The sequence below is a fragment of the Vicia villosa genome, linkage group LG2 (assembly GCF_029867415.1).
Source record: "Vicia villosa cultivar HV-30 ecotype Madison, WI linkage group LG2, Vvil1.0, whole genome shotgun sequence".
NCBI classification, from domain to species: domain Eukaryota; kingdom Viridiplantae; phylum Streptophyta; class Magnoliopsida; order Fabales; family Fabaceae; genus Vicia; species Vicia villosa.
In genome coordinates this window covers 164,303,164-164,375,252 of record NC_081181.1, presented here as the reverse complement: position 1 = coordinate 164,375,252, position 72,089 = coordinate 164,303,164, and the positions used below count along the sequence as shown (strand labels likewise).

The 72,089-nt window shown below is 33.0% G+C and overlaps 5 protein-coding genes, 1 long non-coding RNA gene and 2 pseudogenes across 8 annotated transcripts; 3 read left to right on the top strand and 5 right to left on the bottom strand.

Moving 5' to 3' along the window:
* The first annotated feature begins 2,404 nt into the window (after positions 1-2,404).
* LOC131647316 (hypersensitive-induced response protein-like protein 2) lies at positions 2,405-3,790 on the top strand (annotated as a pseudogene).
* Positions 3,791-9,182: 5,392 nt separating this feature from the next.
* On the bottom strand, positions 9,183-10,175 carry LOC131650512 (uncharacterized; annotated as a pseudogene).
* Positions 10,176-42,026: 31,851 nt separating this feature from the next.
* On the top strand, positions 42,027-44,816 carry LOC131652824 (auxin efflux carrier component 8-like). 3 transcript variants are annotated; one of them, XM_058922807.1, is made up of 6 exons: positions 42,027-42,599; positions 43,397-43,568; positions 43,817-43,881; positions 44,065-44,222; positions 44,309-44,385; positions 44,610-44,816. In XM_058922807.1, the coding sequence occupies exons 1-6, from the start codon at positions 42,080-42,082 to the stop codon at positions 44,674-44,676; spliced, it is 1,059 nt and encodes a 352-aa protein (XP_058778790.1). In that variant the 5' UTR covers positions 42,027-42,079; the 3' UTR covers positions 44,677-44,816. The 3 variants fall into 3 exon arrangements, with proteins under 3 accessions (XP_058778790.1, XP_058778791.1, XP_058778789.1); XM_058922808.1 differs by having other exon boundaries at positions 42,028-42,599; positions 43,817-43,902; positions 44,313-44,385; XM_058922806.1 differs by having other exon boundaries at positions 42,030-42,599; positions 43,817-43,902.
* On the bottom strand, positions 42,270-45,498 carry LOC131652825 (uncharacterized). Its single transcript, XR_009298826.1, has 2 exons — positions 45,267-45,498; positions 42,270-42,575 (listed from the first exon to the last, which is right to left on the bottom strand). It is a non-coding gene; the product is annotated as an uncharacterized LOC131652825 (long non-coding RNA).
* A 10,961-nt stretch (positions 45,499-56,459) lies between these two features.
* Positions 56,460-59,531, top strand: LOC131652823 (outer plastidial membrane protein porin-like). The gene is made up of 6 exons (XM_058922805.1): positions 56,460-56,617; positions 56,758-56,825; positions 57,354-57,464; positions 57,899-57,985; positions 58,077-58,285; positions 58,987-59,531. Exons 1-6 carry the CDS (start codon positions 56,569-56,571, stop codon positions 59,291-59,293), a joined length of 831 nt encoding a protein of 276 aa, XP_058778788.1. The 5' UTR covers positions 56,460-56,568; the 3' UTR covers positions 59,294-59,531.
* Positions 59,532-62,400: 2,869 nt separating this feature from the next.
* LOC131650511 (uncharacterized) lies at positions 62,401-63,937 on the bottom strand. Its single transcript, XM_058920217.1, has 2 exons — positions 63,329-63,937; positions 62,401-62,592 (listed from the first exon to the last, which is right to left on the bottom strand). The coding sequence occupies exons 1-2, from the start codon at positions 63,935-63,937 to the stop codon at positions 62,401-62,403; spliced, it is 801 nt and encodes a 266-aa protein (XP_058776200.1).
* Positions 63,938-64,295: 358 nt separating this feature from the next.
* On the bottom strand, positions 64,296-66,600 carry LOC131652819 (hypersensitive-induced response protein 1). The gene is made up of 5 exons (XM_058922801.1): positions 66,467-66,600; positions 65,713-65,910; positions 65,354-65,474; positions 65,005-65,193; positions 64,296-64,894 (listed from the first exon to the last, which is right to left on the bottom strand). Exons 2-5 carry the CDS (start codon positions 65,899-65,901, stop codon positions 64,533-64,535), a joined length of 861 nt encoding a protein of 286 aa, XP_058778784.1. The 5' UTR covers positions 65,902-65,910; positions 66,467-66,600; the 3' UTR covers positions 64,296-64,532.
* A 1,160-nt stretch (positions 66,601-67,760) lies between these two features.
* On the bottom strand, positions 67,761-70,106 carry LOC131652822 (uncharacterized). The gene is made up of 4 exons (XM_058922804.1): positions 70,022-70,106; positions 69,657-69,935; positions 69,418-69,519; positions 67,761-68,443 (listed from the first exon to the last, which is right to left on the bottom strand). Exons 2-4 carry the CDS (start codon positions 69,897-69,899, stop codon positions 68,003-68,005), a joined length of 786 nt encoding a protein of 261 aa, XP_058778787.1. The 5' UTR covers positions 69,900-69,935; positions 70,022-70,106; the 3' UTR covers positions 67,761-68,002.
* Positions 70,107-72,089: the final 1,983 nt, after the last annotated feature.

Genomic DNA, 72,089 nt, shown 5'->3' with positions numbered 1-72,089 from the left:
AATAAATTAAATAAAAAATAAATTCATTTAAAATAAAAAAAGCTTTTTTTATTAAGAATTATGATTTTTTAAGAAATATTTAGAATCATAATTCATTTTTTGTTTTAGTTGAATATAATAAAAATTAATATAAAGAAAATACAAAAAGTGAGATTATTTTAAAAATAAGAATATACTATTTTTTATTAATAATCAATAATTTTTTTTTAGAATTATTTAAGAATTCTAATTTTTTGATTTATTAAATATTTAGAAAATCATTTTTTATTTATTACCAAAAATAGAGAAAACTATCTATAGAAAGAATCATGTGAATTATGTGTCTAAAAGAAGTCCTTTAATAACCGTTAGATTAAAGTACCATCAATGGTTATAAAAGGGTGTAACAATTAGTGTAACTTGTTGGTGTAATTTGATCCCTCCTCATATATATATATATATATATATATATATATATATATATATATATATATATATATATATATATATATATATATATATATATATATATATATATATATATATATATATATATATGAGGAGGGATCAAATTACACCCGAAGAGTTACACCACGAGTTACACTCGTTCAATAACTACATCTCGAAATAATATTTTTTAAATTCAACCGTTGGATTGAAACATAATATCATATAGATCATACCTATAAAGTTTGAGCTTAATCTATAATGATTTACTATATCATCAAGATATCTAAAGATTAACGTCAAAATGAGCTTTCATATAACGTTAATTTTGATGTTATTCAATGACATAGTAAATCATTATAGATTAAGCTCAAACTTTATAGGAATGATCTATATGATATTATGTTTCAATCCAACGGTTGAATTTAAAAAATATTATTTCGAGATGTAGTTATTGAACGAGTGTAACTCGTAGTGTAATATATATATATATATATATATATATATATATATATATATATATATATATATATATATATATATATATATATATATATATATATATATATATATATATATATATATATTCAACACTTACTCCAAATCATAACCATTGATTTTCATTAATCTAACGATTTTAATTGATCATTTAATCTAATTATTTTTGGAAATATTTTTATATATAAAACTTTAATTAAAATCGTTGGATTAATGATAATCAATTTTAACATCACCCAAACAAAAAACAAGGGTTGTACGTTAACAACACCCAAACAAAAAACAAGGGTTGTATGTTTAAGATTTTTCTTACATGTCTTTATTGTGTTGGAAATGTCAAAATATTGTGTCTATAGTGTGAGTGTGACTTTCATGTAGTTGACGTCTTGAGTCTCTAACATTATATTTTCAGTTTATATATATTATGAATCTCTCTCAAAATATCATTATCTCTCTCTACTCTCACACATGACTTGAGTAATCGGACCACCATCCTATCTAGATATGTCTTTTATTGATAATTAATACAATCACCTACTCAAAATGCTAAATTTGTTGCTAAAAACTACAGAAATAAGAATTAATATTTATTTTTAAATTAAAATTAATAGAAGATTCGTGCGGACTTAGCCTGTTCGCATGTGAAAGTTCATTCATTTATTAATAATTTCATATTTACATAGTTAATAATTTTTTTAATCTGTAATTTTTTTCATATTTTTTAAACTAAAATTAAGTTAAACAAAAAAACAATATTTTGTTATTTCACACGTAATATGCATTAAGAAAAAACCGAAAAGAGTGGCATAAAAACAAAAAGATCGTTTTGAATAACAGCTAGATTGAGATTCAAATCAATTGCTTCGTCAAGTGTATATATAAGAAGGATCGCTTCATATTTTGCAAAAACAGTACTTCCATTATTTACAACTTTCAATTTTTATCTCTCTCTATCTTCAACTACAAGGTGAAATTCTCTCTGATACTATTTTTTTTTTTTTATTTGTTTGTCTGTTCAGAAAATTGAATTACTTATTTTCTTGAATTTAGGGTTTTTTTTTTAATATTTAAATGGGTTGTTTTGTTTTTCTGTTTGATTTCTGGATCAACTCGAAGTTGCAATTTGTTCTGATATTGTTTGATTAGAGATTTTAATGTTAAATACTAGTACCTTTTTCTTTATTTGGAGTAGAAACTAGAATTGGAAAATTGGAAAAGTAAAATTTTGATTCAGTTTTGTAAATAAATTTCTTAGGCTTGTCATTTGTGACCTGCTACTTAGGACTTTTGATCTTATGTCAAAAACCTTTTAAGATTAGCATATGAAAATTAGCTTGTCATTTATGCAATCAGCACTTATAAAGTTATGAGATGAGCTTTAGATATGATGAAGTTGTTTACTCAAATATGTCTTATATCCGTCTCGATATGAAGTATAATTTAATTGATGAGTAGTGATATTCACTTGCAGGATTGAAAAATGGGTCAATGTTTGGGATGTTACCAAGTGGACAGTCCAATGTTGCTATAAAGGAGCAATTTGGAAAATTTGTCGATGTCTTGGAACCTGGATGCCATTGTTTGCCTTGGTGTCTCGGTTACCAAATAGCTGGTGGATTATCGCTTCGTGTGCAACAACTTGATATTAAATGCGAGACAAAAACAAAGGTCCATTTATTACTCCACCTATCATGCTTTGTGATTAATTTTCTTGTATGGATATATGCTTTAGGAAATCACTTCTAACAAACCATTTTTACTTCAAGATTAAGAAAACATCATAATGTTAACAAATTGGATATATGCTGTGGCTGACAAAGCGTCTGATGCCTATTATAAGCTCACCAACACAAGGGAACAGATCCAATCGTATGTTTTTGATGGTATGTATAGTGGTCTTTCTATTTCATTCCATTATTGACATTAGTATTCTCAAAATAGTACCTACAGCCTAGCAGGATTTTAACAAATTGCTACCATCCCACAATACGCGAATTAGTACAAAGTGTTGTTAAATGGATACTAGATTATGATATTTTTGCTTTATTTCAGTTATAAGGGCCACTGTGCCAAAGTTGGAGTTGGATGCCGTCTTTGAGCAAAAGAATGATATAGCAAAGGCTGTCGAAGATGAGCTTGAGAAGGCTATGTCAACCTACGGTTACGAGATAGTCCAGACTCTCATTGTTGATATCGAGCCTGATGTCAATGTCAAGAGAGCAATGAATGAGATCAATGCAGGTAATATATTCTAGTGCCTTTGTTTGATTAAGCGCTTATACTATAAATGCTAAAATTTTGATTGATCATAGCAGTTGCTGGTATATTCTAATCCTTTTATTGCGATATCATCAACAGCTGCGAGAATGAGGTTGGCTGCAAACGAGAAAGCTGAGGCTGAAAAGATATTGCAGATCAAGAAAGCTGAAGGAGAAGCCGAGTCAAAGTACCTATCAGGACTCGGTATAGCGCGTCAACGTCAAGCCATTGTGGACGGACTGAGGGACAGTGTCCTCGCATTCTCTGATAATGTACCCGGAACATCGGCTAAAGATGTCATGGACATGGTGTTGGTGACTCAATACTTCGACACAATGAAGGATATTGGAGCGTCATCGAAATCTTCAGCTGTGTTCATACCACATGGTCCCGGTGCTGTCAGAGACATTGCTGTGCAAATTAGGGATGGCCTCCTTCAGGGAAATGCTGCTAATTTATAAGTGCTTTTGGAGATACTGTAAATGCTTCATATGTTTGAATTATATTTGCATTATTATTCTTATATTGAAAAAGAGGAAATAGAAATTTCTATGACACCTTTTCAGTGGTTATAAGCATAATATTTATTAGAATGCTGATTTCACTTTCCACCATCAAATGAATGTTAAAATTGATTTTTTAAATAGTGATTTTGAAGAAGAGACTTATATGGAGCAACTTGAAGACTTTATGGTTCTATTCTAAAAAACTAAGGTCTCTTAGTTACTTAATTATATGTATGGTCTAAACAAACTCTTAAACAATGGCATGATAATTTTGACAATATAATAATCTTGAATTGTTTTAGAGTGAATGAAAGTACCAGGTACATTTAATGCAAGTCTGAAAAAGGAATTTGAACTATAATGTGTCTCTACGGAGATGATTTGTTCATATTTAACTCAAAGATTGATGTTGTAAATAGTTTGAGTTGTTGTGTGAAAATTTCTATATGAAAGACTTCAAAAAACAGTAAGTGTATTCTTTAATATTAAGATTATTAGGTCACAAAGAGATATAATTTTTTTTTACTATAAACATGTCTGCACTTCATATGATCTAAGTGTAAAACTCTTAAAAAAACAAATTGATAGTCTAAGACAATCTAAACATGTGTGTATCATTGACAGCATGATGTATGCCACTAATTGCTAATACCATAGGATTTTTGAGCAAGTTCACTAGTAGGCCTAGTATAGAGAATCGGAATGCCATTGGGATAATGAGGTAACAGAAAAAAACCATAAAACATAGACTACATTATCAAAAGGGATTACTACATTTATATATAATTATTTGTTTTGAGTTATCACTACATTTATAATTTTTTTTAATTTTCATCACAATATTTTTTATAAATTCTATTTATTTTAATTAGTAGTTTTTAATAGAGGTGGAAAATCGATCGGTTCTGTTTGAAAAATCATTTGATGAGAGAGACTCCACCTTCTTTTAGATCCAAAGTCTCAAGTTATTGTTAACAAGTCGAGCGGATTCACCTTCTTTTAGATCCAAAGTCTCAAATTATTTTTTCTTGAACATGTGATGAGAGATTTCAAAGTCTATGACACAATTTTTTTTCTTCTCCAAACTTATTACCTCTAACAAACCAACACTCTCATAACCATCCTCATTTAAAGAAATCTTGATGTGAATTGAATCAGTCGTGCTCCTCCTCTTTGGACAATCCTTCTTGAAGTGAATACTTTATGAAAAATGAAGCATTTCTACTTTGACTTATCAAACCCCTCGAACTTCTACTTAGACCTAGGCTTCTTTCTCTTTTAGTTTCCTTTAATGTCACTATTCCCTCTTGAAATCTTTCATTGTGGTTATTTATCCGTTTCTTATAGCCGATTGGACCTCCTCCGAGGTGATAATGCATTCCTTCCTAAAAAAAGTGACATCCTTGAAGTGTTCAAAAGATAAAAGATATAAGTAATTAGCTTAATAAGAGTTTTTTCCTCATTAAATTCACCAAAATATTTTATAATCATCAATAATTTTACGAAATTTTGTCAATTACTCCACAATGAATTTGTTCCCTGTCATTTGAAATAAGTAGATTTGTTGTTTCAAACATAACTTGTGAGTAGGGATGGCAAAAAAACTCATACCCACGGATACCCGCGGATAAAATCCGTCACGGGCAAGGGTTGGATAGCTTAACGAATATCCATGGGTATTATAAACGGATATTTAGTTACCCGTTTACTTACGGGTACGGATACGAATTTGATGGTATCCATACCCGCGGGTATCCATATTCGTTAATAGTGATTAAAATTACTTAAATATCCTTTTAAAATTAGTATACTTAAATATCTTTTCAATATCAATTAGTATACTTAAATATTCTTTTAACATTTTGTCACATTCTACATCAATATTCATTATAAGATGCTTTTGAATTTAATATAGTAAATGTATAACACATACTTTTCTATTAATAAAAAGATACATTTTTATTTAATATATAAAAAATTAGTAAATTTCAATTAAAAAAAGTATCCATGGATATCCGTAAATACCCGCGGATATTTAAAATATCACGGATACCCACCCGACAGATATCCACACAGGTATGGGGCGGATATGGATATCATTTTTATTAAACGGATGGGTAGCGGGAGACTAGTATCCGTACCCATGGATATCCATTGTCATCCCTACTTGTGAGTCCACAAATTGGTCATATACAATTATTTAACTTTGATTTACATCTCCATTGTAGTCTTCTCCCTTACAACCTCCCTCAACATTTTATCTCATAGGCACAAGATAATGACATTTTTAACCTTATCTATCATCTCAGTCTTCTCCCCTCGTGTTATCTTTATCAACATCAATTCTTACACACTTTTTTTTCAATCAATATTGTTTGCATCTTCACTTTCCACAACTTAAGATTGTATTCTCTAGTAAACGTCTCGATATCTCATTTATAATCTATGGTGTTCACTCGTAACAATGGGCCCTTTGATCCACAAGGGCTCCACTTGTTATGAAATCAACTATAAATCAAACACACTAAGAAATATTATGTACCGAACAAAGAACAAGGATAACAAATACTAAACAGTCTTAAGCAAAATTAATCTACCAGCTAATATTAAATCAAAACCCTAATAAAAAAGAACAAGAATGCGATAAAAGCTGGAAAATCAACACAAAGATTTTTTTTATCCCATTCAATCCAAAGTGATCTACCATATGGGAAAATGCTATTATCATATTCACAAACAAACAAGAGTCATTAATAAAATATTACAAATGAATTACAAGAAAATAGCTCACTAAGCTCATAAATATATATTCTACTTTTTATCTGATTTATGACTTAATCTCTTATCTTCTCAATATATGAATAGCTTAAACTCAACATGTTTAAAAGTGTTTCTCAACATTAAATATCTCCAATAATTTTTCAATTCTTTCGACAAGAATATTGGCGTGGTGCAGCTTAAATTTAATGGCTAGTTTACGGATAACTGTTAGCAAGAATATTGGCGTGGTGCAGCTTAAAGTTTTCAATTATAGGTTAAAATTCATGTAAATCTCGTCACATAAGCTACTATTAGTACTACCTTCTTATAAAAAAAGAGCAAGTTGCTACTATTTTTATAAAATAAATAAAAAGTAAATATTAATTATCAAAATCATTGACCGCATAAGAAATATCATGAATATATAAAATAAAATAAAAAGAGTTTAAAGGTAGCGCACTATAGTATAAAATATTTTACACGATTATGTATCACAACTTTTAAAAAGAAATATTTTATGTGTAATTTAAAAAAAAATTAAACTTCTACAAAAATTAACGGTTATGATCTTATTGACAGTGTAAAACTGTTTTACATAACGGTGTATTTTTATTAAATCTAAAATATCAAAGCTAAGGAAGTTGAATTATCGATTTTTTTTATGTAGAAAACAAGGTTGTATGTTATAAGAGTTTTCTTACATGTCTTTATTGTGTTGGAAATGTCAAAATATCGTCTCCATAGTGTGAGTGTGACTTTGATGTAGTTGACGTCGTGAGTTTCTAACATTATATTTTCAATTTATGATATCATCAATTTCTCATTATATATAGGGAAATGCTAATCAGTGCTCTCAGAGCAATGGTTAAGCATTCTTAAATAGTAACTTTATCTCGGTAATCTACATATTTAATGTCTTAGAAATTAAAATATTAAAAAATTTATAAAATATTTTCTTTTTTAGGAATGCTTAATCATTGCCCTGAGGGCACTGGTTAGCAAGACCCTTATATATATTATGAATCGGACCACTGCTATCTAGCTATGTCCTTTATTGATAATTAATACAATCACCTACTATAAGATGCTAAATTCGTTGCTAAAAACTACAGAAATAAGAATTAATATTTATTTTTAAATTAAAATGAGTAGAAGATTCGTGCGGACTTAGCGTGTTGTTACGTAAAAGTTCATTCATTTATTAAATTATTATAAATAAGGGCCTTGCTAAACAGTGCCCTCAAGGCAATGGTTAAACATTCCTAACAAAAAAAATTTATAGAAATTTAATATTTCAATTTCCAAAGCATTAAAGTTTTAGTCATTGCTCTGAAGACACTGGTTAGCATTTCCCTATAAATAAATAGTAGTAACATTTTTAAATAGTCAATGATTAAAACATGATGCAAGCATATGACTCTAAGATATAACAATAATAAATAAGTCTTATTTAACTAGGTGGAATCGGCTACATGGATCAATGTTCGCTATAGTGTTCTATGAAGGGTCATATTTTTAGCCAAATCATTAATCTCGAGATCTTTCTTAATAACTTTTTTATAGTATTTATGCGTCTTCCTCTTTTTAAAATTGTCTGTCTTCTCTTCATTTGGTCTACTCTCCTTACTACATAATCTACAAGTATTCTCTCTACATGTTCAAACCACCTAACTCTATTTTCCACCATCTTCTCTACTGTAGGAGCTACCCTGTCACTCTTTTAAATATTTCCATTTCTAGTTTTATCCTGTCGAGTCTTACCACACATCCACCGCAACATCCTCATCTCTGCAACACTTACTTTATTCTCGTGTTGATTCTTAACCACCCAACAATTTATCCCATACAGATTTGCAGGTTTTACTACCGCAATTCGGTAATACTTTCCCTTTAGCTTGAGCGGTACATTTGCATCACATAAAACACCTAATACTTTTCTGCTTTTCAACCACCCAGCTTGAATTCAATGGTTTACACCCCCTTCTATTTCTCCACCATTTTATATTACAGACCCAAAATATTTAAATCGTGTGACTTGAGGGATAATATGGTCTCCAACTTTCACCTCTAGGGGCTTAGGGTTGAACCTTGATGCAAACCAATTGTAATGGGAAAATCATCTATCTCCCCACCCTGCATACGAACACTAGTCAACACTTCTTCATACATATATTGGACAACTCGAATAAATGCAATCTTAACCTCTTTCTTCTCTAGGGTTTTCCATAAAATCTCTGTAGGCACTCTATCATACGCCTTCTCCAAGTTAATAAAAATTAAGTGTAAGTCTTTATGTTCCATCTAATACTAGTCCATCACACGCTGTAATAGATAAATCGCTTCCATGGTCGACCTTCCCTGTATCAAACCAAATTAATCTCGATGACTAGAATCTCTTTTCTTAATCTTTGTTCAATCACTCTTTCACATAACTTCAAGGTATGAATCATAAGCTTAATCCCCCTATAATTTGCACAATTTTTTATATCCCCCTTTTTCTTGTAGATTGGAACTAAAGTGTTTCTTCTCCATTCATGCAGCATGTGTTTTGACCTCATAATTTCATTAAAGAGTTTCGTGAGCCACTCAATACCTTTATCTCCAAGAATTTTCCACACTTCAATAGGTATGTTTTGTGACCTAACCACCTTACTGTTACTCACTCTTTTCAACGCTTCCTTTACCTCCTGTTTCTAAATTTGATGATAGTAATTATAGTTTTGATCCTCTTCTCTAATGTCGAGTCCGGGGAAATATCATATCATTCATTAAATGACTTATTCTCTTTGTTGTCCCTTTAATTCTTACATCCATAACCAAACCTTTATGTTGGGTAGTCAAGCTCTCTCCCGGAATAATTTCATAGTCGAAACCAATCTTTCTATCTGACTTCTAGATAAAAAAGAAATCTATTTTAGAACATGTCACTCCACTTTTATATGTGATAAGATGATCATCTATTTTCCTAAACTATGTATTTGCTATAGTAAGACCCAAATTCGACGAAAACTCCAAGATGGATTTACCTTTTACATTCACCTCCCTTAGGCCAAACCACCCATTCACACTTTCAAAAACTCTTGCCACACTACCTACATGTCCAATGAGATTCCCTCCTAGGAAAAGCTTCTTTCCTTGGGGTATGTCCTGAAGTAAACCTTCTAAATTCTCCCAAAATTTTAACTTAAGGTGTTCTGCTAACCCAACCTGAGGTGCGTACGCACTAATAACATTAAGGTGTTTTGTTTCACAATAAATTTTAAGGCTATTATTCGATTTCCTACTCTTTTCACATCCACAATATCCTTCTTCCACTCCTTATCCACAATAATCCCCGCCCCATTTCTTGATCTAACTTTTCTGGTGTACCAAAGCTTAAATCCTGAGCTGTCTAATTCTTTCGCCTTTTCACTTGTCCGCTTTGTTTCTCGTAGGCACATAAAATCGATCTTCCTCTTAACCATAACATCCACTATTTCCATAGATTTTCCAGTCATTTTCCAGTAAGTGTGCCTATATTCCATGATCTAAAGTGAATCCTCATCTCATGAACTAACTTCTTTACCCACACCCATTCATGAAAATGTGGGGACCCTTGCTTATTGTTCACTATATTCGGGCAGTGATGCAAAGTTCCTTGCTCTTTTGACATTATACTCGAGTCATACAAGACGTTACTTACGCAAGAAACAACCTAGCATTCACATTATTTCGTAGTTGATTCATAACATAGAGATTTGACAAAATTTTACGTTGATTTTCAACTGCATAGCACAACTCTCTCCTATTATTTGGGCTTGAGACCATCTATGTATAGCAAAGCTAACCTAGACAAGATTAAGCATATGATTGTAAGATAAGGAAGACAATTTTAGATTCATGTATAAGCATATAATTTGATATCTTATCCTTCTTAATAATAAATTGCTAATAGATCACAACAAGTATATCCTAGCATTGTTGAAGCATAAATATTAAATAAAATATAGTGGAAAACACAATAGTTAAAAAGTTGAATTTTGTAGTGTCATATGATTGGATGTTTACATCTAAAATATAATGTAAAATGCAAAAATATTTGTAATAAAACATATAAAAACACAATTGTAATTTTCATGATTCAATTGTTATACTAGGATGTGTTTGGAGCACCTTTACATATATAACAACCTACAAACATATTAAATGAAATAGTCAACAGTTATATTTTAGAATAATATAAAATGTAATATTGAAACATATAAAGAATATCTCACTTTGGAAACCCAAAATAAATTAGGTAGACTCAAAAAAGGAAGTGGATAATAACTCCGTCGTTAAATAGAAGTATTAGTTTCGACTTAAATATTATAAGGTTATAAAATATAAATAATTCAAAAAACATAAAATAATTTTTACTTAGATAACATTATGGGAAACTTCTTTGAAGACAACTCTCGTTGTTTGAGTTAAGGTGCTTGTCATGTATTAAAATGTTCAATCCAGCCAACTTTGCTCTTGACTCTTGAAATTACAACATAGAGTTGTCTGTAACTGAAAACATCTTATTATGGCAAATATAAACTAGCACACTACTACGGGAAACACATATGACAACAATTGTGAAAGAAATACCATCACGGTTGACCAACTGTTGTAAGGTAGGGTGTGATTGTAAGTGTGTTGTTTACAACCACAATCCATAGTCCTTTGTAGTAAATTGGAAAGCGTGCCACCTGTAACCACAATTTTATTTAACAATTGTTGCAAAAAAATTTAAAGGTCCTGAGTTCAATACCTTACAGTGTCATTTTTGCCGTTTATTATTCTAGATAGTGTTCTGCTTATAACAACGGTTGTATTAAACAATCATTGTGGAGTTGTTTGTTTTTTAAATATATATTTTCTTCTTTTACATAATTCACAATTTTTTAACCTGAATTTTTCTAAATCGTATCTGACCAGAAATATTACATTAGAACAAAAACAACAATAGAGCCATTTGTGAATCGTATCAGATCAAAAATTGCATTACATCAAAACCAAAATTGCATTAAGAGCGAAAAATTGTATATTACATCAAAACTAAAATGACACAAAAGAACTTACAATTTACACATAATTACATCAAATAATAGCATTTTGGTGTCTTTATCTTGGTGTCTTGACTGGAAACATCTATAAAATAATAATATTTGTTAGTAAATAACTTTATAATAAATTGTAATTAAAGAATCAAAAATACTAACTTGTTAATTTTCCCATATGCTATCATGATGATTGTTACGAATAACATGCACATCATCTTTATCAAATTCTTCATATGAAGTAGGCACTTGTGTTGCGTAAGAAGGAGTGGAAGGAATATCAAAATTTTCATCACTATGATAAATTTATTTTTCCTTGGAGAATAATTAACCGTCTCATCAATAAGTCTGAAGGGTTTGTCACATAAAAACATTTTTTTTCTTGAGTAGCCATGATTAATGGTTCGTCCATATAAGTTGTCTTGCCAAGGCCAGCCCGTGTGAATCCTAACTTATCAGTTTGTACACCATGTTATAGGGAATTAACTTGCATTTAAATAAGGCACTTTAAAAATAACATAATGAATATGAAAAATCTCCTCGATGACACCATAGGACGCTTTAGATGCCAATATAGGATTCTTATCATTCGAACTAGAGAAATACATGGATTTGGCCTCAACCATAACCCCACTAATTTGCATTGTACTACGATCATCTTTTGCTTTTGTATAAAAAGAAAAATTACTAATGTCGTATGAAGTTTAAGTTATCAGATTAAATTTTGGCATGTACGACAACCATTTAATTATGTCGAATGCACTATCATCATTATAAATTCTTTCATTAAACCAAATTATGAATTTCTTGTTATGCTTTGTTAACAGTCAGTTGTCACTCATTCAGGAATATTTTTTCTTCATATCTTTTTTTTAGTAGCTATGTAAGGTTGAACTTCATCAAGATTATTCAATATATAGAAATGTGCTTAAAGAACTACATCTCAAGCCATTGACTTAACATTTAAACCTTGAGTACCTCTACCTCCATATCTGTCAGCATGACGAGACTTTAAAATTCCAATAGACACTATTTCCGATAAATAATTTGAACAAAACTCAACAGCTTCTTTTGTGATGTACCTTTCAGCGATCGAAGCTTCCTTCCAGTAATGATTATTCGTATAACCTTTAAAGGTCTTCATGTATCACTCTATTAGATACATCCACCTTAAATAAATTGGACCGCAAAATCAAATTTCAATGTTTAAATGAACAAGTAAGTGAACCATAATGTCAAAAAATGATGCCGGAAAATATATTTCCCATTGACACAAGAATTTGTAACCTCAACTTCTAATTCATATAATTTTTTGAAATAAAAAACTTTATTACATATACATTAAAGAACAAGCACAATCTCGTTACAGTTACTCTTACATTTTTTCAAAGGATGCCACGGATAGCTTGGTAGAAGTTGTTGCATCAATACATGACAATCATAGGATTTTAAGCCAATTAACTTGAGATCTTTCAATTATACAAGTTTCTTAATATTTGATGAGTAACCTTGAGGAACTTTGATGCCATGCAAACACTCGCGTAAACTTTTATTTTCCTTTTTAGATAGAGTGTGACATGTCGGAGGCAACTTTCTTCTAGAGCCAACAATTGTCATATACCCATATGAACCATATCTAAACGGGAATTGTTACTATCTCTAGTCTTTCCTTGAATGTTTAGAAGTGTTCCTATCAAACTATCACACACATTTTTCTCCACATTCATCACATCAAGATAATGTCTTACGTCGAGGCTATATCAATATGGAAGATCAAAGAACATCGATCTTTTTTTCCAAATATTTCTCTCGACAAGAACTTTTTATTCTTTCCAAAGACAACAGTGATGTGTTCTTGTCATTGATAAACTTCATCTCCATTTAAAGGTTTAGGAGAAATTTCAAACTTATGCTCTATGTTAAAAGCCTTTTGCAATAGCAGACAAAGAAGCCACAGCTGATAAAATATCTCTAAAAGATACAAAGTCTATCTTATTTTTTTACTTCTTTTGAAATAGAACATGTCCTCCCTAAACAGAACTTCATAGAAGACCTCTTGCTCAAGCCCGCCACATCAAAGAAAGTGGGGTTTAACATAACAGTCATCCAGGAGACTCTCGCCACCCCTAGCATCTAGGCGGTGAGGTGTACACCATGGAAGTTTTCCTCGAGTCTAGTTTGTAACGCCCCAGACTGCTTTCGGGATGATCGACTGACCCCACAAACCAACGCGGGTCTTTTCAGCATGTTTTGACCTCACTCCATAAGAACTCCACAGTTAAGCGTGCTTGACTTGGAGTAGTCTTGTGATGGGTGACCTTCTGAGAAGTTTCCCGGAAAGCATGCGAGTGAGGTCAAAACATGCTGAAAAGACCCGTTTTGGTTTGTGGGGTCAGTCGATCATCCTGAAAGCAGTCTGGGGCGTTACAAATGGTATCAGAGCCAGACCTCTCCCAGTACGATGTGGTTCGAGGACGAACCATGTGAAAGCTGGTGGGCATGTAACACCCGAGGCCAAAGAAGGCGAGTGGTGGTTGCACCGCATGAAACACCTGAGGCCAAAGGGGGCAAGGGTGGTCACCACATCGGAATGAGAGGATCCTGAGGCAGCGTAGGCAAGAGACTGCATAGTTAAAGGAATGCATATAAGGATTGATAAGTACTACCTATACCAACAAGATGCATCTTCTTTTCGGTAGCTCATTCCATAAGAACTCCACAGTTAAGCGTGCTTGACTTGGAGTAGTCTTGGGATGGGTGACCTTTTGGGAAGTTTTCTGGAAAGCATGTGAGTGAGGTCAAAACATGCTGAAAAGGCCCGTGTTGGTTTGTGGGGTTAGTCGATCATCTTGAAAGTAGTCTGGGGCGTTACATAGTTGGATGTCGCCCACACTACATTGTTTGTAGTCAGATGAACTTTCACTAGACGAGGGAGAAGAAAGAAGAATATGAAAATAATCTGCCAATTACACCCTACTCTCTAGAAAACTCTACAAAATAGGAAGGGCTTCTCCCATGCTGTGGTGCTTTTGTGAGCATGAAATCTCCCTGGTGCTTGTAGAAGTACATAAGGGAACCTGTAACTGTCACATTGGCGGAAAAGCTCTCTCCCACATGTAGGGATGGAAATAGGTCAGGTCGGCCTACAAGGGCCTATAGACCTGGTCTATTTAAGACCTGGTCTGACATATTTAATAAATAAAAAACTAGGCTTAGGCTATTTAAAAAGCCTATTTAATTAAATAGGCCGGACTTAAGCTATTAAAAAAATCTAATGAAGTTTTATAGGTCAGCTAATATACATATATATATTAGAAAATAGGCTAAATATGTGTGTGTGTGTGTGTGTGTGTGTGGGCGCGCGTGTGTGCGTGTGCGCGTGTGCGTGTGTGCGTGTGTGCGTGTGTGCGTGTGTGTGTGTGAGTGTGTGTGTGTGTGTGTTTTTATTTTTTTATTTTTTAAATAGGAAGTAAAATAATTATACATTAATAAAAACATTAATATAATTATGCATTTATCGACAAAAAATTAATATAATTATATATTAACCATGAGTGTTAATACGAGTGTACATTAATTATTTATTGACAAATAATTTTATACAACTCTTTTCATTTTATTATCATTAATTTTAAGAGAAAATTATTAATTAATCTATAATTACAGTATATTTTTTAGGCTAATATCAAATTACTTAAATACAATGATAATTCATATTTAAATATTAATTATTATTTAATAAACATTTTTACAAAAACTATTAAATAAAGAATACCATCTATATAATGATTATTCATATTTAATCAACATAATCAAAATCAAGTCGAACTGGTTGAATCAGTTAAACCATCAACAAAAGTTACATTCGATTTCAATAATTATAAAATTAATTTTTAAACAAACCAGGTTAAAAACCAACAATCCAAAAAATTGGGATTTGATCTGGTTTACTAAGATAAATTTAAAATTTTTAAAATGTTGAATATTGTCTTAGTTGAAAAGGAGAAAGCATTAAAAGATTTTGATTTAATAATAATAATAATAATAATAATAATAATAATAATAATAATTATTATTATTATTATTATTATTATTATTATTATTATTATTATTATTATTATTATTATTATTATATTTCATCTTTCTAATGAACATAATGTGTTGAATTTTCATTAGATAAGGTAGTATAAATAACCTTTTTTTTATCACACTAATAAAATAATAGTGTGAGTAATCTAAATGACATTCTATTTTTTGATAAGCCACACTTGTAATACATCTTCTCAATGAATATAAAGTGATGAATTGTACACCTAGTTTTATAGGTGATACTTTTTTCTCTATTGTTATGATATTTAGATGACTGGATTTAGATCCCCTAACTTTTAACTTTCTATTGTTATGATATTTAGATTATTGAATTTAGATCCCTAACGTTCAACTCTCTACTAGATTTAGTTATGTGGTGAGAATATGTTGGTAATTAGCCAACCACTTATTAAAAACTTCAAAATCAAACCAAACCTCACATTTTCACTTCATTTGTCTCTCAATATCAGAATAAATTAAGGAGGAGACAAGAGAGAGGAGAGTGAGTGGCGGTGCAATAAGAAGAAGAAGGGGAATTGTGAACCACTTCTCTTCAAGTTCCTTGCATGTCTGTATTGGAGGGGAAAATGAAAGGGTGAAGAAGAAAAGCTTGAAGAATGGAGAATCATCACCATCATTCCACCAAGTGTTCATCATTATCTTCCTCATTTATCACCTTCTCCATCAATTCAGGTTCTTTGTAAGGTGGGGTTCATAGCTAGAGGTTTTGGTTTCCATAGAAGGCTTTGGATGCATATGGGGTTAGGGTTATGAGATTGTGATTGCATGTTTATGGAAATTAGTTTGTTGCATGATTCTTGTTATGAATTGCACTTGCATGTTTGATGATTTTTTGTTTGTATGAACAAATGTTTTATTGTGAGCTCATGGTTTTGAATGCATGATGAGAACTGGAGTTTGAGAGCTCTGCTGACATGTCTAATCGATGTTATTTTTATGTTCGCATGTTTAATTTAATTCATGATAGATTTGTGTTTAAGCATGTCAAGTGGTGAATTTCTTGCTACATATGTGTTAATTTCCCTATTCCATGTTGTGTGGGATTAGTGAGGATGTGAGTAGTTTTGGAAATGAGTTTCAGTATGGGATTTATGTGTGGGATTTGTGTTGTAAATTTTGATAAGCAAAAATTAATATGGTCCATAATGATTTATTATAATATTGACTTAGTTTATTCTCTTATATGTATATATATATGTCTACTCTCTTACTTTTAGAGATAGTAGAAAAAAATAAAATACTTTAACGTGATAATCTAACAAAACCTCTTTTATTCTTTCTTTTCTTTTGTTGCTCTTTTGTTTTTGGATTACATCTTCCGGTCATCTCAAAGAGTAGTTCTTGTTGTTCTGATACCTCAGATTGATAATGAGAATCTGGGAAGAACCTGTTGAATCCTGGGGGATTTGCGCTTATGAGGCGGATAAATCCTTAAGGACAGTGTTTTCACACACCTCAGGTTTATATAATTGTTTATTATTTTGCAGGTCAAAGATCAATGATTACAAGAAGATGGAATCAAACTATGTGGGCGATCATATTTTTCAACAATCTTAAGGATTTATTTTTGCTAGTAGTAAAACGATGACAAAAGGTTTAGAAGGGATTTTGTTCCGTGAGAGAAAAAGATGATGACATAATGAAAATTTCCAATATTTGACTTATGTGAATCCAAGTAAGTTTTTCTTCTACGATAATATTTTTGTTGTTGCTTATGAATTGTGCAAAAGAAAAATAAAATATTTATTATGTAAAAATTAACTAAATAAGATTATAGACGAATAAATTAACTTGTGGTTATTTTTATATGTCATAGATCATGAAATTATATATTGAAATTTTGTCATATAAATGATTCACCTAATTTTATTGTTGTTGAGTATTGTACATGTTCTCTTAGCACTATTTTTTAGCATATATCTTTATAATTGTTGTTTAATTATTATATTAACCAAATAATAAGAGGAGTTATAAATAAAGAAACATATACAAAGTTCATGTGAAAAAAATAGTTGGTGGTGATTATTTATTTATTTGGATGATATGTCTAAAGTTAACGATATTTTTTTCTTAAGCATTTATTATAAATTATTATTTTGTGTCTTAATTATATGATATTATATTTTGATGCTGCCGTTGGAAACGGTACGATATGGTATCATTAATGCATACATTAATACACAGTTATTATATATATTATTTTACCGTTATGCATGTAACTTTATTTTACAAGAATATCATTCGGGAATCTTTTTAAATATAAAATGTTAGAAACTAATATAACTTTTTATTGAGATTATATGGTTGCTAAAATATTGATATATTTTAGGAATGCTTATATGAATTTTGTTATTTTAAAAAAAAAATGATGTTATAATATTATCACAGAAGTATGAATAATATCACAATATTATTATTATAACAATCTTGAAAAGTTCTAGTTTAGAAATATATTAATATTATTTATTCAATAATTATTTGAGTAAAGAATTAATGTAGAATTAAGAGATATTCTTTTACCGATAATTTTTTTTGTAAATATATATTTAATATATTTGACATGATCGATTTTAATTCTCTTAGAATATATTTTATTGTGGGGTAATATAATATTGATATTATGAGAATGTAACTCAACATATGTATACATAACCTGAATGAGGAAAATAAATGAAACACAAATGTGATTATTATCATTAATATATTTTTGAGAAGTTTATATGATATAATAATTAGAAAATTTTGAGATGATATTGTTCTCAATGTGAGAATAAATTTTATATTATTGAAAAATTATTTATTATTTAGTGAATATTCTGAAAAATATTTATATGGTGAGTTTTAATCACATGGAATATTTTGAGTGATAATTGTGATATTCTAGTGAATGATTCAATGTGATACAATAATACATTGATGTTAAAATATGATTCAAATGAGAATAAAACGAAATGTGAAACTATTTTTTATTGAGGGGGTGTTGTTATTTGAGAAACATTCAAGCACACCTTTATAATAAAATCTTAAATAGATTTATGTTTATTTTTATTGAGAAATAACGATGTCGCTTATAAGTCATATAAGCAGACCTGTATAAATTTAATTATAGAGACCAAGTTTAATATTTAAACTTGAGTAGTATTTGAGATTCATTGACTTAGAGACGTCTTAGTCAAAAAGTTTTAGGAAGAAAAATTGTGACTTCCTCATTTATGTTTAAAGTAGCTACTGAATAATGAGGTAATATCCTCTATTTATATGAAGTCAGATTAAAGTGGTCATAGACGATCCTCTGACAAATCCCTAGGATGAAATAAATTTGTGACACATCGAAAGGGAATTGGACTTAAGCCAATTGAAACTAATAAGTGATGGGAACCCAACCTTTGTGATTGGAGATCCCATGAAAAAGGTTCATATGGGTAAGAACAAGTCACTTGTTAGTTATGCTAGCACCAAAAATTATTTGATTAATTTTTATTTGCGTCCTTTTCATATGGTGTAATTGAGAAAGTGCTAGACACTGCATTATTGAGAGGATAAGCTATGTAGCTTTTAATGAATTTCATATCCTTTATAGGTGGTGTATGATTTGCAGCATACACTTGATGAAATCACCTATGTGAGTGTTGAGTGGGGCCGCTTGTATGGGATCTTGGCAAAATCTCTAGAGCACTCATGAAATAACCAGGCACGCGCACGCCCTATTAGCGCACCACAGCGTCAACAACAGGAACCGTGGGGGTGTGATGTGAGTGGTAGACCTCTAACATACATAAAGTGTCTTTGGTTCATATAGCTTGCTACACCAATTTCACTGTATATTAAGTACTATCATTCTAGGACTAGTTCATATAGCTTGCTACACTAGTTTGATGCATCACATCCATGATGTTAATCCATGAAATTCTTTTATATAACTTTTAATAACTTTTGAAATATGTAGGGGATTGTTGTAAATTTTGATGATATTTCAAAAGTTTTAAATAGTTTTTGTTTCAATTTTAAGTGAAAAATAAGATAAAATATTTTTAAAAAAAATTACTATTATTATCATTTTATTTATAATTTAAAGCAAAAATTAATATGGTCCATAATGATTTATTATAATATTGACTTAGTTTATTCTCTTATATGTATATATATGTCTACTCTCTTACTTTTAGAGATAGTAGAAAAAAATAAAATACTTTAACGTGATAATCTAACAAAACCTCTTTTATTCTTTCTTTTCTTTTGTTGCTCTTTTGTTTTTGGATTACATCTTCCGGTCATCTCAAAGAGTAGTTCTTGTTGTTCTGATACCTCAGATTGATAATGAGAATCTGGGAAGAACCTGTTGAATCCTAGGGGATTTGCGCCTATGAGGCGGATAAATCCTTAAGGACAGTGTTTTCACACGCCTCAGGTTTATATAATTGTTTATTATTTTGCAGGTCAAAGATCAATGATTACAAGAAGATGGAATCAAACTATGTGGGCGATCATATTTTTCAACAATTTGTACAGAAAATTGGGTGTTTTTTAGTATGGGTTATGTGGTAATCGATTTCCAAATGTTGGTAATTGGTTACTTGCACAAAAATTGGGTTTTTGGACGTTCTGGGGCTGGTAATCGATTACGACTGTCTGTGTGAGAAAAAATGCAGGATTGGAAATAGCATAACTTGAGGTCCGTAGCTCTGTTTGAGACGCGGTCGAAAACGTTGGAAAGATAATTTGATAAGTTATATGATAATGCAATAATGTAATGCTTGTGTTAATTATTATATGCTTGTAAATTAACTCATTGTATGTTATGTTATGACACCGAGGGGTACGTAATAGACTGCCAATCTCTTCGATCGATTGGTACACTGATAAAAATTCTAAAGAGAGTTATGTGGCACATGATATCAATTAAGTTATCTGACCGTGCAGAACTATAATAGTTATACATTCTAAGTTCCAAACCAGGAGGATCGTGGTTTATGAGGGTATCTTGATTTTCGGTAAGTGGATGAAGGTGTTTTTCATGTTGGCTGCATTATTAGTAAAACATACCTGGTTGATTATTGTATTATGCAGGATGCATATGTGTGAAGCTAATATAGGTTTTGTAGTGAATGTCATGATCGATGTCATGACATCTGGGTGTGACAGCAGGAGCTGTTATTGTTTATTAATTGTGTTTCCTGATTTATCCCTTTTATCAGTTTAGGAAACTTTTTATTGAGTGCTGCATATTTCGTCCCGAAGATCCTACTGATAGCACATTGTGTAACAGACAGTTGGCGTGTGAATTAGGTTAACTTTGTTAACCCTAATCTGTTTCTTAAAAAGCCCAAGGCCCAAGACTGCATATAAAAAGGACTGCAATCCTATTTTGGAACGCAGACAGAAGATTGTGTATTGTGAAGAACTGCTGTTATGTAACTGTCTCGTGTGATCCAAGCAATTGTCCTTGATGATTGCGTTGGAATTAGTTTGTGTTTGTGTAATGTCACTCTAAGCTTTTAAGCACGAGTGTGTGTCTCTTGATTGAATCTTTTAAGCAGATCAAGGTGTGTTTTTGAAGAGTGTCTTCTATTAGTAATTGTTTATTATTTATGTGTAATCACTGTTGTGATTGAGGGGAAGTGGAATGGAGATATTCCATATCTAGGTAGAAGGGTCATTGGGTATGGATTAAGTGAGAAGTTGTAAACGGAGGAGTTTAGCTTTGAATTGATACTACTGATAGTGGACTTCATCCCTGGCTTGGTAGTCCCCGGAGTAGGTTGTTTGAACTGAACTGGGTAAACAACTTTGTGTGTTCTTTATTGTTTTTATGCTGCTTTGTTATTACTGTCTGTGCTGCGTAATTGTGGATGTCATAGTATCCAGTTTGAAATCGAGCGTGTGTTACTAGAATTTTCAATTGGCATCAGAGCAGGCACCCTGCCTATTTACATGTGGGTGAGATCTAGGGATAACAAAATTCTGGTACTATGGAGAAGGAACTGTTAGTGTTAGGAAACAGACCACCTATCCTGGATGGCTCTAACTATGACTATTGGAAACCTAGTATGGTGGCAGTCATTAAGTCAGTGGACAGCAAGGCCTGGAGAGCTGTTGAAAGCGGATGTAAACATCCTGAGAAAATTCTGGAAGATGGAACCACTATTCTAATTCCTGAAACTCAATGGAGCAAATATGAAGTAGAGTTAGCTTTGGGCAATTCCAAGGCCCTAAGTGCACTGTTCAACAGTATTGACAAGAACATATTCAGACTTGTGCAACACTGTGAGCTTGCTAAAGAAGCTTGGGATATTCTCAAAACAGCACATGAAGGCACGTCCAAGGAAAAGATGTCGAGACTTCAAATTCTTACCACCAAGTTTGAGAATCTCAAAATGAAAGAGGATGAAACCATTTATGAATTCTACATGAATGTTCTTGAGATATCAAACAACTCAGGTGCCTTAGGAGAAAAAATGATAAAAGAAAAATTGGTAAGGAAGGTCCTCAGATCACTGCCTAAGCGATTTGATATGAAGGTAACTACCATGGAGGAAGCCCAAGACATCAGCAAAATGAAGCTGGAAGAACTCATTGGGTCTCTACAAACCTTTGAGTTGAGCATTTGTAAGCCTGTTGAAGAGAAGAACAAAAACATAGCATTTATCACCAATACAGATGATAATGATGGAAATAATGACAGTATATCAGAAGCCATAGCCATGCTTGTAAAACAATTCAACAGATTTATTAAAAGGGTTGGTCAGAAGTCCAGATTCAATGTCAAGAACACTTCCAATGACATCAACAAAACATATGCTCCTAATAGAAGAGTCACAACTGAAGAAAAGGAAGATCTGGAAAGAGAGGTTCAATGTCACGCTTGTGAAGGATATGGATACATTGGAGCTGAATGTCCCACCTACCTCAAAGAGAAAAGAAAAGGTTTGTCTGCCACTCGATCTGATGAAAACTCAGATAGTGATACTGAAGAGGAATGTGCTGCTCTAACATGTGTGTACACTTAATCACAAAAACAACAAAAAGGCTCCTACCTATGAAGAACTGGTCGCCTCATAAAATGATCTAAGGATCAAGAGTGCTGAAATGTGGAGGATAAAAGAGAAACAAAAGAAAGTTATAAAAGAACTGGAAGTTAAGAAAAGGGAACTTCTAGCAACCATAGCACATCTCAATGGTGAAATCAGCATTTTCAACTACAAACTAGATCAGATGTCAAGATCAACTAGAATGCTGAATAATGGACCTGACTCCCTTGAAAAAATTCTTGAAATTGGTCAGAAAGGAGGAAATCGGTTTGGATTAGGATTTGTAAATGAACCTAATATAGGGTTAAAAGAGTCAGAACCAGAAACACTCCCTGTCAAGCAGATGTCAGCATCGATGTCACGACAAGAACTGGTGCTTGCGTTGAGGGGCTTCTCTCCCATCTTTTTCCTCATGTACATCTCAATGCATGAAGATGTTCCACTGCATATTATGACATCGGTGCAATCTTTGTCATATTATGGCTAAAAAGGGGGAGAAAAGTCCGAAAGTATTCAGAAGTCCACTACTATCAAAAGAAACAAAGGAATATTTAAAGACAGTGTGGATTGAAGATGTTATGATGTGGTTCAAAGATACTATGAAGACCTGAAGAACAAAAGAGATTGAAGCCTAATTCTGAGAATGTAAAAGATTTGTTCTTCTAAAGGTTGTAGTTTTTATCTTTGTTGTCTTGAAAGTTGAAGCTCATATTTTTGTTGTTTTGCTGCAATTTAATGTATAAGTTTTAGCCAAAATAAGCCAAAGGGAGAGATTGTTAATGCATTGATTTATGTGATTGGAATTTATGTTTGGCTAAAACATAGTAGCAGCAATATGTAATAGGATCTATAGAACTTGCAAATATAAACAAATACAAAACAGGTACAACAGCAAGATGTTCTATGGAATGTTAAGACATGTTCTGTGACATCATGTCTTATGTGATACTGCGCCTGCTGAAGCTAGAATGTGAAGATTCAATGTGTAATTAACATATGCATAGTATTATATGGAATACTATATAATCCTATTTGGCGCAGATTTAAAGGTCAAAAGAATCAAGTCAGAATATTGAAGATTGTGTAGTTTCTTATTGTGGAGACAATTTAGGAAACTTATGATTAAAGACCTTTCTTTTAGCAGAAGATTTCTGCTGATTTGAAACAGCAAATATAGCTGTGATTGTAAGCCCAAGTCCAGTTGGGAATAGGTTATAAATAGAAAGCTTTGTAACCTAGTTTGTAAGCAAGCTGAGTATTGAAAAGATGTAAACATTATGGTTTGTCAAGGTAGACTTCCCGAGTTGTGGGATGGCTTCCATGTTCTTCTCAAAACCTGTAGGTGAGAGAAGTGTTGTTCTCACTCGAATCTTTTAGGTAAGAGTTGAGAGATTTGTTTCTTGATCAAAACTGTTAAGCAAAGATCAAGTAAGTTTTTCTTGTTGATTTTTTGCTTAGCTGCTACAGGGTTGTAACAGTTAGGTATCACTAGGGACTGAGTAGAGGTTCTCTTGTCTTAGATGGAGTTCTAAGGTAAAGGTTGCATTGGGTAGTGACTAGGTAAGCCAGAGGTTATTTATCTGTAAACCAGAGGTTGTTTACATAAAATAGTACTACTGATAGTGGAATCTTCTTCCTGGCTTGGTAGCCCCCAAAGTAGGTAGTTAGACCGAACTGGGTTAAAAATTATGTTGTGCTTTTACTATTTTCCTGCACTATTATCTGTACTCCTACGTTGTTTGTTTTTATAATATCAGATCAGATGTCACGACATCTTTATATGACATTTGAGTCTGCTGTCACCAGAATTTCAAAGCTTTTGTGGAATCTTCAAGCCAAGGCTGATAAGTTGTGGGTGTTTTGGATGCACACCTAGTAATTGAAAGGCCAAGATGTTACAGCTTGGCATGTTCCTAGCAATTGCTCTTGGATCATGAAAAAGATGATGAGTTATGGAGATGATTTAGAATATAGTAGCTATTGGCCCACTGCTAGGTAGACGGGGAAATACAAAATTAAACTTATGTTCCAAGAGCTGCAAGGTGAGAAACCTCATATCCCATGGTACAAAATATTCTTCAATAATGCAGTGAGGCCTTGTGTCAAATTCAATCTTTGGCTTGCTACGTAGGATAGACTGCTTACAAAAAGTAGACTTTCTCGTTTATGTGTGGTCACAGATGGTTACTGTGCCTTCTGTATGGAGGAGGAAACCCAAGATCATCTCCTTTTTGCCTGCAAATTTACTAGCAATATCTGGAAGAACATTCTTACTTGTATTGGAATTCACAGGGACCCCAAAGAGTGGAATGTGGAGAAGGCTTGGCTTAGTATATAATTAACAAAGAAAGACTGGAGACGGCTCATTCTAAAGGTTGCTACTGCGAAAAAGATCTATGCCATAATGCAATCTTCTTTAAAGACCACATCATTGATGAGGACCTTCAGCGCAAGATCAAAGCCAGTGTTATTATTAGATGTAGTGTGATTCTTAAGCTTATGGGGTCCGTGTAAGCTTAACTGTTTTTTGGGTTAGCAATAAAGTTTATCTCTTATCCAAAAAAAATACTTTAAAAATCTCGGACTTTATTATTTATTTTGTCATTGTGATATTTAAATTTATTTATTTATTATTAATTTAATTTTTAATAACTTATTACCAATAAAATCTTTCTATGAATATTTTTTGTCTAGTTTTTTTTAACTCATTTATGGACTTTGGCTAATATGCATAAGGATTTACTTATGCACCATGCATAAGCCTACATAAGTCATTGGATCATGTTTTTAATCCAGTATTGAGTATTGAGTATTGAGTATTGAGTGGTGAGTATTGAGTAATAACAATTGATGTCTAGAATTTGATCCAAGGGTCCATAATAATCTATGCATGGTGCATAGATTTTTATCTATGCACGACAACTGCACCCTCATTTTTTTTTAATAGAGTGGTAACTGCACCCTCAATTATGATTGGTATTAATAGAACTTTCAAAAATAATAATAATAATAATAATAATAATAAACGTTAATACTAATTTTCCCTCTGTCATATAGGCGCCTTTCATAAGTGTAAAGATTTTTGACATTGTAAACATTTTTGACAGTGTAAAGATATTTTACACAGTCACTTAATCATAAGTGTAATGCAGTTTTACACCCTAAATTAATTATAAAAATATTATTTATGAATGATTGTGATACACAAAATTGTTTTACACTAAAAATGTATTCCAATTAATCTCTATATTAATTTATTTATTTCCTCTAACTTTCTTTGCAATCAGAAAAGAAAGATAACTTTAACATATTCAATTTATCAAATGAAATTTCTTTCCTTGTCATTTTTTGTTGGCCACATCCTCATCATTTGTTATTCCCTACTTTTATTCATTAACTAGTTTCGAAATTTTAACCATAAATCATGAATGAGTCAATTTGGAGAGAGATTCTCTCGCTATACCTTTTTCAAAATAAAAACTAAATCTCTGAACAAAAAATGATATGAATGCAATCTAGTCTAATAATATATCATGAACTTCAGCGACAAAGAAATATTGGAGGCAATAGCAGTGATCTCGATGGTATTGTGTTTTCTATTGATTATTTTTCCAGCATTAAAGATGTCATCATATGGTGGTAAAATCATGACATATCATTTTGATGGTGTTGACCTCATATACTTCGGTTTTGTTTTATTATTCCAAATATTGATATTTTTTATTTTAGAAAAGCATCCGGTTAACAAGAACGTCATTACCATCTTATACATATTGGTGCTATTAACTGCAACAACAGTTATAGAAATGAGCATTGTTTCACTCAAGGTAGCTTTCACCTCTTTGTTTATATGGATGGTCATAATTGCAATGAATATTGATCGGCACCGGCAAGAGATCTATAATATAGACATAGTAGTTTTGAGCAGAATTCGAATATTTTTAGCAATAATTTCTATCATTTCCCTAATTTGGAATGTTAATAGCATATTTCAGTCTTTAAGTCATTAATTTTGTTTTTTCTTCTCGCATGCTTTTCTATTTATTTTTTCATTATAAATTCCTCTTACTTGAAATAAATATATTAAAAATTTATCTGGTATACATGATTTGAATAAATACATGTGATAACATACTATCATGAATGCCACGATCTTAATTCTAGTTTGATATTTATTCTATTATTTATATTTTAATTATTTAATGTCTTTGATTATCTCTCAAGTTTTTGAGAAGAAAATATGTATACTAATAATATTTGTAATATCTGTTTACGTTTACGAAATTCAATGATGGAATACTATTCATCTATTAATGAATGTCGTTTTTAGATTTTACACACAGATTAAATAATATAATAATATTGTCATAAAATATAATATTTTTACTAATTTAACTTTATAAATGTATTGAAAATCGTGTATAGAGTAATAATTAAAGGATATAGTTAAAACAACAATCATTTTAACATTGAAAAGTGAAAATGATATTTATTTAACATAAATTGGAGTGTCAATATTTACAAGCACATCTTCTACTATCCCGTATGGTATTTTCACAGAGTGGTCAGCAAATTGGAGTGTCAATTCTTGTGTCTTGCACTTTACCTATCCCCAATTCTTGTAAATGGATAGCGGCATAAGACTCCTAAATAGGGGGACCACGTCTAGGGGGTTCTCCTAATCATGGGCAAAATCTCAATGATCATAGGGGCACATAATCAAAAGATCCTATTGACTAGGGGCATTCATTCTAAGGTTCAATCAACTTGGGTCACATCTCGATGCAATAACAATCAGGGGCATATCTTTTAAAAATCCAAATAGTGGGGCAATTCATATCGAATTGATATCACACCATGGTTACCCCTCCATATCCTAGAGATTGAGGGCAGACCTTTCAACTATCAAATATTGGGGTAGTGCATATCAAGTTCGTGTCACGACATTGTAAAATTCAAGTTCCCTCTAAGGACACTTCCTTCAGATTAAGGGGTACGTCTTTCAAATGTTGGGGCAAACCACTACAAGGCTTGACCAAAGGAATTGATTCAAAACATAGTTTGCCAGGGGCAACTCATTTCAAGAGTCAATTAATTTGGGGCATAGTAAAATGAAATGGGGTCGTTCATATTACAATCAAAATACTCTCGGGACTATATCAAGAAAAAAATCTCTGCAAACTAACAAATTAGGGAAAGACATACCACAAAGGGGAAAATTGTCCTCATATCTTCACAGCCCCCGGTGAATCTCTCTCATACGCCTACGATTTTCGATTTCAAAACGAGTACCCGGAAATCATGCTAGCATAACACCCTACCATCGTATGACAAACAACCTTGTTACATTAGAAATTTCTCTACGCCTTAGTTATCCACGACCCATCATTGGGGCATCATTTAAATATACTTAAGTCATGCATTCATCAAAGCACTCCGCCCCTGCATCGAGTCATACATATCATTTCATTCATCTGACATAGCATAAATCTAACTTTGTAAAGCCCAAAATTTTCATCGGCACTTCAATATCCATGCCCAAGTCACGCATTACATACATTGGTTAAAACATTGCATACATCAAAATGTCTAGACAATTCGATATAAAAAAAACAAAGGGTGTCGGGGGATTGGTTAAGGACCTAATGGTTTAGAAGGAGACTGAAATTTGAAATTTCGCTCATAAACATTCTGCGCATGTACACGGGCATTATCAATATACATAAGCATAGTCATTAAGCATATATCAAGGCGTATTCATAGGTTAAACCCATATTCATTGGTTGAACCATTAAATAATACATACGCGACATGCAACTAAACATATTCATCATCAATCCACGGGTACATTGTTCAAAGCTTTAGGATATAGAATTGTAACTAGCAAGTTCAAAACATTTTGATATCTAAACTTTAAACTCCTGTGGCACCTGCAAAATCCACAACATAACTTTGCACATAAGATCATGTGCAGCACCAAGTTATGCTTTCATTAATATATCCCCAATGGTAACGATAGATTCGAAATTGCATGATTTATCCGATAGATTGTGATAAATCTGCAACAATATAATCCATTGTGTTAGTCTTAAACAACATCAATAAAATATCGAAAAGCATGGTACGAGAATCTGTGAACGCTTGCTTTGTTAGTCTCTAGGCTTTAGAAAGTTAATTCTTCATGTTTCCCCGACTCTATTAGACGGATCCCAAAACAGAGTTCAGACTCGCATTCTTTACCCGATAAGTCGTGGTAAGAGTGCATAAATCAGGATCTACAAATGCTTGTTATGTCAATCTCTAAGTTTTAGCAAGTTAATCCTTAATACATAAATGAGAATTTGTGAATGCTTGTTATGTCAATCTCTAGGTTTTAGCAAGTTAATTCTCTATATTTTTTCTCCAACTCTATTGGACGGATCTCAAACAGAGTTCGGACCCACATTTCTTACCCGCTAGGTCGTGGTAAGAATGCATAAATAAGGATCTTCGAATGCTTACTATGTCAATCTCTAGGTTTTAGCAAGTTAATCCTTAATGCACAAATGATAATTTGTGAATGCTTGTTATGTCAATCTCTAGGTTTTAGCAAGTTAATTCTCTAGGCTCTTCTCCAACTCTATTGGACGGATCCCAAACAGAGTTCGGACCCGCATTTCTTACCCGCTAGGTCGTGGTAAGAATGCATAAATAAGGATCTTCGAATGCTTTCTATGTCAATCTCTAGGTTTTAGCCAGTTAATCCTTAATGCACAAATGATAATTTGTGAATGCTTGTTATGTCAATCTCTAGGTTTTAGGAAGTTAATTCTCTAGGCTCTTCTCCAACTCTATTGGACGGATCCCAAACAGAGTTCAGACCAGCATTTCTTACCCGTTAGGTCGTGGTAAGAATGCATAAATAAGGATCTACGAAGGCTTGCTATGTCAATCTCTAGGTTTTAGCAAGTTAATCCGTAATGCATAAATGGGAATCTGCTAATGCTTGCTATGTCAATCTCTAGGTTTTAGCAAGTTAGTTCTCTATGCTTTTCTCCAACTCTATTGGATTAATCCTAAGGTAGAGTTCGGGCCCGCATTCCTTACCCGCTAGGTCGTGGTAAGAATGCATAAAAGAGAATCTGCGAATGCTTGCTATGTTAATCCCTAGGTATTAGCAGGTTAATTCTCTCTTCTCCAACTCTATTGGACGGATCCCAAAATAGAGTTTGGACTCGTATCACTTACCCCCCAAGGTCGCAGTAAGAATGCAGAATCTTCGTTAAGCATTCTCGGCTTTATTGGAAATATAGAGTCGGCATTCGTATTCCTTGCCAAGAAGCGAAATATGTGACAAGTGTATCTCGTAGCTATAAATATCTATCTTAAAGCGAAAGAGGATATGTCCATTCACAAAACTCGGTATGGATAAGTTAATTGCGTCATCTATGCCTTTTCTTCAGTCAAATTTTGGGGTCTTCCATTATTTAATCACCCTCCGATCTGAACGTACGAGAATTGGAACTCTCGCACCCTTCAATCGAAGAGTAATTAAATAGGGGCAGCTATCATACCCCAAATTTGACCCACTAAGACTTGTCCCTTCTTATTTATTTTTATTGGCACATCATTTAAAATATGTATGTATTAAAATATATACGTATATAAGTGTGATCAAGATTATAAAATAGGTTTGTACTTCAATTCATTCTCTTAGACTTAACATCCATAAGATGTGAGGTCATTAGGTTTTATTAATTAAATGGGGGTATACATTAAATAAAAATGTGTATTCAATTGGGCTTATTATTCATAAAATATGAGACCCCATTTTAAAATTCAAAATTATTTTTAAACTTGGATTTTTTATAAACTTTCTTGGTTTATTTACAATATTTTTGGATATTTGTAATTATTTATTTAAAAATATAATAGTTTACTTGTAAATTATTTATATATTTTTTAAATAAAAAATATTTACTCGCCTTTCATATGCTTTCAATTGGGTTTTTATTTCAAATAAATAGCATAGCACAATTGATAAGCAATAAGAGTTGCAAGTAAGAAGTCATGGGTTCAAATCCCACAAATGGCATTTTCACACTTTTTCTCCTATTTTTATTACCAATTTTCAAAATGTAAAATTGGGCCTTTTGGGTTGGGTTATTTCCCTTTTGGGATTTTTAATATAAATTTCACATTATAAATAGCACCTTTGACAATCCTATTGGGGGACATTTTTTCACTTTCACGTACAATTTACAAAAATTCACAAAAACACACATTTTTTAACTTTTTTTCCTACGCTTTTTCTACACTTCACTTTTCCCTCCCTCTGAGGGTTTGTCTTGAACAACCCTAATCTGCCGTTGTCGATTAACTGACAATGGCCGACAAACCCTTTCCCTTTTCTAAACCCAAACTTTTGGCCGATGATTTCATATGAGGCCTCCCTTTTTTAAATGTTTTTTTTTCAAAACTTTTGACCAATGATTGTTATGAGGCCCTTTTCGCTTTCAAAAAACCTTTTTGGCCTATGACGATATCTAAGCATGCTTTTGTTTTAAAATCATTGTTTTATCCAATGATTTAGCATGAGGCCCCTTTAAAAAATGTTTTTTTGGCCAATGATATACATGAGACCTTCCTTTTTCCCTCATATTTATTGTTGCTACATTTTGGTTTAAATGCCTTTTGGCCTTTGGTCATTGTTGTCTCGATCTGACAATGGCTCTATCTTATTTTTGCTATACACGTCTTTTGGCCTTTGGCCATTGTTGTCTCGATCTGACAATGGCCTTATCTTATTTTATTTTTGCTATACACGGCTTTTGGCCTTTGGTCATTGTTGTCTCGATCTGACAACGACCCTATCAAAACCTTTGGATTTTACCCTTTTGGCCAATATGAGGCCTATTTTTTTTAATCTATTAATCAGCAATAATAAAAAAAAACTTTCTTTAAAAAACCTAAAGGCTAAATGGGTCCCCTTGAATACAAGGGAGGCAAAGGGTGCATAACACCTTCCCTTTGCCTAATTAACCTACTTACCCAAATCTCTTATTTTTTTTAAGGGTTTCTCACTTTCCCATAAAACAAATAGTAGGTGGCGACTCGTTTGAACGTAAATTTTAAGGCAGGTTGCCACATTGACACACAAGGTCGTGAAGTGTACCACATTCTCTGTATACAACTCTTCGGAACATGAATTTAAAATATTCATCCATGCATCCATTATCTTCTCGACCATAAAACCGGGTTTGATGATGGTTCGGTCATCATCATTTTTTATTTGGTGCCAACTGCGAGATTGAGCTTAGATCTCACATCTTTTGTTATATGAAATCGACAAAGTAATGCGGTTGATGTCGGAAACACTGTACTAATCGCATTCATAAGGGAATTATCTCGGTCGGTGACAATGACACTAGGCATATTTTGTGGATCAATCAACAAAGTCTTGCATATTTCCAATGTCCATGTAATGTTATCTTCTTTCTTAGATTCCAGAAAACCGAATCCAACCAAAAATGTCTTGTCCATAGAGGTGACACCACTAATTTCTAGAAGCAGAAGCCTATACTTGTTGGTCTTGTACGTCGAATCAATTATAAGGACGGTTAGAAATGTGTTGAAAAACTTGATACTTTTTGGATGAGTCTAAAATATGTCACGAATAGTAACGTTGTCCTCACAAGCTCTTCAACTTGAAACATATTGGTTATCTTCCAAAAGTTTCAAAAGTTGTTGCATTTTCGACCTCAAACCTCTTTTCGCGATATTTAGTTGATAATGTTCATTGTATATCTGTGTGATATTTGAAACACTTTGTGGTCTTTTCGTTTCAAATCGATAAGTATGTTTTTCGGTGCAACATTGATTATCGATAATTTTGAAATATATTCCTTCTCATCAGGCTTAAGCCGACACACAATTTGATACCCTTGTAGTTTGGTGTACAATACATGATTATGAATACCGCAAATGACACTAAAACACCACAAACCATCAATCCTACAAGATACGCGTAATTTAAACGAACACGCACATTTTCTTGATCCCGTGTCGTCACACATATTTCACACCTCTCTCGCATGTCATCACAACAAATGCTTTCCTTCTACTAGTGTCATTGTCCAACCTTGCTATCATAATGCCAAACCCGAGTTTGCTAACTTCAAATCGGATCCACTCAAGCAAATGTTGACGAGAGGTGAAAGTCATTTTATTTGTAAATTGTTGTCGATTACGAAAATCGTTTTAACATCGTCCTTCTCCTCATTTGGCTTATCATCTTCATTAACCTCCTCCAAAACCTTTACACCATCTCTAAAAATGTTGTCGGGGTGCACCATACCTAACACGTGCAGAAAACATGAATTTTGTTAAAACAGTTTTCTAAGTTCTGTAACAGACATGTTTTCGGATATGCACATCTGAAATAAGTTTGGTGGATTTCAGAAGTGCATATCCGAAGTGACGCAATTTTCTTCTACCACAAATCTGAACCAATGCAAGCAAATGAGAGATGAAATGAGGAGACTTTACCTTAAATTGCAGCTCTCTATGCTCTCTTTGCTATGATCAACCACTTGAAACTTGGTTTGGAGATGAAAAATAGACCGAAAATGGTTGAGGTTTTGGAGAAGGTTTTGGTTATGGAGTGAAAGAAAATGAATGAAATAGTGATAGTGGTAACAATGTATAACTAGGATATTTTTTGATATCCGAAATTACCTCTGACATTTTAAATCCGACGTTTAAATAATTAAAACATTTGAAAAGGTCATTTCGGATATGCATATCTGAAACATTTTAAAAATGTGAAAAATAGTGCGTTCAAATATGCACATGTGAAGGGTATTTTGAGGTTTTCATGGATGTTTTACACACTATATGGATGGTTTAAGAGATTCCCTTTTTGTTTTACCATCCCTTTTATTTTTCTCCTTTTTCTATAAATTCTTGAGCCTGAAACCCACTTATTTCATTTTCTTACTAAACATCCCCATTCATACTTGCACCATATGCACTTCTAACTTTTGTTTTTTTATTATTATTTTCATCTCTTTTTTTTATTTTGTTTAATTTAAAATTAAGTCATAAATATTCGATTAATAAATACTATAAAATCAATATTCTCACCTTTATTTTCAACAATAAAAAAAATCAAATAATCAAGAGTTCTATCAAATTATTTTCACAAGTAAATTAAACTATTTTTCACAATTAAAATCAAACTCAATTTCAAAAATAAATCAAGTTTACTTTTACATTTAAACCAAAATCATTTTCTTGAATAAAGTTGATGAAAAATGATCTATTTGATGTATATCCCTGTGATTCCCGAGTATTTGGGTACAAGACGTATAGTTTGCCTTTTGATTACTTGTCATCCTTTCAAAATGTGATCAAATTTACCTCAACTTTTTTTCATAATTAAACAGATGAAAAGGGATCTATTGGATGCATATCCCTGTGATCCTTGAGTGTTTTGAATTTGGATCATGTTTTATCCATTCCGACACGATGGACACACAACGTTCACTTCTCCCGTGAATGGGTAGCAAGAAATTTTTTACCGCTCGAATGCGACCTAAATATCTATCACTAAAATAAACCAACAAACAAACGTTTTCTACCAAAAACTATGTAGCTTTTAGTTTCTCATCGCACCTGGGGATACGTAGGAACGAGATTCACAATCTTGTCAAGCACCCTAAACATTAAACAATAATTTCCCCCTTTATATCATTTTGTAAATATCCCTCAATAATTAGAAGAAATCAAATATATTAAACTAACACTCTTATTCGCAAAGTTAATTAAATGGTTCTCGTTGAGTACAACAGATGTGTGAGGTGCTAATACCTTTCCTGCGCATAATCGACTCCCGAACCTTAAATTGGTTGCGATGATCATATTTTTTATTCTTTTAGAGTTTTACCGATGTTATTCATCAAAGAAACTGCTATAGAATGATTAAAATTACCTTCCTTTTTGTTCATTCTGATGAATGATGTCGTTAAAGTTTCCAATTAGCATCCAAGGACCATTAATAGTGTTCCTATGGTCAATGAGATAAAGTCAGAGGTTAAGACGAGAAATGTACATTGGACTATCATGAATTCCAGTTACATACTAAGAGGAATTTCCCAATGATAGCTTGACAGTAATTATATCCATAAAGACATCATACATGATAATAACAATATTACTACCATTCTTCTTTAACACCCAAATGCGTCTAGATTGCCCATGCACACCCACGTAGTGAACACTCACATATCCACCTATATCCATGACAAATTTGGTCTTATCAAAACCACTGTGTGTTTCCGTAACGACTAGAAATGTTGGAGAATGTTTTCTAATCAATTCTATCATGTGTCTTTTATATCTTTGAAACCTAACATAACTAGTCAAGTTGAAGGAGGTGACAAATTAAGTCCCAAACACGAGACAACTTATGTAGCTGAATCTCTTTCAATGGAAGTTTCACTAACAACTTCCTCATCTTGAGTAGCACTCTCGTCCATAGTGCATTGGTTATTTCCATCTGCCTGACTTGTTGTCTGTTCAAAATGCAGAATGTTGTATCATGTGATGCTATCCAAACCCAAATCTACTATGGGAACGATGGAATTATATTTAGCAGTACTAGGCACACCCTTTTATGTTGGGCTAGAATTAAAAGTTGACCCAGTTTTGTATGAAGGTCCACTAAGAGCAAGATGTGGTTCCACATTGGTAGACATGGCCTTTTGGGTGTAGGTCCCCTCTTCGTGTTGGATGACGCGTATTTAGGTTGGGTCCAATCTTATCAAATTATTATTTCTTGGAAATCGCGTCATGTTGACTAAGTCATGTGGTTTTGCTGCATTTTAGAACTCCCTGGATCTCTAGACGTATTATTGGATAAATATTTCCCTTGATCATAACTGACTGTTTTATTGCACTTTTTTCCTTTGCACCACCATCCAATCACCACGAGGTGCATTTATTTCTCCAGATTATTTTGCTACAATTTCGAAGATACCATCACCCACTTTTTGATGCAATTTCATTCGTCTTTTCTCATGGACAACATTGTTTTTCGGCAGACCGTTTGGTTGCACTACCATAGGAACGGCCGATTGCGTTGGATTATCTAGTGTTTTCTTGAAATCAAGAGTGTGATGTCCATAACACCTACAACTAGAGAAAATAATGTGAAGACCTTCATATTTCACGTTGTACCAGTGGACATTAACATTGACCTTTCCAACAACCGACAAGGTCAGATCAATCTCAACACAAATTCTCACAAACCTTCCCCTTTCTATATTTAGGGTGTTTGTATCTACCTTAACAAGAGTGCCCACAACTGATGGAAAACCCAGAAAGACACTTTCATCATTATACAGTAAGTTAAGCTCTGGAAATCAAACCCAAACTAGAGACTTCTCCGCTTTTGCAAGAGGAGATGCAAAGACTGTAGACCATCGAGCCATTGCTAAATAGTGGTCAAACCACATCAACGGACCTTCTGACACAATTTTCTCTGTGTTTATGAGCAGTTCACACTTAACCATGAAGAAACTATTAACAATGTCAATGATCTCAAAACTTCCGATAAATTTTCACATCTTCTTCAACATATCCTTCATGAAACGATAACCCACTATCTTTTTCAAGGAGTTTAATGACTAATATTACAATATCTAATGTGTTATACTTGTAGGCCATTGAGCGAGAAGATGAAATTAAAAAGCAGAATGAAAATGAATAGTATATTATTGATGTGCAGTATTACAAGAGTTGGGCTATATATATGTATAACATGTAGATAGGCCCAATATACAATGTGTGGCCCATAGACCCAAAATATAGTAAAAGCCCATAAGTCTAATACTCCCCCTTAAACTTGGGGTATATTGAGTGTAATCCAAGTTTAGAAACGTTAGCAGAGAACGGTTTGTGGTCTAGTGGCTTAGTAAATATGTCAGCAAGCTGTTGATGTGTAGAAACCGGAAGGAGTCTGAATAGTTGTTGTTGTAATTTTTCGCGAACAAAGTGGCAGTCAAGGTCAATATGTTTCGTGCGCTCGTGGAAGGATGAGTTGTTAGCTATGTGAATGGCAGAGGCATTGTCACAGTATAGTAAGGATGGTTTGTGGAAGGAAACACGAAGCTCAGTGAGAAGGTTGTGTAACCATTGAAGTTCACAGACTGTGGATGCCATTGAACGATTTTCAACCTCCGTTGAACTGCGAGAAATGGTAGGCTGTTTCTTGGATTTCCAAGAGATGAGAGAATTTCCCAGATACACACAATAACTGGTGACGGATTTTCGTGTTTCTGGGCATGTAGCCCAATCTGAATCAGAGAAGGCCTTAAGTTGTAGTGAGGAGTTGCTTGGAAATAAGAGTCCTTGGGCAGGAGATGTTTTCAGATAACGAAGGACACGAATAACAGCAGATTGATGTACGTCTGTTGGGGAGTGCATATGCTGACTTAGTTGTTGTACAGCATACGATATATCTGGTCTTGTGTTGAGTAGATAGATTAGTTGACCAACCAATCGTCTGTAAGGTTTGGGATCTGGTAAAGGTGATCCATCAGTGGAGTTGAGACGAGTATCACGTGCCATTGGTGTTGAAGAAGGTTTACAGCCTAATAATCCAGCAGTGTCCAGTAAATCGAGCGTGTATTTTCTTTGGCAAATGTTGATTCCTTCAGCAGTGCGAGCTAACTCCAGTCCCAAGAAGTACTTCATGTGTCCCAAGTATTTTATGTGAAAGTGTAGTTGTAATGTGTGTTTGATGTTGTTGATGATCTGTAAATTATTCCCTGCAATTAAGATGTCATCAACATAAATTAGTATAAATGTATGGAACTGTTGTGAGGTATGAATGAATAAAGAGTGGTCAGCGGTGCATTGAGTGAAGTGGTTATTCTTTAAAACAATAGAAAGTTTCTCAAACCATTGTCGACTGGATTGTTTAAGTCCATAGATAGATTTGAGAAGCTTACAAACTTGATTTAGATGAGAGGGAGTCATGCCCTTAGGAAGGGACATGTAAACTTCTTCATCCAAAGTGCCATGAAGAAATGCATTATGAACATCAAGTTGGAAGATGTGCAGATTTAATATAGAAGCAAGAGATAAAAGGAGTCTTACAGTAGTGAGTTTGGCCACCGGAGAGAAAGTTTCAAAGAAATTTATACCTTGGACTTGGTTAAAGCCTTGTGCAACCAACCTTGCTTTATGTCTTTCTATTGTGCCATTGGAGTGAAACTTGGTCTTGTAAACCCATTTACATCCTATGGCCTTCTTACCTTGAGGCAATGTAGTGAGCTGCCAGGTGTTGTTGTCATTGAGGGCTGATATTTCATCATTCATAGCCTTTATCCATTGAGGATATTGGCTAGCTTGCTTGTAATTTTTAGGAGTGCAAGAAGTAGTGATGGCAGAAATATATGAATGAAATGCAGGAGATAAATTGGTGTATGAGATATATGTAGAGATATCATATAAAGTGGAGGTATATATGACATTGCAATCAAAATCTTTCAAATGAGCAGGAGGTATATATGACACAATGTGTGGCCCATAGACCCAAAATATAGTAAAAGCCCATAAGTCTAATAACTAATGCCTCCTTTCAAGGATTGCACAGTTTCTAGAAAAGCTTCTTCTTCATCGTGATCTTTGATAGCAATCAGTTTCCTCCTTCAAGAGAGACTTTCATAAGTCTTTTTTCAATCAAATCCGCTTTTCCCTTCGCAGTAGTGGCTCTTTGATCTTTAATGAGATTATTCTAGAACGACAGTCTAGGATGATTAATGCACTTCTATCTAGTGGCTTAATTGACGACAACGTAGAAGCGGCGAAAACAATGGACTCCATAAAAAAAATCATTTCTTTCCTCTAACTAATTCTCTAAACATTCCTTCCTTTTCTAGAACTAATTCTCTAAACCTTTGATTTATAAGGTCTTAATTTTTTGGTATAATGTAAACAAAAACATTAAAAAAAATTAAATATTTATTTTCATTTTTATTTTATATTTTTAAACAACTTAATATTAAAAATAAAAAGAAAAAAATAAATAAAGAGTCAACCCCACAAGTTTTGAATGAGTCAATTTGTAGAGAAAATAAATCCTATTTTATCTATCGCTATACCTTTTCAAAATCAAAAGGTTTTGAATGAGTCTATTAATATTTTCACTAACCCAATTAATAATATATTGAATGAATGAATAACTAACTTCTGCAAAGTTATATATGCTCTCTATATCCAGTGATTGTGAGGGAAGAAGAATCTAATTCAGTTAATCCAAGTAAGTATTAATTACATCCTTTAATATTTTTATAGTTATATTTTTACTCTCATCCTATTGTCTTTGCTTTTAATCTCTATACAGTGAAGAAAAACATGGAAGACCACGTGATTGCAATGGATGGATCTAATATCCCATTTCTACATAAACCAAGGTATAATTACCTATAGATTACGGACACCCTAAACACAACATCGACATTGAAAGAGAGTAATACTAGTAATAATTTGAGAAAATAAATAAATCAAATGTGTTTATAAGTGTTGATGTCGATGTCTGCTATAAACACGAACACGTCTTTTTTCCAAAGATTTCACTACTAGTTAAATAATCATTCTCATACAATTTCACTAGTCTTCTTGTGCTTCTAATTTCTTGCAGTGCAAGAAAACTCATTAATCTTTCTCTCTCTCTAGGTCCGCGATTAGCGATCATGAGAGGTTGGAGAAAGTAACTTTGAACTCAATGGTATTATACTTGGTATTGGTTATCTTTTTTGCACTAAAGATATCACCAATTGGGGGTAAATTCATAACAAAACATGAATCAACCATTCTGATCATTCTCACCTCTTTTGTTTTATATGCTCAAATATCTCTACTTGGTATTATAGTAAACCACCCAGTTAACAAGAGCATCTTTGTAATCTTATTCATGCTGCTGCCATTAACTGCAACATCAGTTATAATAATGAGCCTTGTTTCATGGACTTCTGCTATCACCGTATTCATATCATGGATGATCGTAATTGTAACGATTGTTTATCTTAACCGGAAAGAGTTCTACAATGAAAATATAGATGTTTTGATGGCATTTCGAGGTGTTTTAGCATGGACTTGTGGCATTTCCTTAATTTGGAATTTCTATTGCATATTGGATACTTTACATTCTTAATTACATTTTCTTCTCATGTATCGACTATCTTTTAAATTTGTTTATCTCATGATTAGTAATGTTTATGAATGGAATACACTCCCACTTAGAGGTGCTCGCGGTGCGGTTTGGGCGATTTTGACGAAAAAAATCATCCGAACCACAAGAGAAAAAATAGTGCGGTTTGGTTTGGTTTGGTTCGGTTGGCTTTTTAAAAAAATCCGAACCAAAGCAAACCAAACTAATGCGGTTTGGTTCGGTTCGGTTGGTTCGATTTTTTACAAATATTTTATTGAGCCATACATACACGTATAGATGATAACATAATTTTGTATTTATACATTCATACACTATCAAATAACAACAAAACTCGTCATATTATGACAACAATTTTCCATTTAATATGTAAAAATTAAATTAGACAAAAGTGGAATATTAAACATAAAATAATAGCATAAAACAATATAAAAATTATTATAACGAAACAAAAAAATAGAAGAGACGAAAGATTAGTGAAAGTGAAAAAGAAAAAAAGTGTTGAGAGATTAGAGAAGAAGATATGCGATAAAAACGAAACTGAAATACGAAACATTTACATAAAAATGAGAAGGTGAAAAAGAAAGAATATAAGAGAGTAGAGATTATAGAAGAGGGGAGATGTATGTGGCAAAGAAGGCGCGATAATGTTATTAGAGATTTTAGAAGATCGGGACTGAAATTATATGTGTAAGGATGAGAAAATTGTTCGTAATCATAATGCTAATATATAATAAGTTTAAGTTTGGGTTGGATGTGAGTTAGTAAAATTTAGGTTGTAACATAGTGCGGTTTGATTCGGTTTGGTTCGGTTTACAAAATACAAACCGCAAACCGAACCGAACCGTGCGGTTTTGTAAAAACTGACCCAAACTAATCCGAACCAAATGCGGTTTTTTACGGTTTCGGTTTGGTTTGGTTTGGTTTGCGGTTTTCTATTGGGTTGGTTTGGTTTTGATCACCCCTACTCCCACTAATGTTTAGAGTATGAGGTAATTGAAAATTTTAAAGGAATTTAAAATTCAAAGCAATTCAAATGAGTCAATTAAAATTCATTCATTTTTAAATTATTTTATTTGATTGGAGTATTAAGATAATTTATTATTAGATTTTTTGAATTATTTTTTATAAAATTTAAATTTTTTGAACCAAATTTAAAAATTGAAAAGTAGGGACCAATTTTTGAAATTTTCATATTTTAAAAAGGGGTATTGAGCCAAAACGGAGAGTATGAAATCAAATTCTCAAAAGATGTGATGAGTTTTCTTTGAGATAAAAACACATTCTACAAAGCAAATTCTCTGATGTAACATTTATTCTTAACACTTTTTTTTCTGTCAAAACTTGGAAATTATTCTTCCTCACGTTGTTCTTAACCAAGTCCTTCATTACTTCACTCACAATTCACTTCTTTATTCTTCCTTCTCACCACTCAAAAGTTTCTTCAAAAATATATAAATAAGTAAAATTAAAAAGGAAAAAAAAATTCTACATTCAACTAAAACAAATTTAAACCAACATTAAACATTATGGTTGAAGTCATTAATTTGCATGTGCCCAATGGCCGCGCAGTCAAACTTCTTTGCTTGTCTGATTAAATTCGGACGGTTCTGATTTAAAATTAATATTTTTATTATTATTATTATATAAAAAATGTTGTTATTTTTAGACTGTTTGACTAAAATTCAACGGTTATTAATAGAGTGACTTCGTGAAAGCGTCAAAAAGTTGACCGCATAGAATTCATTTCGGGCCAATGTAGACAACAAGATCAATGGAGAATAGAATATATGCTTATTTACAAACCATTTTGAGTTAGACATAAATTGAATCATACCATTAATTAAAACCTTAACTAAGTTCTTTGCCACTTGCATAAATAAGAATTAAGCTATCATGATTCTCAAATCTACAAGACAAGGTTTAATGAACTTTAATTATGTCAGAAACATAACCCATATATTGCTAAAGAACATATGAACCCAAAGACATGTCAAGATCAAAATCAGAATCTATATATTTTTTTATACCTTTTGTTGACATAAATACCCTCACTATGAAGAAGCATCTTCAAAAACAAATTATATTCCATCTTAAAAAGCATCATCATGCAACAAACCTTATCATGTTACTAATGTCCTAAATCATTTCAACACTTAAAAAAACATCATCATCATTATCATTATCATTATCATCATCATTATCATCATCATGATTTCCTTAATTGATGTTTATCATGTAGTGACAGCCACTGTCCCATTATATGTAACTATGTTACTAGCTTACATTTGTGTTAAATGGTGGAAACTTTTCACACCAGATCAATGTGCAGGGATAAACAAATTTGTAGCAAATTTTTCAGTTCCATTGCTATCATTTCAAGTGATATCTTCTAACAATATTTACAAAATGAGTCTTAAACTCATATATGCGGATTTCGTTCAGAAATTTCTTGCATTTTTAGTTTTAATTATAATCATTAAGATTGGTGATATTAGAGGTGGTTTGAAATGGATTATAACTGGTCTTTCGTTATCAACACTTCCTAATACTTTGATCCTTGGAATTCCACTCATGAAGGCTATGTATAAAGAAGAATCTGATTTTCTTTTACCCCAGATTATTTTCTTGCAAAGTATGATTTGGTATAATCTGCTTTTGTTTCTTCATGAGCTAGATGCTGCAATTCCTGTAAGGACTATATCTGCTGCACCACCATCACAAGACACAGGTGAGAGTTTAGAACATGTTTAATTAAGTGCTTATAAAATAAGCACTTATCATATAAGTGCTTATGTATAAGCTATTTTTACAGTAAAATATAAAATAAAGTCAAATTGTTTATATATAGAATATCAACTGTTTTCATATGTTGTACTAATAAAAACTTGTGAAAATAAGCTGAAAACAGCTTATGATCATGTCATTCTGAGTAGAAAAGGTTGATTAAGTCAATCTAACAAGACTCTACATAAATTTTCTTTTCTCTTCTTGTTTCTCCTTTAAATCCAAAACTGATTTTGGTTTATTTATAATTTGATACACCTTTTCTTGAGTTATTTAATTATATAAGCATATTTAGCTTCTATAAATTATTATTGTTTAGTCAACTGAAGTAATCTGTGACAATCAAAGTGGGGCCAGAATATATATTTAAAATTTCTCTGTTTTTTTGTTCTTTCTTTTCTTTAATTCTTCTTGCTCAGGTTCTATTTGAATAATTATTCCTCTAAAATGAAATTAAAAGTTGACAAACAATCATAGTTTCTCTGCATCATAAAAGTCAAATTGAGGTGTGGTTCGACACGCGTCACTATCAAACCTTGACATGAAACTGACACATGTAGTTACATTTAATCACTTTCATATTCTCAAATTGTTACAAGTGTCTAAGTGTCATTATCAGTAACGTGTTTGGTGTTGTGTCATATGTAAAATAAATAGTCCTATGAAAAACAATGATATGGCTCGATGTAAGTTACAGCAATGGTAGTTATATCATTTATGTTTTCTTGTTTGTGCTTTAAGGAGAAAGTGAGAGTTCCATTGAAGTACAACCAAAAGAAGACGAAGTAGAAACTAAACCAGAAAACAAAATGAGAGTCATGCTTATTCTTATGAAAGTTGGGAAGAAGTTGATCATGAATCCTAATACCTATGCAACTTTCATAGGCCTTATTTGGGCAAGCATACACTTCAGGTAAGCACAATGTCACATTTCCTTGCTGAAGATTATCATATTCATAGTTCTAAATTGTGGTTATGGTTACGTGGTAAATCTTTATATTGCACTAAAATATGGAGTCTGACGACTGTGATTGCAGTCGTCATACCGTTGCAAAGACCTATAAAATTGTTAAATTACGGTGCAGTTGTAGTTACTGATCCCAATTTAGAACAATGGTCATTTATCTTAATCATGGTATATTAGATAAATCTTTTTTTCAGGTGGGGAGTAGATATGCCAGATGTTGTGAATCAATCAATAACAATTTTATCGAGTGGGGGTCTAGGTATGGCCACATTCAGCTTAGGTAAGAGAATGAATTAATCAGTTGATTCAATTAGTATTCATTGTCTGCACGATTAAGAGTTTTTACAGTGTTATTCTATTGCAATCGTCGAATTACTAAACATGTTTAACTTTAATTATAATTGATCGACAGTATTAGGAGTTTTACGCTTAATTTGAACAGGTTTATTTATGGCTTCAAATTCGAGAATCATAGCATGTGGGCCAAGGATGACAATGGTGGCATTGGGACTTAAATTTCTTGTTGGTCCGGCCCTAATGGCTGCTGCCTCCATTGTGATTGGATTAAGAGATACAATGCTCAAAGTTGCAATTGTTCAAGTAATATTTCTTTCTTTTCTATTATTACTTTCTAGATAATAGAAGGTTATATCTCTTTATGTATGATGTGGTTTCTATATGCATAGGCAGCTCTCCCCCAAGGAATTGTTCCTTTTGTTTTTGCAAGAGAGTATAATGTCCATCCAGCAGTTTTAAGCACAGGGTAAGTAATACTTTAAAGTATCTCTTTCATGATATCTGCTTAGAGTTTAAGATTATATAGGTTGGTGTTGAGTATAGTTCATATTCGCTGATAAATTGGCAAGGTCGTAGACACAATTCACTGAATTACGTGACCAATCGTTTATGTTTTCGTGTGCAATTATTTATGTGTTTTCTTTAGAATCTAATTTGTTGTTCTAACAGATGTTCTTGTTTTGGTCACAGGGTCTTACTAGGAATGCTAATTGCTTTGCCAGTCGCACTGATTTACTACCTTCTGTTATCACTTTGAAAAACTATGTTGAATATATACAAGGAACAATTTTGATTCCTAGTCTGAAATTTTATAACAGAACAAATTTTACAAGTAGAGTATATAGATTTTGTAACTGTTAATTCAACAGAGAAATAAAAACAGTTGTGAGTACATCATTTTACAATGTTACAAACTAATTAGAAACAAAACATTATATAACTTGAGTCACTGACAATGAGAACCCTAAAACAATCACACAGGGTATTTTGTTGTATTTGGAACCTTATCTGCAAAAATCGCCATTTACTTTCTACTTGGGATGAATTCACCCGCTCTCTAGAGGTTCGCTTTGGCCCCTCAGCCAACAAAAACCACAAAGAAGCACTCTTCAAATAGACACTTACACGCATTTTTTCAGAAGTGTAGGTGTCACCCAATCTACAGACCCTAATACTCACCCAACAGAACCTCACACTTCCCACTCTCTCACTGCAATACACTTTTTCACATTTATACAAATCACAAGAGCCTCAAGAAATTAATTACTCAAACAATTGAAACTCCATAACACAGAAAGGACTAATAAACAGAACTAATTGGATCAAGTTTTAAGATCCATTACTAACCCGGAAACCAGAATTTAGTGGATCATGTGTTGTCTCGTTGCATCTCATGTTTCTTCAGCTGGAATATGCGCGATGGATTGGTCACCTCCTTTTTTTTTTCACATTGTTTAGAAAACTTCAACAGTTCTATGCTACTCGTGCTTCAGGAAAGTAACTGCTCTTCCAGCTTTGAGAGTTGTGACATGGCAGCTAAGCAACAGAAAATTCACTACAAATCTGGAATTTTGTACTTCAAAAAATGACATCAATGATATTTTTGTATAACTATCATTATTATTATTAACTTCAATTAAATTGTGTCAAAAAATAACTTCAATTAAATTCTTTTCACATTTAAATTTATTATCAAACTATAATTAAAGTATATTATATATAAAAATATCTTGTTAAATATTAAAATTTAATTTAATTATATTAGTGTTCTGGCATACTAGAATGGTCATCGGCCGACCACTCGAAGACAGCCTCGATTCTTACGGATTGCTCTCGGCACAAGGGAGCTATTCCATGGAATAGTATAGGCGGTTCAAGACCAAAATGCATCCAACGCCAAAAAATAGCAGGATGTTATCACTGTTTTGTTAGGTAAAGGATACACGCGAGAATTTTAGGCACAATTTTAATTTCAAATTTCATTCATCCTTCTCCTTCACATGTTGACTTGAGCATTGGAGTGTTAACTTTGCAGGTCAATCTCCTCATCCGCATCGAAAGCTTAGATCCATCATAGTCCATCGCAACCACGGATTTTCCAACCAATTTTGGTTCCATAATAGAACATTGGCGTCGTCTGTGGGAATCGATTCTAATTCCCACATTTTCTACAATTGCACGTTCTCTCTTTAATCCATCAATTTGAAACCTCGTTAGTTAATCATATTAGAGTTCTCAAAATCAAACATTGGATCCACCGCGTTTGACATATTCCAATCGTGGATCAACCTTGATTTTCTGATTTTCCATATTTTTGACTCCTAGAGTTTTCAACAATGGTTGGATCTAAAGTTACTTGTAATGCTGCCTTGCGCGAAGCAGCTACCACTACCACTTAAACAGAAAGAACTCGGGCAAGTTGTTGCAGATCAAGTTATGGTAGACACTTCGCTACATCCAAATCTACTCCAACCTCCTCAGATTGCAAGATTTATTCCAATGCCTCCACTCAGACCTCTGATACCATCGTCAGCTTCACAACCTGAAATATTGCCTGGCTTCCAATTATTGCGAGTCAGTCTCAAAATACAAGGTTCCAATGAATTGTTGAACAATATGCATAACATTGTTCAACAACAGAATTTACAAGTGATAGAAAAGAGGTTGCTTCGCCTTGAAGAAAGCCTACACAACGCGCCTATGAGGGGAAACATTGCACTTGGATGATCGGAGGTGGATTGCTCATCAATCGGAGCTGACAACCCGTGAGATGTTTGGTTTATCTCTTCTCCTCTTTGTGTGTTTCCTTTATGTTGTGGGTTTGTATGTATATTTACTCGAATCTTATGTATAGTTATCGTTCATGGCGTTGCATAAAACTTGCTTTACAAATCGTTGTTGTTATCTTCCATAATCTTTTTGCATGTCTGATAAGTTATTATCCCTTGAGAATGTATTTATTTTCCTGTTTATATCTTTTTACTTTCTGTTCATTTAAACTCAAGCTCAAAAATGTAGAAACCGTTGAACGACATTCTAACCAACCATTCTCTATGGACACGATAATTCCCAGAGTAATACTTTCAAATCTTTTGCTTGCCGCTTTACAGCGTCAACAATAGGCGGAAGCTAAAACAAAATAAGATGGAAGCTTCGAATCTCATCAATATGAATTCAAACTGATGTACCTTAAATGGTTTCACTAAAAACATGATCCTTTAAGGATATAAACAAAACAATATATTTCAACTTGCTTGACCCAATCAATTAAATATCTAAATATAGTCGTGTTTTTTTATCACAACTGGCTTAAAGATTATTCGATAGGTTTGACGAAACACAAACCTATGTCTATACAATAAATTGCTAAAAGCATGATAAAACCTAGGTGACATACAAATTATGATATGATTTAACATTTACATGATGAATGCAAAAAATTAAAGAGAGATAGGGAAGAAGGAAAGTGCACAAAAAATATATATTAGTTCGGTGTTATCGTCCTTATAGGCACTTACTCTAGATTTTAATGGTTTAAAAGCATTGGGAAATAATCATGTCTTCCACTATTTTCAAGAATAATATACATGTATTTTGATACAACGAACTACCGTCAATATGAACACTAAAAGCCACATTGCATTAGCCTACACACAAATCAAATGACAATTCCTTTGGTTGATGCAGATACTCAACAGCTGCATACAAGATCCTAAATGATCTTGATCCAATAATCTTGCTATCTATAATAATCTGCTCCAAGCTTCATTTATGCAACATTCTTTCCTCAAATCTGACAGAGACTTGACTGAGTGATTGCCATTGGCCTCAAATAATTGGATAACTCTCAACTTTGTTCTGCAACAAGCTTCACAAGGTTTCACCAAAGTCTTCAATGGAGTATAGATACACTTTTCTCTCTTTGTGAATAACATGCAACCAGAATCCATGTCCAATAAATGATTCTACCACCTGATACACAAAAACAAAACTTCAAAGAAAAATATTAGATTCCCTAATGTACCTTTAGTCTCTTTCTCACACTCAATCTTTAGACTTTGAGATTCATAAAATGGTTCTTGACAAAGGTTTAATATGATGAGTATTATGTGAAGAATTTCACACACACACACACACAACTAAAACTCACAAGATCTATATTCTAAGAGGTTAATCACAAGTATCAATAAGGAGGTAAGTGGTTGTGAATGAAGAATACACACAAGGTTCTCTCAAGCTTCTTGGAAACAATGAATTTCTAGGTTCTTGGTGATGGTTCAGAGATTGATCAATTATACCAAAAATTACTGATTAACTCTTTCTTTCTTTCTTTTTTACTACAAAAAACAATAATGTTACAAGAGAATGTTTTTCTCACTTTTTCAGAGATTCTCTCTCATTCTGTGACACACTCTCACTAATCACAAAAAACAAAATAGATAGAAGAATTTTGGTGCTGGAGGGTAGACACATTAAAAACAACAGAAATACACGGTTTTTATCAAATCATAAAGCAATGATTCAAATCAAAGAAACAATAAGTTCAATCAGAGGTTATGAATAAATGAAAGAAGTCATTATTCAAATCATTTGTATATTATGATTCGAGACCAATAGATTTGTGATTCAAATCACACCCTTATATGATTCAACTCAAATGAGATAGAGCCAATTCCAAACTTTCATAAAACGTCATGATATGTGTCACACTATGCATGATTCAAATCACACATCCTTACAACCTTGATTAAAGCATTCTAACTTGTAATTCAAGCAATACTTAATAAATTGTTAGTTCAATCCTGGATGAATCAAACTTAGAGAACTTCTTAGATCAATTAATGATCAAATGACATTCTAGTAGGTAATTACTTAATATTACTCCACGTTGATTAGTCAATTATGGATCAACCATTAGGATAACAATGAAATATGTATGGTTTCCACTTAGATGAGAAAGCTTCCAAAATAAACTTCTTAGGATTGAAAAAAGGTTATATTGTCGATTTTTGAAGTCGCTTAGACTTTATCAAAATACCAACTCTGAAGCCACCTGTTGTTTGGGGATATAAATGTAAAAAAAGGTTTATAATGGGGAAGGGTTGAATAGATCGTCCCTCTTTAAAAAAATTATAAAACTTTTAATACAAAATTAAAGTTTAATGGGCGGAAGCTAATACAAATTAAATTGGAAGCTTAGAATCTCATTAGTATGAATTATAACCAATGTATTTTAATGGTGTCATTAAAAACAAGATCCTTTCAATAACATAAACAAAATAGTATAATTCAAATTGCTTAATCCAAGCAATTTAATATCTTAACATAGTCATACTTTTTATCACAACTAACTTAAAAATGATTCAATAGGTTTGATGCAACACAAACATATGCCTATACAATAAACTATTATAAGTATGATCTAACCTAGATGACATACAAACTCTGATATGATTTAAAATTTTCATGATGAATGCTGAAAAGTAAAGAGAGATAGGGAAGAAAGAGAATACACAAATATATATACTGGTTCGATGCTATCCTCCTCACATGCACCTACTCCAGTCTTCAATGGTTTAAAATCATTAGGAAAAAATCATGTCTTCGCTATTTTCAAAAGTTAATATATAAGTATTTTGATACAACGAACTATCATCAATCTGAACAGTAATAGCCCAATTGCATTAGCCTACACATAAATCAAATGATAATTCCTTCGATTGATGTAGATACTCTACTGTTACGTACAAGATCCATGGTGATTTTAATCCAATAATCTTGTTATCCATAATAACATGCTCCAAGCTTCATTTTTTAAGCATTCTTTCCTCAAATCCGATGGATACTAGTCTGAGCGATAGCCATTAACCTCGAATAATTGGATAACTCCCAAATTTGTTATGTGACAACCTTCACAAGGTTTCACCAAATTCTTCAATGGAGTATAAAGACACTCTTCTCTCTTTGTGAACAACGCAAAACCAAAATCCATGTCCAAGAAACAATTCTTCCACGTGATACACAAAAACATAACTTCAAAGAAAAATAGTAGATTCCCTAATGTACCCTCAGTCTCCTTGTTACACTCAATCTTTAGAATTTGAGATCCATAATAATGATTGTTGAAAAATATTAAAGATGATGAATAGTATCTGAAGAATCTCACTCATACATCTAAAACTCATAAGATTCATGTTCTAGGAGGTTAATCACAATGTATCTACAAAGAATATGTGTTGGTGAATGAAAAACACACTTTAGGTTCTCTCGAGGTTCTTGGCAACAATGGGTTTCTAGGTTCTCGGTGATGGTTCATAAATTGGTCAGTTATACCAAAAAATATTGATCAAATATCTCTCTCTCCCCCTCTCTCCTTGATTCCTTTTTTTATTTTACTACAAAAAACAATGATGTGATGTTACAAGAGATTTTTTCTCACTTTTTTTGAGATTCTCTTCCATTTTGTGACACGCTCTAACACATAGACAAAAACAATAGAGATAGATGAATTTTTGTGCTAGAGGGTATACACACTTAAAACATCAGAGACAAATGGGTTTTATCAAATGGTTCATTAGTATCTCATGATTCGAGTGAAGTAAAGTTGTGATTAAAATCACATTCTTTTATTATTAGACTAAAATGAGATAGATCCAATTCCCAATTTTCACAAGACTTCATTATTCAAGTCACACTATGCGTGATTCGAATCACACATCTTTACAACCTTCATCAAGCATTCTAACTTGTGATTCAAGCGGTACTCAATATATCGACACCAAACCAATTGCTAGGCTCAAAAGGAATTATTTTTATGGATAAACTACCAAATCAATGAATGGGGAGATTATGAAAGGTACAAAAAAACTAGTCATAGTTGAAGCAAACAAATATAAATTATTCCAAATATATTACAACAATAATGTAAATCAAAATCATACAATGGACAAAGTACAAAAACACAATAAATCAAATAAAGCATAAACACTCAAATGGAAAAATCACCAAAACTAAAATAATACCGATGACGGATGCAATTTGAGAAGTTGAGTGAAGTTGTAAGATTAATATTCTAACACCCAAGTTAGTGAAGTGACAGGTAAACAATAGAGAGTGAGAGGATTGAAGATGCGTGAAATTCAAGAAAAGGAGTTTGAATTGGGTTTCAAGGTACAAAATAAAATTCTTCCTAAGTCAAAAACAAAGAACACAAGAACAAAAATAAATAACACAATTATTTTTATTCTGGTTCACTATTAACGAAATTAATCCAATCCACCTTCCAAGGTGATTTTGTCTTCTTAACAAGGACTTAATCCACCAAAATTGAACTGATTACAGAAACCACAACAATGACCAACTGTCAATGTTACAAACCACAAAAAACTACTAGTCAATGTCTTCTTGAGAAATTCTGACTTTACCCTAGTCTCTCAAGGAACTATCAACTCACATGTTAAATACAAAGGTTTGTGTTTACACACATGCTTCTTGAAAGCAAACTACACAAGTTTGAATAGAATAAAATAACATAAAAGTGTTAAGCAAGTATATGAACAAAAGCTCACTTGCTGCATGTTAACGAACAAAAGTTCACTTGCTTTACAAAACTATACAAAGAATAACCATAGAGAATTGTGTAGAGTTTTAGCGTAAGCTTTGTAGAGTATATTAGCTTAATTCTTCAATCTTCCATCTTCCTTTTATAGCAAAAAATAAGTTAGTTGAAGGGTAAAATAGGAATACTCAATTCCAGCTGTTTTGTCCACAACATTCACTAAGGGAGTGGTCGACAACATAGTATCTTAGTATAGTCATTGCGCCAACCTATCTAGGTAGTGGAAACATATTCACCTCATACTATTTCCCCACGTAAACTAATTTTGATCTTATCTTCTAATCTTCAGAGGCTTATGATAATAGATGATGAAGCATGCCCAGAAGGACCAAAGCTTGAATCTTCATAGCCTAAGTCTCCAGAGTCTTCAAAACTTGTTCATTTTGAACCTTGTCTTTTGAGTCTTCAGAACTTGGTCTTTAAAATCTCTATCTTCAAAATCTTCATAACTTGTTCTTCCATAATCGTGTCTTCAGAATCTTTAGAACTTGGACAATAGCATCTCAAAGCCAAAGGAGTCTTAAGAAGCTCTTCCACGAGAGTCACGATCAGAAGCTCTATCACTATCATTCATCAGAACCGTTGTTATACAATCATTCTAGAGCTTGAATGAATCTTTGTAAAGACTACATGTTTCTTCTAGAGTCAAAGTGTGTTGAGTTCAAAACTTGATGATGTCACACGCCTTTTCTTCAGAGTCATATCCTATTAGCAAAATCTACACACTAGACAAAAAATGTTAGAGTACTAAATTATTCTCTAAGATATCATGAAATGTTATCGTCAAAACATAAGGCCAGATGCATGACCAAATCTTGTTCTTACAAGGATGCTTGAAATTGGCATGTGTATGGCTTATATAGAGTTAATGGTTAAAACTATTCCCGTTTAACCCAATGTGTAATACGTATCATTGTTAAATCAAATCTAATGATGGATGATATATTAGTAGATGGATGTATTTGGTTATCAACCGAGGTCCCACCTTTTCTCCTATTCGCTTTTATGGTTGTTTCACATTAAGATTTATTATTGGGCATTCATTCCCAAGTATTGTAACATGCCCAAAACAATTACCCTCAAGCCTTTGTTGTCACTTGTTGAAACAAGGAGTGTGTTGCCAGACGTCATCGATCACCTTCCGTGTTCCTTGGTCGATCTTTGAAACGTGGAAATGGAAAGTTTTTAAGTGGGAACATGTGACCTTGAGAAGATGTTCATTAAATGTTTCTCTTATAACAACAAGTTTTTGTGGGATGGACGCGACATGTGGCTTTAGGCATGTGAATAAAAATGATCTTCCCATCTAAGGCACTTGAGTGCTTAGATAAATCAAGGTGAGATCATGGCCATTGGTATAATTGCACTTCTCGTTGTCAGTTAGTGTCAATCGAGTGGTAGCTGAGTAATATAATAAATCCAGAGATGTTTTTTTTCTTCCTTTTTTGTCACTTGTGGGACTTGAGGTTACTCTCTTCGCTTTTCTTCTTCTACCATTTGTTTCTACATATAATTTTTCTTGTCACCACTCTGACGTCCTTGTGGTGTTTCTTCAGTGGTTATAACTCGTGGGAGCCCTCAAGACCATTCTTTCTTCAAGGTATCAATCTCGTTCACTTTTCCTACTGAACCTATTTATTATTTGCTAGGGTTTCTCTGAAGATGGCTATGGGAGATTGGATGGAGGAAGTTACGCCTGAGAGAAAGGGAATGGTTGACAACCAATCTTAACGAGGTTGCAAATGGCTTACATTAGAGCAAAGTGTCGTGATTTTGGTTGCAATCCCATAAAACTAATATGGTGGTTGGAATTTAAATCTCAGTCTTATATGCAGGGTTATTATCTTTAATATATTGGCAATAATCTTGGAATGCACCAAAACACTCCTCAAGAATTCTAGAATGTAAGGGATGACGGCCCGACCATGTTGATTATTGTTTTTGTTTTTGTTGGTAAAGGTGGCATGGCCATGCCTTTACTGAGGTAGGTTCCCCTTTCGACTAGGGAACAACTTTTTTGGAATAGAACATGATGGTGTGTAGTAAGTTCTAAGGATGCGTCCTTCCCTTCCATGAATGTTTGTTTCATGGACAAGAACCCGACTTCCTTTTAACGACTTTAAAGTAGATGTTCTTAATCATTTGAGAGTCACCCCCTCGTAAACGTACTAGGTAAGTTAGGCCTATGTCAAGGTCTTCCAATACCAGTGTAAATATAAGAAAAATGTGCCAACCTCGTCATTTTTTGATCTTTCTAATATTCAATAAAGTTCGGCCAGCACAACCTAGGGTCAAGGCTTGCTTTCTCCTAGGAAGGCGAGAGGATGTTTGAGATTAATACTTATAATATGAAGAATTTCAAAGACGATTATTATGTGGTTACTCCCCTCACAAAAGTTGCACGTGCCATCGTGTGTGATGTTCCTCGCGATCGCCATCAGAGTCTCTTGATTGATCCAGAGTTATTAATTCTGGATAGCGGAGCGGAGCGACTGACTCCAAAAATGAGATAACTGATATCAGGATATCTTTTGTTGACTTTTATAATTGACTTTTTTTTAGATTAAATTTATAAATAATCTATACAAATAACACAATCCCATTAATTTTTTATAAAAATTAAATTAACTTAATAAAATTAATAGATTAAAGATTTAATTTTTTCTCCAATATATATTATTATCGTTTTTATTATTAATGTTATTTTTTTATTAAATGTTTTACAATTGTAGGTATGTGAGGAGGTAATTGAACAAATTAATTACAGTTGTACTTAATTAATTTTTCAGCTGTATGTTAAATATTATTTTTGTTAAGTGACTATTCAACTATTTTTATAGCAGCTGTAATGTTGATAAGATTGAATAAATTAATTACTTTTTGACTTTTTAACTCTTCTTTATCAATAAAAAATTAATCAACACTTACCCTATACTTCTTCATCTTCTCTTTCTATTTTGCTTTCTTTCTGATATTGTCCCTCTACATCTTTTTCTTTCTTCTTTTCTTTTCAAAATCTTAAATTTACAAAGAAAAATGTAAAAATAATGAAAACTAGTCAAACCTTTATGTCGTGTTTGATATGTGACCCGCGGTCTGCTCTAGCGGAGAAAGCGATCGTGATTTCACTGTCACAACCGCACCTTGTTCTCGCACGGCGGGTGGCCGCCTTGGCCGGAGCGCCCGAGATAGCGGCGATCACGACCGCAATTGACAACTCTGGACCGATCCTAAAGTTATGGCGCCTAAATCATTTTCTGGTTGTTGTGGGGAATTATGTCTATCTTGTTGATGATTTGTCTCAAGAGGACACATACTTAAAGAACACACCAATGACTTTCTTTGAAAGTTTGGGTCTAATTGACGATGTTGTGCCCTCTAGCGTAGCTTTGAAGAAATATAAAAATTGCGGTATAAAAATACGTCTTTTGGTGGAGGCCGCCACCAAAGAGGGAGGACATGCATTTCATTTGTGGTGAACTCACATAAATGGTGTAGGCATTGACTTAGGGAATAAAGGAGATAAACACCACCTTGATGTTTTCCCAGACGACGTTGTCTAATACTAAGGCAGCTCTTGCCAATCTGACCAGAGAGGTGGGCTCATCCTACAAGACGATAAAAGAGTTTGAGGTGTCTTTTAATGAATCTCAGAAAGGTTGAAAAAAGGCCTAAGACGACTTTAAGGAAATGCGTTCCAAAAATACCACCTTGTCCATATATATATATATATGTGAGGTCAGTAGAGCAAGGTATTTAATGTTGCAAGCCTCTTTTTGAGAATGCTTTGAGGCAAGTCAAATTTTTCAATTAAGGGGTCTAAATATCGAAGGAACACATTCATCCCAAGCAAGAAATCATTGACGAGAGACTGATGAATGTTAGGGTTGAATCAGACTTGTAGTTCTCATTTATATTTTTTTAAACGAGCTTTTCTTACCTGCTGTACTTGTTTTCTTTTGAATAAATATGCATCATTATAGTTTTTTTGTTTCGTTATTCTCTTTATTTACTTACCATGATTTTCGCCTTCTACGTGTGTCGTCTCGATTCTCTGGTTATCTTTTTTGAAAATAAATTAAATGCAATTCGAAAATGAAGTTGGACATTTAATTAAACGTAAGGAACACATCCAAAGATAAAAAAAATCTCTTTCTCTTCTCTGCCCTTAAATTTAGATTTGGTTTGAGACTAACCTATTATTTAATCACTAAATTTATAAAACAATATAGGCTTAATTGCAATTTTAGTCCCCCAATTTTCTTTTTTTTTGGATTTTGGTCCCCCTATTTTAAAATCCGGAATTTTAGTCCCTCTATTTTAGTTTTTTGAGGATTTTGGTCCCCCTGCAAATTCGATGGCAATTTTAAATGAAATGACGCTCACATTAATGATGTGTCAGTGTTAGTTCAGCATTGAAATGTTCAAAAAAACTAATTTTATTTAAGATTCATGTTGAACATGTCATAAACGTGAGTTCCATTTCATTAAAAATTGCCTTCGAATTTGCAAGGGGACCAAAATCCTCAAAAAACTAAAATAAAGGGACTAAAATTCCAGATTTTAAAATAGGGGGATTAAAACCCAAAAAAATGGATAATAGGGGGACCAAAATTGCAATTAAGCCAACAATATAAATCCAAACTAATTTATAGTGTTATATTTCCACGAAGAAAACCGGTATTAAAAATATACTTGCTTTACGACAAAAAATTGTTTTTTTTCATTTCCTATATCTCTTGTATTTATTTCTCTCCTATTTATTTGACAAATCAAACAACTCATTTCATAGAGAAAACATCAATCAAACGGTCACAACTATCCAAACCCTTCCACTTTATTATCAAACGGTCCACATCCACTAAAATAAAATAAAAATAAAAAAAACATTTTTCCAAAAATGTGTGCTGAAATTAGGGTTTCCTCCGGCTAATACATATACATTTCTCGAACCTTTTCATTTCACCGCTTTCAGCTCAAAACCCTTTCTTCTTCTTCATCTTCCATTTTCCAATTTTCTCTGAAGAAGCAATGTCGAAGGGTCCAGGTCTCTACTCTGACATCGGCAAAAAAGCCAGAGGTACTCTATTTCTCTCTCTAGATCAATGTTTCTCTTCTATTTAATCGGTTAATTATTATAATTTTTTTTTTCAATTTTTTGGTATATTTTTGTAAGAGAAATTCATTTTTGTTGTATTGTTGTTGTTGCTGTTGTTGTAGATCTTCTGTTCAAGGATTACAACACTGACCAGAAGTTCACTCTCACTACTTATTCACCAAATGGAGTTGTAAGTTTTTTTTTTTGTTTTTGTGTTTTGCATTTTGTTAGGGATTGTTATATATGGAGATTTGTAATTGTAGTGAAGTTTACTTGTGTTGTGATCTATGCGAACTGTGATTGATTATTGTGATATCAATATTGTGTTGTGGTGTTAGTGATTATGTTCAATTTTGTGTGCGTTTATGCATGTGTTAGGTTTTGACCAGTTGCTTGGTGATGAACTGATGATTCATGATTGTGTGAACGAGTTTAACTTTTTGTTGCTCTGTATGGCTGTTTTGGGAGGAACTGTTAGGTAGCTATGTGTTGTGGTATGGGTACTGCCGCTTTAGATTGAAGGCATATCCTGTGTTTGGCCTTGTTAGTGTGTGAGGAACTCATAGGTTATTATTGTTTAATTTTGAGTGTTTAGGGGTTTGATTTGTTTGTGCATGTATGTGAGAATGATTCATTCTTTTTGGGATCCTATTTAACTGTCGATGCATGGCACTATGATAATGATTCTTACTTTTTGGAACCCTCTATTTCTGTGCAGGCTATAACCACCTCAAGTACCAAAAAGGGTGAGGTTTTTGTTGCTGATGTTAACACGCAGTTGAAGCACAAGAATGTCACTACTGATGTCAAAGTGGACACAGCTTCTAATGTAAGTTCACCATTCTCTATTGTCTGAGGTTTATTTTTTTGTTCACAGTTCTGTTTGGTTTTGTTTAACTTGTCTTGTCTTGCATAAAATTATGAAACTGGTATTTGTAGTTGATACACTTGCATTTCTACCTTTGCAAGGTGTGGTTTCAGCATATTTCATATGTTTGTGTGTTATACAGTAGGGTGTAAAATAGTTGGCAACTATGTAAAATAGTGGAGGATAAGTGGCTATTTGAGGAATTTTATTTCCATTCTTTGTGCTTTAGTGGCTATTTTTTTAATAGTCAGTGTCAAGTCAGGCATCATGGCATTATAAACCAAGTCCATATGATCCTCTCTGCATATCAATATATGTCAATTTACATTTGATCTTGCAAATTACCTGTTTTAGTCCCATTTGTTACTACATTTAACTGTGCTTATAAATTGCAGCTCTTCACAACAATCACTGTTACTGAGGCAGCTCCTGGCCTCAAGACTATTCTTAGCTTCAGAGTTCCTGAACAAAGGTCTGGAAAGGTGAGATAAGTCATTCATTTTGCCTAAGATTCTGAGTTTCCGGAAGAAAGCACAGATCACTAATTTGAGGAACAAACTTTTGATGAAACAGGTGGAAGTTCAGTACTTGCATGACTATGCAGGAGTTTCCGCTAGTGTTGGTCTGACAGCAAACCCAATTGTCAACCTCTCTGGTGTTATTGGAACTAATGTAGTTGCTCTCGGCCATGATCTTTGTTACGACACAAAAACTGGTGAATTAACTAAGTTTAACGCTGGTTTGAACTTCACCAAAGACGATTTGGTTGCTTCACTGGTTCTGTAAGTAAATCTCATCCCATTCTATTTGGAGGTTTCTAATTGAAGTTTCATTTATTTCTATCTAATTTATTTAAGTTACATGCACTAACACATACATGGACACATATTCTAAAGACAGCTTTGACATGGACATCCAAACACCAATAATGTGTAAGAAAAAAAAGTGATTGAATTAACACGAGCCAATGTTGATCTGTGTCATCCGGCATGTGTCAGACACCAAAAACCCGTTCAATCTGAAGTTTTTCCCATTCATAGCTCGTAGGAGTTTTAGAATTTCAAAATTTACTGTTGGCTGTGTTTTTTCTTACAAATCACTTTGACATGTTGTGTTGTATTTTCCAAGACTTCAAAGCTGATAAGCATTTTGATAACATGAGGCAACATTCGTTCAGTAGCTGTTTGTTTCCTATTTTGTAAAACTTCAAAGTTGATTAGCATTTTGATAACGTATGAGCCAACAATCCTGCAGTAGTTGTTTGTTTATTATTTTCTGATTTATCAGTCCACCTCTTCCCAACCTTGTTTATTTAGACGAGGTATTACAGTTTTGTTTAAGTAGTTGTCTCTATAGATATAGAGCTTGTTTGTTATGGATTAAAACGTGATTTTCTTGTATTAGTAGCCTCTTTAGAATTATTTTATAAACTTCGTCTTAAGCCTGTGTTTGAACTGATTCAATGTGTGGTAAATTTATGCAGGAATGAAAAAGCTGATGTCCTGAATGCTTCATACTACCATGTAGTCAACCCTTTTACCAAAACAGCTGTTGGTGCTGAGGTAGCTCACCGATTCTCGACAAAAGAGAACACACTCACACTCGGCACTCAGCATGCGTTAGATCCTTTGACCACAGTCAAAGCTCGATTCAACAACTTCGGAAAGGCAAGCGCTCTTATCCAGCATGAGTGGCGTCCAAAATCATTGTTGACCATTTCTGCTGAGGTGGACACCAAGGCAATTGAGAAGAGTGCAAAGGTTGGATTATCTTTGGCTCTCAAACCTTGAGAGGAATTTTGAGTCCTTTTAATTGAGGTAGGCATTGTTAGCAAAAAGCACATAATTTTCTCTCAAGACTGAATTTGGCGTTTTTTGAGACACAATTGTTGTTAATTCATGTTGTTTTGATGATTGCATTTTAAGCAATACAGCGGTTGTATAAATAAGTAACATAGTCTTTCTATAAACAAAAATGTTACTCTTAAATCTTCATAATCTTTTGGCATATAATCTTTGGTTGCTCTGAGTTTTCGAGATCATTGATGATTTTTTTTTTCAGCTTGATTTATAAGCTGTTTGCATGTGATGATGATGCACCTTTTTTTGCTTTTGCATGTGATGATGCTTGTGTTTTTCTTAAAATTTCTTGTGTTATTACCATTTTACCCCCTTGCCATATAGGTCATTTTTGGTTTTCTCCACTGTAATTTTTTTTTTGAAAAACAACCTTGTTATTTCATAATGCTAACGATTTAGCCCCTAAATTCAAAATTCATAGGAAACCTACTTTAGATTTTCTTGCGAATTTTTTACAGGGGTAAACCGGCCTATATGATAATAACCCAAATTTTTTTAGACTGATATTAAAACACAAGCTCAAACATGCATTTGCATGTGTTTCAAATGCATTGGATTTTTCATGTAAAAAATTACCGTTGATCATTTTGCAAGAAAACAAATACTCAATTGCTTCATCAATGCAACCTGTTCTGATCTTGTTGATAAAATTTGTTTAATAATGTTTACAGTTTCATAGTTTTTCCCTTCAAAATTTAGTATATTAACTTGTTTATACTGCCCCAACTTTGAAATAGTTCAATTTTATATTGTACTTTGCAAATGGAAATATTTTCTCTTAATTGGTTTTGGCCCATTGGTGGCAACAAAAGATTCGCGACACTTTGTATTCAAGTTCAAATAGATACAGAAGATAATTATTAGCCAATTTCTGAAATTTGAGCAGATATTTAATTGACTTTTTATAAACATTTTTCTTTCTAGACAATTTAGAGCAGATATTTAATTGTCTTTTTTTTTCCTCTCTTCCTAAACCAAATAGACTTGATCAGGTTTTGAATCCGAACCAAGCGGAATTCAATTGAACATATAACTTTAGTACCTTGTTTATCAGCGATGATTTTAATAAAATTTATTTGTTAAATATTATTTTTATTTATTTATATGGTTAGTTACTTTTAAATTAATTCATATTTTTAGTATCAAAGATAAGCAAATATATCAATAAAAATTGAAGATAAACAAATATAAATTTTCTCTTTTATTTTGTCTAATTTTTCTCTTATATTTAATGATACTCTATAATACCGTTTTTTATTAAATTTAATTTTGCATATTTGTAATGAGTGAATTTATCAGTTATGGAGGATAAATTGACTAACTGACTCAATTTTTTAAATTTGAGATTACACGTTAAGTATCAAATACGTTTTTTAAAATATAAAATTTAGTTTGTTTTTGTTTATATTTCATTTTGAAGATTATTTTTTACTATTATTTATTTTCAATATGTTACTATTTAAGATAGAATATAAATACATAATTAATGAATTTATTCAAATCAATCCGCAATTGTTATAATCACAAGTACAACCTTAACTTGGCAAAGACATTAATTTCTGTAAATATTGGGAAACTACTCGGAAAAAATAACGTGAAAATTTCTATGCGGGCATGCGGCTCTATTGATATAAACGATAATTTCTTATTTTAATTATTGCAGATTCTTTTGTCATTTTATGTGATAAATCCAAGAAATAAAAACTATGTTTTGGTGTAAAATAATAGTATAGTGAAATAGAATATCAATTAAGGATGAATGAGATATCAATGTGTATCATCATGTATGTGTAATTAAATTACATGAGTGTAAGCCGTCGGTACATAATTCTACTTTTAACATCAACAATTTTTTAAAAATAAAATATAAATTTAATTGAAATATAAAAGTTTTTATATTTCAAGTCAAGGACAATTATTAAATTTTTTAAAATATTTGACTTTTGTTTAATGAATTTAATGGAAATACACCAATAGTGTAAAACACTACTTTTTGTTTAATATAATTAAAATAAAATTCAATTATTTTTCTTCAAAAATTTTCAACAAATAAATTTTAAAAAGATATCTATTTTTTAAAATTTAATAAAATTATAATTCTATTTAAATTTTATTAAATATTGAAAAATATGTTTTCTCCATTTAATCTCTAATTTTAAGCTTTTTCTTATCATTTAATACTATGTTTGCTTTTGCGTTTACTTCATCAAATTTCGGTTAAGAAATCACATTACCACATAAGTTTGGTATTTTTTATTTTTTTTTTATGTTAAACTAATTTCAATATTAAGAAATAGCCAATGACAAAGTTACAACAGAGTTCCAAAGGGGATGGACCACCAATCCAAGTCCTAGACCCTAAAACAAAACTCATCCCAACAAGTTTACGGGCTTCAATATTACAAAACCTTGACAGAAACATAACACAAGTGATCGTATCTAATTAGAATGAATCGTCAGAGTCTGCAACTGTGATCTTCTGTGAACTGGGGGTACTTGTAAGGTACTCCGATGCTAAAGTGAGAGTATGAGCAAGGAGAGCAAGTACAAAGGTTAGGTATGAGAGTAAATAATGTTGAATACCTGACCCTCTAGTGAAAGAGGATATTTATAGCTTCCAGCGCTGAGTCAAAATTTCCCCTCTTAGGCTAGACTTGTGGGAGGCCCAGAAAGAGGAAACTGTCAGGATCCTATGTGGTAGGGCTGAGTCAACAAGTGACTCACGCCCTGGGAGAACCGCCCGTAGGATTCGGAGAGGAGGTTGACCTGGTTTTACGCTAGTGGTTTGACCAAGTGCCCTTTGTGCATCACGTGGGCAAAGACCGTAACGGTCAACAAGGAGCATGATAATTATTGAGCTTGGACGACAATTTGGGCCTGCTCGTCCACTGACTGGGTATTGGGCTTGCTCGACCCAGACCAGAACAACAAACATTACAGAAGTTACTCATCAAGAGTATACAATCTAAAGCAACATGCTCAATATCAGCAAAGTGAACCACATTATTGATGCAATCAACTGCATTCAAGCAATTAGACTACACAACCAACCTCTCCACCCGAAATTCTTTTGCCAACGACAAGCTCCACCTGATCGTCAACATTTCAGCTAACAATAGATCCACATTCATCGATTCTTTCTTACATGCAGAGAACAGAATTTCACCTGTATGGTCTTTAAAAATACATCCAAAGGTCACAGAATTCTCGGGAAAAACGCCAACATCCACCTACAAAACATGAACATTTAGGGGCTGTATTTTCGATTGATCTTGAATTTTTTCTTAGCAGAAAATTCAAGGTTCCAAAGAGTTGAACTCCTAAAGGACACATAAGTTTGGTATCCTAACTACACAAAATCATGTTAAAATTTGATTGATGAGATAAAGGGTAGGTGAATAGCTTATCCAAACATATAATTAATACTAGTTGTATTTTGGTTTTAAGTCTATAACATTCAAAATTGATATGTAAAATGAATCTTAACATGTTTGATCATTCAAGTAAAATTGATTATGATTTTTAGAATTAATTCTATTCAAAATTAGAAATTAATTCTCTCATAATCAATTTTATTTACAGCAAAACCAAACACCAATTAAATATATGTTTGAATTTTTACCTTAAAAGAAATCCAAATCATTGAAAAAAATATCGTTCTATTTTTTTTCATAGACAACTCTTATATTAGATATTGAGTACTAGAGTTACTCAAACCCTTACAAGAGAAAACATAGATTGGAACCTGATATCAACCCTTACAAGAGAAAACATAGATTGGAACCTGATATCAACTAAACTCAAGATTCAAATTCTTATAAAAGGGTTTTTGAACCCCTCATAATAATTACAAGTGATTTTTTCCTTAGCTACTATTGCGAACCATCACCAAGAGTGCTATAAAATCTTATAAAATAGTTCCTCGATGTCAAATTCTGCATTGCTGAAAATCATATCATTTCTTACCTTCCAGATACTCCTATATATGGTCAACCATATAGCACCTGCCCGATTACTTGGCATCTTTCCCGACAGAGAGTTGATGAAGACTAATAGATGACTGCAGCAATCTTCAGATATTTGAAAGTCTAGTTCCATCCATAAATATATTCTTGACGATAACCTGTGAAGCTTTGGGCAAAGCAGGAGCAAGTGAAATAAGTCTTCTACCTGCAAAGGACAAAATACACAGGACACATCTTGGTTCTGCTCAATGATTCCTCTACGTTTTAGTTGTTTCCTTGTCGGTAGCCTATCCTGCATTAACCTCCAACCAAATATTTTCAACTTTGATGGGACGGTAGCCCTCCAAATCGTATTCAGCCCCACTTTCCGCCCCTCCTCCAGTACAGCAGCACCTGGATCTTGCAACAGCATATCGTAACAAGATTTAACCGTAAACCGATTCATCCTGTCAACTGGCCAAATGATAACATCTGCTGTGTTAGCTACCAGTTGAATGTCATACAGTAGTACAATCAGTTCTTCAAACTCTGTAAACGCTTCCGCACCCAGCACCTCGTTCGCTCGAATGATAGTCCAGACCCAACTATCCTCACGCCAATATCCCATCATGTTAACAGGATCATTTCTGCAGAGTACTTGCTGATATAAATTTGGAAATATGTCAGCCAGAGTACTTGAACCCAGTCAGCATGATTTCCAAAATAAGGCAACATTCCCGTCTCCGATTTTCAAAAATACCGTTCTAATAAAATTTTAAGTTGATGTGATTTTTCAAAACAATTTTGATTAAATTGATGCTCATCCGAATCCAAATATGCAATTATCTTTTATATCTTTTCTCACGTTTCTACCTTGAAATCAAGAAACTCCAAAACCTCGTTTACTATATATAATTATTTTGCTTCAAAAGAAATATTTTCACAAGAAAAATAAAACTTAAATGACATTTTATTTGAACAAACTTAAAAAAAAAACCCAAGAGAAGTAAATCAGGTATAGACTCAGAAAGATTCATTACAGATATTTTTAAAAAGTGAAATAGCAATCCTCTAATTATATTATTAACAAACAAATATTGAAAATTTGCAAATTACCACCCAGAATAAAAAACTATAGAGATTCTGATGTTCATCTCCACAAAAATAAGAATAATAATGCAAGCATAATTCAAACATAAAAGCACTTATTATATCTCCAAAAGCACTTATAGATTTGCAGCATTTCCCTGAAGGAGGCCATCCCTAATCTGCACAGCAATGTCTCTGACAGCACCAGGACCATGTGGTATGAACACAGATGAAGATTTTGAGGACGCTCCAATTTCCTTCATGGTGTCAAAGTATTGAGTCACCAGCACCATGTCCATGACATCTTTAGCTGATGTCCCGGGTACGTTCTCAGAGAATGCGAGAACACTGTCCCTCAGTCCATCCACGATAGCTTGACGTTGACGAGCTATACCGAGTCCTGATAGATACTTGGACTCGGCTTCTCCTTCAGCTTTCTTGATCTGCAGTATCTTTTCTGCTTCAGCTTTCTCATTTGCAGCCAACCTCATTCTCGCAGCTGTTGATGACATGGCAAAAAAAAGGATTATTATAAGCACTTATCATATAAGTGCTTTATTAAGCAAAACGTTTTTTTTTTGTTGAGGAACAAAAACTAGAAAATATTACCTGCATTGATCTCATTCATCGCTCTCTTGACATTGACATCAGGCTCGATATCAACAATGAGAGTCTGGACTATCTCGTAACCGTAGGTCGACATCGCTTTCTCAAGCTCATCTTCAACAGCCTTTGCTATATCATTCTTCTGCTCAAAAACAGCATCCAGCTCCAACTTTGGCACACTGGCCCTTATGACTGAAACAATGCAAAAATATCATAACCTAGTAACCATTTGACAACCCGCTTATCATAGGACAGTAGCAGTTAGTTAAAATTCTGCTACGCTGTAGCCACTATTTGAGAATACTAATGTCGATAATGGAACGGAGCAGAAATATCACTACTATAGACATACCATCAAAAACATATGACTGGATCTGTTCCCTTGTGTTGGTGAGCTTGTAAAAGGCATCAGACGCTTTGTCAGCCACAGCGCGGTATTGTACAGACGCAACAACATTGACGAAAACATTATCCTAAAAAACAAGTTCATAACAGTCACAAACTAACACAAATTGTCATAGTAAATCGCATACGTAATATCCAACCACCTTAAGAAAGCAGATATTTAACAATATTATGTTTTCTTAATCTTTAAGTAAAAATGGTTTGTTAGAAGTGAAAAGTGAAATTTCCTGAAGCATAAATCCAAAGCACAAAATTAACCACGAAGCATAATAGGTGGAATAATAAAGAGAGAATCAATCCAAGGACCTTTGTTTTCGTCTCGCATTTAACATCAAGTTGCTGGACACGGAGCGATAATCCACCAGCTATCTGGTAACCAAGACACCAAGGCAAACAATGACATCCAGGTTCCAAAACATCGATAAATCTTCCAAATTGCTCTTTGATAGCTACATTCGACTGATCCACTTGGTAGCATCCCAAAGCTTGACCCATTTTCAAATCCTGCAATCAAATATCGCTACCCATTATATACTTTGCATCAACCAATCTGATTGAACTTGTGGAATTTACATCATGAGTTTAACAAGAAAGTACAGTAATGAAATCCTAAGAGTTTGTGGAATTTATCATTGATGTCTGGGTGCCGGTGTCGGTGTCGTGTCTGGTGTTTATATGTGTTTGTCTATGTTTGTGTATGCATACATAGCTAACACTAACACATATATTTTTTTCATATGAATCTCTTCCTCTGTTTTTATGAGAAATACACAGAACAAAGTATCCAAGAAACACAAACACACAACTCCTTAAAACCCAGAAACATAAAAACCTGAATTATCAAAACGCCACAAAACCACAAACATAAAAAAAAAATCAAAATAAAAGCAAAAAAACTCACAATTTTAAGTTCAAAATCTCACAACAAAAATTCAAAAGAAACAATTTTGAGTTGATCCCAAAAATCAAACCCAAAAACAAAACAACCCTTTTTAATATTGAAAAAACCCCATAAAATCAACAAAATCAGTTATTCAGTTTTCTAGAGAAAGAATTTCACCTGTTAGCTGGAGATAGATACAAAATTGAAAGTTTGAGTTAATCCAAGTAGGTGGAAGCTATATATATACTACATGTGAGAGAGTAGAGTAAACCGTTTGATGAAGCCTATGATTTAAATCTATCTGTTATTGAAAACGATGTTTTTATAGAAAAAATATAAAAATAACAAGAATAATTTGTCTTTTTCTAAAAATCAAATTTTAATATAACCAAATGTGGAGATATAATTAATTTGATTCAATCTGATTTTTATAAAAGGGGACCACGAACGTTGTTTCATGCCATGGTTCGCACACTAGACGCGTTTCCTCTAAAATAAGTAGTTTCTTATATTTTATTTATTAAATTTCTCATACGATTAACACAAAACAAATTAATAATAAATTATTACTTTTAAAATATATTAAATAATTAATGCACCTGAATAATATATAATTCAGATGTATTATCTATTCAATAAATTAAAATTTTTCTTATAAACAATACCACAAAGAAAGAAAGAAATAAAGAGCATAACAAATTACCATAAGTTTTCATGTTTAGCATATTAATAAAATATTATATTAATAATTTATTATATTAGTATATTTGTAAAGGATTTACAGGAGGCGGCGTAGAAGGTTCACTAAAAATTGACAACGTGACATATTGCTCACACTTGTCTTCAAGTTGTCTATTTACTAGAGCCACTACAAGAAAACTGCGTTATAGCGTCGGCCAGAAACCCTCGCTAACTGGGCAAAAACCGACGCTACTATGTGTTAGCGTCGGTTCTCAGCAGACACCCTAAACGTGGAAGCAAAGCATAGAGACGAGCCTTCGCTAACATTAGCGTCGGTTTAGGAAAACGCTAGAGCGACGCTACCTTAGAGAACCGACGCTAGATATACTAATTTATCAATGTAGCGTCGGTCTTTTTCCGACGGTAACGTTAACATATTGGGATAAAAGCAACGCTAAAACGTTCTCTTCAATGCGTTAGCGTCAGTTATGAGAGACACTGATTTTGGCTTAACTGCTGTAGCGTCGGCTTTGTTGAACGCTACATCCCTTTAATAACATTTCAGCGTCGGTGATGGTGGACGCTAATATCTATGATCGGGTTTTAGCGTCGGTAAAAGCTGACGCTATTTTTTAAAATTTTATTTAAACCGTTTCAACATCAAATTTATTTGGCACATGAAAATTTTCAAAACCTGTTTAAAATTTCAAACTATTCTTTCATATATTATTATCACATTAAAATTTCAACACAAGATAACAAACTTATGCAAATCCACAATATTGCTCCATTAATTTAGATGTCAAAGTTATACATCAAAATATTGACACAATATACCAAACTTGTGCCCATCCAGAGTATTGCTACATAAATAGTTACATCAAAATATTGGCACAATACACCAAACTTGTGCCCATCCACAGTATTGCTACATAAATAGTTACATCAAAATACCAACACAAAATATCAAACTTGTGAAAATCCACAATAATTTGAACAAGTTCTAAAACTAGATAAGACAATGTATATGTCTCAACATCCATCACTCATTTCCTCTAGATCCAATGAATCATTATCATCATCATCGTAATGGCCATGAGAAGGACCCGTCTGACCCGACTGCAAAGCCCACAGCTGTTTCTGAAATTCTTCAAATTGCCTTTTCAAATCTGCTGTCTCGGCTATAGCTTTTTCTGCACGTGCATTAGCTAATGCAGCCTCTTCACGTGCTCTAGAAGCCTCAGCTTTAGCCGCCTCAATGGCTTGGCTATCCGCTTCTCTATTCGGGTTTGAAACGGTCACTTCTGTCAAGCAAGACACTCCATATTGTACGTTAACCGCCATTAGGCCAGTTCCGTAACACCGGCCTCGTGACTTACCGCCGGCAGCTTCTTTCCATAATTGTAGCTTTTCTGACCCATCCACAATTTTATCATTTTGTGTGGCTTGTGTCAAACGATTCACATAATCTTCCTGTACAATAGAAAGTAATAATCATTAAAAACATGTCATGCTACAAGTTTGCATATATAATAAATCCCCCAGCCATAGTTCAAATAAACCATTCATTTTGTGTGGCTGCTATGACAATCATTTTGTGGGTTTGTTTATTTATAATCCACCAGCCAAGTTTGCAAATATAAACTAGTTTGCATATATAAATAATCCACCAGCCAAAGATTTAACAATCATTCAAAGATTTAAAAAATTCTATGAATCAAGACATACAAATTTCACATAAACATCAAGATTTCTCTTCACTCAAACATTGCAATTAACACAAACATTGCAGGCCCATTAGTATAAATTGAATCCAAACAAAAGAATCAAAAGGCTCAAAAGAGGAGAGTACATAATTTGAAATTTCAGCTGCTGCATCAGACCTCACTCCCAATCCTCACCTCTTTCCAAACCAAACATCATTCTATCCTAACCTAAAGATCATTCCAATAGCAGGAGTGGAAGATCATTTCTATCCATATCAGACCTCACTCCTAGCAAAATTATTCTTTGATCAAATAAAAGAAATTACTAATGGTTGGTATAGTTTCAATTATCCAAACTGCATAAGAATACAATTAGGCAGTGCTCTTACAGTATAACTATGTGAAATATTTCAATCATTCCAGAATGTGAATATGGCAAATTAAACAAATGGTTTATGTTTTAACAGTACACACACTAAACATAATCATATGACAATCAAAATCTTAGTAGCATGATCAAAGCCTCCATGGAAAAGACATGACAATGCAGATATTGTAGATTTTATTTTCTGAGTTTTTTGAGTAATCCTAATTTCCAAGTCAGTCCTACTATTTATCCCAATTAACCATTAACAATTAACACACCAATTACAAACTACTTGTCCTAACATCATACACAATCCCAAAACGGATAAAACCAATTTCATGTCATTTTAAGGACTAAATAAACAAAAGCCTTACATGTGTTTTCTCTGCACGACGGTCAACCCACTTCCCATTCCTCTTTTTGTGAGTGGCCATGAATAGCTCATCAGGATTTAGTGGTCGGCCTAACTTCTTCTCCTATAAATAAATACAAAATATATATGGTTACAATGAATATCATATATATATATATATATATATATATATATATATATATATATATATATATATATATATATATATATATGCATTGTAATTATAAATAGAATACACACCAATTCTTTAGCAACATCGTGATGAGCTTTACGTCCTGTAGTATGGACCGCCCCACCTCTGGTTGATGCTCGATTTGTCTTATTTTGTTGAGAGGTCTTTTTGAAATCGTCGCTCTCCCACCCGTCAAGAAGATACGCATAAACCTTTTCACCCATCCAGTCCGACTTTGTCGCCTTTTTCCTAATCTTACCAAACATATCAACTATTCTTTTACCACAAGCTCTATGAAACAAATTTTTCATTTTTCTTTCATCACACGACTCCCACTGAACAAGAGACTGCCAAAAAAGAAGCATTGTTGATTAAACTGTAAAAAACATGCATTGTCATCATACTATAGTAAAAAAGAAATTACATGTCTTACTTTGAAAAGGTCAAAGTATGCCTCTCTCTCATCTCTTCTCTTTTCTACTTTAAGCTCACTATACTTCAAGAAGTTTCCACGATAAAGTTTACTGGTTGTGTCTCATTTTTCTTGGACTACATGCCTGTTCGTAGAATTATGAATTAACATGTTCCGATTCACAACGGTACGAGAATGAATCAAAAGAGAAGATCATGTTCTTCTAGGGGAGTTAATTGTCCACTCCCCACACTTATAGAAGCTGTTATACCACATATTGAACTTTTCACCTCCTTGCATTAGCTAGCTCTAACCTCACAACAAACTCTAAAAACCTCTGACTAGAGGTGTTTACGGTGCGGTTTGGACGTAAAAAATCATCCGAACTGCAAGAGAAAAATGTGTGCGATTTGGTTCGGTTGACTTTTAAAAATAAAACCAAACCAAACCAAGCCAATGCGGTTTGGGTTGATTCGGTTGGTTCGTTTTTTTTTTTTACAAAAATTTATTGAGTCATACATACACATATAGAGGGCAACATAACTTTGTATTTCGTCATTTATGCGTTATCAAATAAAAACAAAATTCATCAAATTTGGATAACAACTTTCCATTTAATATACAAAAATAAGATTAGATAAAAGTGGAATAAAAAAAATAAAAAATAGTAGCATAAAATAATATCAAAAACATTATAATGAAATAGAAAAAAAGAGGAGATGAAAGATCAGAGAAGATGAAAAAGAAAGAGCAGAAGAGAGGATAAATTAGATAATAAGAGGAATATTAAAAACGTAATTGGAAGATGGATAAGTAGAATGAAAAAGAAAGAACTTAAGAGATGAAAGACTAGAAGAGAAGAGGTGATATGTACTTGGAAAAGAAGATGAGAAGAAGGCGCAATGCCGCTAGGAGAGATTTGAGAAAACTTAAACTAAAACCTTAAGTGTGAGGAAGAGAAAATCATTCGTAATCGTAAGGCTAAACCATAATAGGTTTGAGTTTAGGTTAGATATAGGTTAAGTGAAGTTTTGGGATTGTAACATAATGCGGTTTGGTTCGGTTTGTAAAACCACGTGGTTTGTTAAGAAATGACCCAAACACACTTGAACCAAATGCGATTTTTTGCAGTTTCGCTTTAGTTTGGTTCAATTTTGCGGTTTTCTAATGGGCTGGTTTGGTTTTGAACACCCCTTCCTCTGAGAGTCATTAACTACTAGGGGTTGTCACATATTGTATTTTTAGCAAATACAATTGGCATCCACTGTGGGCCCCCGGTAAAATTGACTTGAGCTACCATTACAATATTCATCTAGAGTGATGTCTTCACGTTGAAACTTTTTGCTCTTCATGGTGAACAAGAAGGTAGCAATTCCGACCAACGATAAGTCTGACGACGAGGAGAGTGCCATGGAAGAGATGCACGTTGTGTTTCCAACAATAACGAAGCTCATCCTCTATTTTGAATTAGAAACTCGTCAAGTCGCAACAATAAAGACACATATGATGTAATGACAATGCAACAACAATATTCCAGAGTAATAAGCACCATTGGTTCCACTTCGAACCGTAAACAATACACTTCAACAACTCACCCTTCCAATGGACACTTTTCTATGAAATTCAACATTAATTATTCAATCATTATAAAATAATGAATAACACATCAATCAACATCAAATAGTACCCAACGGTACTAATCAGTACTAAACAATACCAAGTATTCGTCAATATAGAACGCTATCGAAAAATCGAGTCGAAAACGAACAACTTTGCGCTTTCATGAGTAAATCATGGTATTCACACATTATTAAGCACATTTAATATCTTTAGACATTACCATGAGTTAGTCCTATTCGTTATCTTTCTAACGCTTCAAACCGCACCTCCATTGGAGTCACTAAACTCAAGCTACGTCATTTTCAATCAACATTGTGTTGTCAGTATCTCCAAGCGACCATTTAGCTCGCTGTGCAAGCTCTTGCCAGGTGACCATCCTGAATAGCTCTCCAAGCGAGCTTCTGCCTTGCCAGGAGAAATCGCCCATAACCATAAAATCCAAAACGTGAATTCTACCATTGTAGGACTT

Bases quoted from the DNA above. Each gene is read 5' to 3' on its own strand.
- LOC131652824 (XM_058922806.1), top strand. From the start codon at position 42,080: ATGATTTCCTTAATTGATGTTTATCATGTAGTGACAGCCACTGTCCCA. The intron at 43,569-43,816 runs GTAAGCACAATG...TCTTTTTTTCAG, and splicing joins TGGGCAAGCATACACTTCAG to GTGGGGAGTAGATATGCCAG. The intron at 44,223-44,308 runs GTAATATTTCTT...CTATATGCATAG, and splicing joins TCAAAGTTGCAATTGTTCAA to GCAGCTCTCCCCCAAGGAAT.
- LOC131652823 (XM_058922805.1), top strand. From the start codon at position 56,569: ATGTCGAAGGGTCCAGGTCTCTACTCTGACATCGGCAAAAAAGCCAGA. The intron at 57,465-57,898 runs GTAAGTTCACCA...TATAAATTGCAG, and splicing joins AAGTGGACACAGCTTCTAAT to CTCTTCACAACAATCACTGT. The intron at 58,286-58,986 runs GTAAGTAAATCT...AAATTTATGCAG, and splicing joins TTGGTTGCTTCACTGGTTCT to GAATGAAAAAGCTGATGTCC.
- LOC131650511 (XM_058920217.1), bottom strand. From the start codon at position 63,937: ATGATGGGATATTGGCGTGAGGATAGTTGGGTCTGGACTATCATTCGA. The intron at 62,593-63,328 runs GTAAGAAATGAT...CATGTTTTGTAG, and splicing joins TATATAGGAGTATCTGGAAG to GTGGATGTTGGCGTTTTTCC.
- LOC131652819 (XM_058922801.1), bottom strand. From the start codon at position 65,901: ATGGGTCAAGCTTTGGGATGCTACCAAGTGGATCAGTCGAATGTAGCT. The intron at 65,194-65,353 runs GTATGTCTATAG...GCATTGTTTCAG, and splicing joins CCAGTCATATGTTTTTGATG to TCATAAGGGCCAGTGTGCCA. The intron at 64,895-65,004 runs GTAATATTTTCT...TGTCATCAACAG, and splicing joins GATGAATGAGATCAATGCAG to CTGCGAGAATGAGGTTGGCT.
- LOC131652822 (XM_058922804.1), bottom strand. From the start codon at position 69,899: ATGAAAAATTTGTTTCATAGAGCTTGTGGTAAAAGAATAGTTGATATG. The intron at 69,520-69,656 runs GTGTGTATTCTA...ATTTATTTATAG, and splicing joins ACGATGTTGCTAAAGAATTG to GAGAAGAAGTTAGGCCGACC. The intron at 68,444-69,417 runs GTAAGGCTTTTG...TCTATTGTACAG, and splicing joins GTCGTGCAGAGAAAACACAT to GAAGATTATGTGAATCGTTT.